This window comes from Stegodyphus dumicola, chromosome 8 (genome assembly GCF_044657685.1).
Source record: "Stegodyphus dumicola isolate Sdum_Otavi_A_Nest chromosome 8, ASM4465768v1".
Taxonomy (NCBI): Eukaryota; Metazoa; Arthropoda; class Arachnida; order Araneae; family Eresidae; genus Stegodyphus; species Stegodyphus dumicola.
In genome coordinates, this window is record NC_140775.1 from 11475057 (window position 1) to 11545986 (window position 70930).

The 70930-nt window shown below is 33.0% G+C and overlaps 1 protein-coding gene and 1 long non-coding RNA gene across 2 annotated transcripts; both read right to left on the reverse strand.

Moving 5' to 3' along the window:
- Positions 1–32949: 32949 nt before the first annotated feature.
- On the reverse strand, positions 32950–37447 carry LOC118190374 (uncharacterized). The gene is made up of 5 exons (XR_015042483.1): positions 36698–37447; positions 36531–36599; positions 35093–35170; positions 34781–34846; positions 32950–33080 (listed from the first exon to the last, which is right to left on the reverse strand). It is a non-coding gene; the product is annotated as an uncharacterized LOC118190374 (long non-coding RNA).
- Positions 37448–48705: 11258 nt separating this feature from the next.
- Positions 48706–51312, reverse strand: LOC146995656 (THAP domain-containing protein 1-like). The gene is made up of 2 exons (XM_085822906.1): positions 50994–51312; positions 48706–49032 (listed from the first exon to the last, which is right to left on the reverse strand). The coding sequence occupies exons 1-2, from the start codon at positions 51062–51064 to the stop codon at positions 48756–48758; spliced, it is 348 nt and encodes a 115-aa protein (XP_085679032.1). The 5' UTR covers positions 51065–51312; the 3' UTR covers positions 48706–48755.
- Between the last annotated feature and the right edge of the window lie 19618 nt (positions 51313–70930).

A 70930-nucleotide genomic window follows, 5' to 3' on the forward strand; every position in this document is an offset into this window, starting at 1 on the left:
GTTATGCAGCTTTATACTATAGCTGATAAGTATGATATTTCGGCTCTTAAAAATGTGTGCTCGTCCTTTCTCAAATCCAGTATTACTGTCGAAAATGTGTGCAAAATTCTCCAGTTAGTTGATATGCATTGCGATGATAATTTGTACCAAGGTGCTTTGGAATTTTTTTCTGATCATCTGCAGGAAATTTATTCAACAGATGAATGGAAAGAGCTGCCCGACAAGAATTTTTGTGTAAAAATTCTACAAGATGTGACAGCTCTTATTAAAATTAAAAAATGATTCATGTGCCAATTTCGCAGCAGGCATCCTCAGCAAGGTTAAATTTCCGTAAAATATGTAAGTTTTATTTATTACTGTAAAGATAGTTCACAGTCATAATTCTTAATAAGTTTTTATGATCTCTTCCAGTTTAATCATGTGATTTAATGCTTCAAGTGGTAAAATTTACTCTCGAGCTTACATCATTAAAAACGAATTTTATTTTGATCAGTTTGAAAACTACAAATGCAAAGAAGTTTATCATTCTGTAATTCTAGTTTATGATTTTCGTTTATAATCATCAGTTTGCTAATTTTCAATAGCATATCTTAAACACACAGTTGCAATTTTGATAAGATACAATGGTATAACTTACTTTGAATTAATACTCTTTAATTTTAATAAAATGGCCTGTTCCTTTGGTTCAATTTGTTAAGTAATTTTCAACGTTATTTAATCCTTCTATTTTATTTCTTGGTGTGTTAATTACTTGCTTCCATTTTCTCTTACGTTAATGATTTGGTTGAGTTACATAATTGTACTTTATGGTCTTTTTACTATTTTTGAAACATTCTCTGAAATCCCTTTTACAAATTTAAGAAGTTAAATTTTATGTTATTTTTTGCTATAAAGAGTCATTGCAAAAATGTAATTCGTAATTCAAATTAGCTTTATTTATTAGCTATCCAAAATGGAATATTGTTAAACCATGTGATGAGAATATACGATTAGAGATCACGATTTTAGTATGTATGCCGTGCACAATGTTATGTAATACGGGCATAACTATTTTCGTCTCAGAAATAGTTTACATGAAATATTCTTACGTTATAATATAGATTTAGTTCTATAACATAAACATAGTTAATAATATTTTAATATGATGCTGAAGTGTGAAAAGTTCCATTACCTGATTCTCGGTGAAAAGGAAAGGTGTTCCATTCGTAAGTTAAATACAGGCATGATTTCGATTTTCTGATAGAATACTTTAATGAAAGTATAGTAGAAAATGCAGAATCAAATATTAATTAAATTACCTATGAACTAATTGCTGCTGTCATTTTTTAATGCTTGTCTTTTTTATTTCATTACTGGGATTGTATACTTCTGTTTATCTTAATTTTTTAAAAATATTTTCAATTCATAGGTTTATTATTTTAATTTTAGATTTATTGATGTTATTTTAGGTTTATTGATTGATAGGGTTCAAAACAAAACAATGGTTACCTGTATACCTGTATCCGATACAGTCAAAAGTAAATGAAAATTACACTGATCACTGTTTCTTTAAAACATTATTTAATTACAATATATTACGAATATAATAATAAATTTTAAATTTCGGACTGGGAAGATATCTCGCTAAAAGTTCAGTTTTCTCTTGATATAGAATACCTGAACTCTTGAATACTCGAAGCCCAAATTTGGAAATTGTTTTATTATTGATTTCGTATTTTGTAAAACTTTAACGAATTTTTAATTAACAAACTCAAAGATTTCAAAGCGAGCAACGGCAACGATCTACAGAAAAAAACATTTTTATCTCCAGCGCGTGAGACTGTGTTTTGGATATTCTATAGATATATCTTCAATTTAAAATTATTTTGACTATATTGTTTTTGAAGTGAATTTTATGGTTTAATCTAGAAAATATTATGATATTTAATAAATAAAGGTAATTCACAAAAAGTTTTAAAAAAAAAGATCTTTGGACGTAATTTAAAATCTAAAACCTTTCAGATTTTTATTTTTATTTATATATATATATATATATATATATATATATTTTCATTTGATTCATTTGAATTAAAGTGACGAATCGAGTTTTCCCTGGTATGGCATTGATGTGATTTTTTAATTGCAAATCATTCTAAGAAATAAAAAATATGCACGTTAAATTGTGCCTGCATATTTTTACTCTTCCTTAAATATATTGATTTTATGCAATTTTTTTATATTTGATGCATCAGCAAATTGATCAGTGCCTCTTAATTTGCGAAGGTATATAACTAGAAAGCTCGGCAGTCCTACGAAATGACCGCTGTTCTAGATATTATAAATTGTTATTAAAATTATTTCTGCAAAGGTGTCTCCTAATTCAAACTGAATTACCCAAGGCAGGCGGCGAGGACGCCTCTTCGCTTACTGCCTACGGGGTTGGCCCCTTCTACTTGATTAGAGTGCAACGAAGAAAACTACTGGCGGTACATTTCTTAACAGCCACCGCTAGCTCAATAAATAAAGTTGATTTAAATAATAAAATGTGTCATGTCAAAGAGCGTATCCGTCCCATTTTCTCATACGCGTCCCCGGCGTGGGCGGCGGCCACACATAGAGATATAAATAAATTGCAAATTCTCCAAAACAAAGCCCTGCGTTTAATGACAAATGCACACTACTTTGTCTCTAATGACACGCTTCACAGAGACCTAAAAATTGAGCCTGTTGACAAATTTCTTCACCGCACCAACAGCAGTTTCTTCGATAGAGCTGTCAATTGCCCGTACCTTGTTAAATTCAACACGTTTGATTATATACCTCTGCAAGAGGACTACAAAATAAGACCGTACGCTGCACATATCACGAGGAATGCAAATTTCCCTACTTAATTATGATAGCGCACGAACACTTTGCACATATGTAAATATTTATTTTAATTGGATTTGTATTTTATTTTGTACCTTATTTGTGTATTTATGTACCCTGTAAATAATTTTATTTTATTTTTACTTTCTGTGTATTGTTTTATACATGTAAGAAAGCGGCACATATTTTTGGATATCATAATATTTCTTCCTATATTAGAGAAAAAAACTCGTGAATTCTTCGAAGTGCGTATAATAAGCGGCTTTCTAATTGGACAGATTTCATGGTATTTCTTGAGAAAAGATACCAGGTGCTCTAAAATGCAAGTAGAATTATCAACAGAAGTACACTCAAGGAGGTCTTTTGTTAATTCAAAGCAAACTCCGTACAGTTTTTATAAGATGTGTAAATCCACACATGCAATTTATATAAGTGATGAATATAAAAATTTTGAGTAAATTTTGAGCGTTTAAAATTACAATCCAGTCTAATTCGTACCTGTTACGCCGGATGTAGCCCAAGGCCCAACGTATCCGGCTCGCGTAATGGCAGACCGCACATTGAGTTGAACAATGTTAAGCAAATTTCGCTTACTGCGAAATGCTTGATGGTGTTTGAATTTTCCATAACAAAATGGAAACTTCAAGTCAACGTGGATAAAACACTGGCAATTATGTTCACCCCCCCCCCCAAAAAAAAGCAAATTCAAGAAAATGTCACCAAATGTCATCAGTGGCACACCTATTCCCTGGGCCAAGCAGGTCCCTTATCTTGGAGTGATTCTCAACGAAACTCTTACAAGGGCCCCACACATTACATCTATTATCCAAAACTTTGAGTTTGTAAAGCTAAAGTACACCGTTTAATTGCTCATAACAGTGTTTTATCAATTGACAACAAGTTACTCATTTATAAGTCCGCTCTCCGTCGATTACTATGTTATGCTAGTCCAGTTTGCGCCTATACCAAAAATATAATAGGAAAAAATGACAGACTTGCTAAAATTCTGTTCTTAGGCAATTAGTTAAAGCTGAGTGGTATATCTGCAACAATATAATTTATGAAGAAGATATGGAGCAACTAAGGTCACATTATTACAAATGTGCTAAAAGCTTTCATTGAAAGACTAAAAAAACAATTAAAAACCGGCATTAAAATTATGCAATTATGACCACAATGACCTAGCAAATTGGAACAGGCCCATGGCCCAACTGAATGTATATATTATGTAATATTTATTACAATGCCTTTACGGAGTATGTTAACCTTCTCTTATTGTATCTGCTATGCATTCTTTTTAGTCTTACGTTCATAGTATTTATATCTTACGTATCGGATTCAAATTACCAGTGTTCGCCTTACCTTGACTTTATCCACACGCTCACCAGATCGCCGACTTCTGACCTGCATTGATTTGATATCGCTCAATTAGCACTCCCGAACTTCTGGCTTAAATATGAATTATAAATTATTCACTTTAGAGACTTTATTATAAAAAAACAAATTACCTTAGATATCTTTTAGGTTATTTCATCATAGTATTCGCAGTTCTTAAAATTATCTACAAGGGGGTGGAGCCTTGTCGCTCAGGTACCAAACACTGTTCCACGGATGGAAAGTGCTTGTCTGAGTTGCAAGCATAAAGTGTGCCTTCTACTCCTATTTAGTTTTAGAAAAGGATCTTTTACGCCATTCTCATAATTCAGTTGTTAATTAGCGATAATTTACTTAATGTCTACCTAACGTTTAGTTGCACTGTATGGTTGTAAAGAATACATCTAAACTTTAATAATTACACTTAAAGATGTTAAAATAAATATTTAAGTACTTGCTGTACAGGCAAATTTTATATATATAAATTATACTCATACTTTTATTACAGAGTTTTTATTACAACAACTTCAGATTTCTGTTAAATTAAAGGTCTAAGTTATGTACAAAATTTGCATAAAATTTAAAATAAAAAGTCGACAGTTATGTCAATATAGTATTAATAAAGACATTGATGCTTCGGTGATCACCCATTGATGGTTATTCACATACAGCTATTAGATTGTGAGATATACAAGATTTGAGATGTGTAAATTTTGTGCAATATATTCCATAATCTACTCATCATATATTTTATAGTCAGACAAATTATAAAAATGTTATAAAAGCAAGTTATAAATTCACACAATTATACATTTCTATAGTTCTAATTTAAGAAATGAAGCAAAAAAGTATTTTAGATCATGGAAATTTTGGTCACGGCAACATTTTAAGAAAGGCGTAAAAAGTTTAAATTTGCATGTGGTTCCTTTAGGAAAGAAAACACCAGAAGTTCACCTTATGTTACTAAATTTTTTTTAAAAGCCTCAGTCTTATAAATCAAATTTTGGTTTTTCTTACAAATGGTATTTTAAAAGTTTTGTTTTTATATTATGCTTCACTTGCACAAGAGTAACTTTAAAAAAACTTGCACCCACAGATTTTTGCTTTCTCAAAGTGCATCCTGAAAGTAGTTTAAAATACTGAATATTACAGTCATGTCCATAAATTAAGGATAATGCAAAATCAGGCAAAGGAAGAGTTAGAAGCAAAAACAATTTGACTTATTTGTAAAGCTTATTTATTAAACAAAAGGTAAAGAGCAAAAAAAGATGCTATATGTTTGATATTATTAAAAAAATAGCGATTTTTTCTCCCTGGAGCAAATTACAAAAACAACTTATTTACAAAAAACCAATATAACATGGTTGGTATGATTGTTAATACATTGTATGTCTCCCAGACGATGCAGTGCAGTCCATACAACGCCTAGGCATGCTGAGTATCAAATTATCGATCTGATCTTGGAGGATATTACACCACTCAAAAAGCAATGCTCTCCGAAGTTCCGGCTGACATGTAGGAGGAGGTTGACGGGCTGCACTCGTCGGCCAAGCATGTCCCACACGTGCTCTACTGGATTCAAGTCCGGTAAGAATGCTGGCCAGTCCATACGGGTGATATCCTCCGATTGAAGGCATTCGCTTACGATGTTTGCACGGTGAAGACGGGTGTTGTCATCTATAAACACAAATTGTGCGCCCTGAAACAAATGTACATGTTGTTCCAGAATGACGTCCCGATAGATTTGGCTTGTCATGGTTCCAATTTGAACATGCAGGTCAGTTCTGGAACCCAGAATAATTCCTTCCCAAACGCGCACTCCTGCACGACCGTAAAGGTGTCGTTCAAACATGTTTTCTTGGTGGTAACGGGTACCTGGAGCTCTCCATATGAAAGTCCGGCGAGAATCAGACTGCAAGCTAAACCTGGACTCGTCGGAAAAACATCACACAAGCCCACTGTTGCGGTATCCACAATGCATGCTCTCTACTCCAGGCTAACCGCAGGCGACAGTGAGTTGCAGTACGCGGAACGCATCTGACAGGTCTACGAGCATATAGACCAATCTGCCCTAAGCGCCTGTACACGTTCTGTCTTGAAATTGTCGTACCAGTGGCTGAAGAGAGCTGACGAGACAGGTCTGAGGCTGTGCTCCGCCTGTTTCTTTTGGCAGTAACTGCCAAATACCGGTCCTCATTCGGCGTTGCAACTCTGGGGCGACCTGTGCTGTAACGTCTACTCACATTACCATCATCTTGGAATCGTTGCCAAAGCCTGGAGATGACACTCTGGGCAGTTCCAAGTTCGTCTGATACTTCCAGTTGGGTACGCCCACATTCCAGACGGCCGATAATTCTACCATGTAAAAAATCATCCAAATGCGTCCTTTGTGTCATAACTATTCGGTTATTGCACTGAAATGCTTATAAAGCGCCTGCGAACAATTTTACTTCTTTGCCTGTATTCCTTATATATCACTCTCTTACACTCTCGTCATTGTGACGTACCATCGGTGTCATCTGGTTACTTCCTGAAATTTGCATATGATTCTTGAAGATGTGTGTAGTGATTTTACAGGCGATATATTTATTTTAGAGTTCGATTTCCGCGTGACTCCGAATTATCCTTAATTTATAGACATGAGTGTAAATAATATACGCACAATGAATAATTAAATTTTTCATGGAATTTGGCATTCATTTGTAGCGCATTTCCATGCTTACTTCAGATATGGAAATATTAATATATTTTGCCAAACAAGTGCTAAGTTTAGAATGCACACATTAATTCTTGTGATAAATTTTCATTCAACACAAAATATAAGGAAAAGCACGTGGGCCAAAACATCGCAAAAAAGTTTCGGGTGTCCCAATTGTTATGTGAATTACTTATTAACACATTTTGAATAAATTATTCTAGTGCAAGGAATATCTTAAGGACTTTGATTTTGCAACAATCAAAGTTTAAAACAGAGGAAAAAAAAAAGCATTTGAAGACTATGTTTCAATATTTAAGGAAGATGTATGCGCAGAACAATTCAAGTGTCCAAAAACAAATGTAAGCTATTGTAGATATTTCATATGCAAACCACTTAAATACTTTTTGTGATGTATTCACATAACTTAGCATTATTTATTCCACAATCCTTTTTTTCAAATTGACCCCTTTACTTTATATCCATTACATAATCTCAAGTTAACAATTGCATTGTTAATATGAACAACGTAGGGAAAAATTTATAGATAATGTTTCAAAATACAAATATTCAACCTCGATTGGTAAAATTTATGAATCATAAATAAATCATTATAACATTCACAGTGTGTGAAAAGAATATTCCAGTTATACGGTATGAAACGATATTTTAGACATGTTTATTAATATATTTACTTTAAATTTTTTTTTACTAAACCATTTAAGAATTAAAACTGCGTTTTAATTAATTTACCACTATCATTAATGATACTGTCAACTATATTAAATATGCCAATATATTTGATCTTACTTTTTTATGTCATCTGTGAACTAATTGCTCGAAAATACAAAGCTAAGGAAATGATGTTGCGATCTGCATAAATATCAAAATTAATTTACGAACTTTATTATCTGCCTTCCATTATTTTACCCGTTATGTAATATTCAGCAATATTTTAATTCACAAATACTATAGAGAATTTTCTTTTAAATGTAATTTAAACGTTTATAATTTATATTTAAACAAATATCATAAAATTCCGGCATAGTGGCATTTCCGTTATAATTCAGGATATGCCCCTGCAAATTTTCAAAGACGATTATGAAAACTATAATTTGAAGATTCAGAATGCGTTCCAGACATCTAAGGAATAGTATACTCATTCTCGATTGCGTATGTTTGAACGGTTTTGCTGAAATTCGTGTATGGGTTCAAAATTATTACGCAAATTCAAACAATGCAATACGATTCAAACAGCCTATAAATTAATCTCTTAGCATGATAAATATATACATGGGGCAGGGCTGTTTTTCGGACAGGCAATAATTTCAGCGAGCTAATGCCAAAATTTCGGTTTTGTAAATTCATGAATAATTCAAGAACTCGAGAAAGGAATGACGAATGAACTTTTTCCAGATTTTCCTCTTTTTTTTTTTTTTTTTTTTGGCTAGTTTAAACACGATTACACGTGCATGGCTTTAGTGGTATATTCATAGTCAGTGCTGGTATTTTATTATTTATTACTAATTTCTAAACAGTAAAACATAGTAAAATTTGTAATACAGTAAATCATAGTAAATAATATATTGCATTACTACAACCACGAAGAAAATAACACCACCATAGCACAACAATAACTAGAGCGGCGCCATATTGCTTGTTTGGGAAACTTCTGAAAGTGGGGGAGGGAGTACGGGAGGGAGGGGGAATTTTTTTCTCCCCGTCAGCGTTAACAGGGAGAAAAGTTTTGCGATTGTGAATGAACTTGTTCGCGTTAAAGAGATGTTGGTTGATACCGGTGTTTATTTGTAATATCAGAAATGTAAGTGCTTATGTGTGTGTATTAAGAGAACCAACTCGTAGCAAAAACCACCTCCCTAAGACGACCACCTCTAAAAGAAACCAGTATTTCTGAAAACATAAGTATGCTTTGGTATTGAATATTCCCTCTGTAAGGCGACCATTCACAAAGAAAATTCTGCAAGTGTGCCTGGTCGCCTTAGAGAGATTCATTACGTAGATGCAATCTCCCTAAGACGACCACCTCTAAAAGATAAACGTATATCTGAGAACGTAAGTATATATTGGTATATAGCATCACCTCTCTAAGGCGATCACTTGAAAAGATGAATTTTTATTTGCGGCTGGTCGCCTTAGAGAGACCTCGTTGTGTGTGGTGTATATAATTACTGTTATTGTTACCAAAAAAAATTAAATCAAATAAATAAGCATATTTAGTAAAAACCCTCTCTAAAACGACCACCTGCGTTTCCAGGTTACTCTGATGGTCTTAAAGAGATCATATTTTCATTCTGTTAATTTTATTGTTTACAAGAAGTCTATTAATGTCAGATAAAAAATAGCATAAACCCATATAAACCAACAGAAGATTTATTATTATATTGATACCAGTAAGAAAACCAGTAAAAGTCAATATAAACCTATACAAACCAGTACAAAGTTCTGCCATTGAAATGTTGGTTGTGTGGGTGTCAATTGATACCAGTAAGAAAACCCACAGAGATCAATAGAAATCAGTAAAAGTCAGTAGAGACCATCAAAAATTCTATAGGTACCAGTAGAAAGTTTTACTGGTTTCTATGGGTCATTTTGAAACCAGTAAGAAAAACCCACAGAGACCAACAGAAACCAGTAAAAGTCAATAAAAACCCATAAAAAGTTTTACTGGTTTCTATGGGACATTTTTAGCAGGGTTCTTTGTCACAGAATAAGATATGATCTTAATCACGAGTAAGTAAATATACACTCATGTCCAAAATTATGTTTACATGCATAAATTCACGGATTTCTCAGGTGTAGGTGTATTTAATTATGGCAAAGCACACGAGGGCTATCTGCCTAAGGGGAGGGATGCCTTTCGTGGAGGATTTTCTAAGGGAAACTGGCTCGTATACACGTTACACATGGGGAAAACCACGAAAACGCCCATGCAGCCAGCCCGTTCGGGGGATTCGAACCTCGGACCGAACTACACGGATTTCTCAGAGACTATGACTTATAATTTAATGAATTTTCGTGGAATCATACATAACATGATGACACATAAATGCAAAAGAAAAAATTGAAGATCACCTCATATGATATAAAATTGTAGTACGAAACAATAAAAATGGTAATAAAGTGTGACAAAGAGAGTTAAGAAAAAAAGGAATGATTCAGAAAAACAATTAAGTCTTATGAATTTAATATGGAATATGATCTCCCCTGACTTGTACACACATATCACAGCGTGTTTTAAGGCTGGAAATAACGTTGTTAACCACAGTTTGGGGAATTAATCTCCACTCTTCCGGCAATGCCGTCTTCAGAGCATTTACATCTCTAGGAGAAAGATGTATACGTGCAATTGCTCTTCCAAGGTAGTCCCATATGTTCTCTATCGGGTTAAAGTCAGGAGAGTTTGGTGGCTAAGGTATTCGCTTAATGTCTTCACATTCAAGGAATTCATCAACGAGGTTTGCTCGATGTGGACGGGCATTATCATCCATAAATAAAAAGTCAGGTCCATATGAACCCCTAAAAAGTCTTACATAAGGATCTAAGACCTCATCCCGATATATCTGGCCTGTCACAGATCCGCTGCTGAACACGTGTAGGGGCGTACGTCCATCGATCATTATTCCACCTCATACCATCACACCTCCACTACCGAAACGGTCACGTTCCACAATGTTCGAGGGATCATTTCGTGTTCCTGACTCCCTCCAGATGTAAACACGTTTAGAATCACCAGTTAAACTAAACCGCGACTCATCAGTAAAGAGAACATGGGACCATTGATGTTCAGTCCAGTTTTGATGTTCTTTACACCAATTAAAGCAATCCCTCTTTTTCTGTGAAGACAGTAAAACACATACCCTTGGCTTTCTGGCATAAAGGCCTTTTTCATTAAGCCTTCTGTATATTGTTTGCCGTGATGCAACAGTTCCAGTGGCAGCTGCAAGCTCTGAACTTAACTGGCGAGCAGTAGCCTTTCTGTTACGACGGGCAGTTAATGCCAGATACCGATCTTCAGAAGCAGTTGTCATTCGTTTCCGACCTTGTCCAGGCCTCCTTACAACACTTCCATTATTTTGAAATTGTTTCCATAGCTTAGAGACTGTCTGTCTTGAAATATTCAGACATGTGGCTGTTTCCATGATTGACTGCCCTGCTTCTAAACGGCCGATAATTCGCCACTTTACAGATTCTTCCAAATGATACTTCGAAGCCATAACAAACCGCTTTGAGTCCCTACACACTGAAATCAAACGCTGTGTTGCAGAAATTCACTCAAATATTCAGTTTGCGCAAAGCGCTTGATTCACCCTTGGATGACCCTTGAACGCCTAGATTTGCATATCACAAACCGTTTGATTACTTTTGATTGGATAATGCTAATTAAGCTTGGTTTTCACACATTCCCTGCAAATACGGATCACATTGATTGGATATTTCATTGAATATCATCATTTTTGGGTAATGTAAAGATAATTTTGGACATGAGTGTATTTTAATGAAGTAAAAAATGTGAATATTTTTTTTAACGTTCATGTGTTCTGTACCAAGCAAGACTGAACATTTTATTTGAAATAAATCTTCCAAATCAAAACTTAATAATATTTGGAATTAAATATTTCTTTCCTGAGATTTCATAATTAAATAAATACAGTTTGAAATAAATAGTGATCATTGTAACTTTTATTTCCATTTATCTGTATCAAATACAGGTAACAATTCCTTAAAACCAGTCTGGCAATTTGCATGAAATTTATGTGTGTGTGTGATTATGGCAAAGCCTCGAGGGATATCTGCCTAAGAGGAGGGATGCCTTCGTGGAGGACTTTCTAAGGGAAACTGGCTCGTATACACGTTACACATGGGGAAAACCACGAAAACGCCCATGTAGCCAGCCCGTTCGCGGGATTCGAACCTCGGACCGAACTACCAGTGTTCAGCGACTTTACCGCTCGGCCGCTGGTGGGCCCATGAAATTTATGGACAGGAATTTATCAACAAACTTAAAATAGTAAAACTATGAACTGAAATTTAAAAAGGCAGAAAAACAAGCTAAGTAATGAAGTTTATAAATAAACATTAACTGCAGCAAATAGTTAATAGGTATTTTTATTAATATCATTTTCATCATTTCTGCTCTAATTTCATGTCATCTCAGTATTCTATCAGAAAATTGGAATCTACCCTGTATATAACTTGTGAATTGAACACCTTCTCGTCATGGAGATAAAAGATGGAAATCTGATAATAAGAGAACTTTTCACATTCACGCATAGTATTAAAATACCATAAGCTGTGCTTATGTTATAGATTTAAATCTATAATTAATACAGAAGATTCATTCCATGTAAAATTTTCTGCACTACGCCATTAGTAGCATGATAATGGGCGTTCTGCGACAGGTGGGTCAGTGGGTCAGGGGACGTGGTCAATGACATCACAGAGGGCGGGGCCAAAGGCAACGTCATCACACTAGGAGGCGTGGTTTCGAGTGGAGTTGAGTTGTTCGTAGACTACTGATTGAGTTGTAGACCTCCTGCTTTTCATTAAAAGTTAGTTTTTTTTAATTTGGCAACGGAGTCATGGCGTCCTCTAGGGATGAAAAAAGAAAATAATGTATTTAGGAATTGCTTATGGCGTCCTCTAGGGACGAAAAAGGAAAATAATCTATTTTAGAAGTTTCTTTTTTTTTTTTAAAATGTTCTATGATTCAAAATATAGGATTGAACCCTGAAACAAAATATCTGCTTTTCTGGAAAGAAATAACTGTTAAAAATATTGGAAAGAATAACATAATACTCATTAAAATTTCACACACACACACACACACACACACATGGGCTTTTATCGAAAGCCTCAGCTTTCTGACACCTGAGGGTCTCTCTTCACAGTTTCACAGTCATGGGGTTTTTTTGAATACCCAGGTGCCAGCCCCTTCCCATAACTCCACTGTGAAGTCATTGACAACATTAAAAATAATCCATTTTGTTTTCCATTAAACATTATTTATATTGATATGCCCATAGGCTAAGGAGTGTACTCCATCCTTTAAAATATATCTTTTATCATCAAAAGCTGAAAGTGCGATTTTATTTATAGCCATGGTAAAAAGATGATGGTTCTTACTCTGAATATTATATTGTAATTCTCTGGTGAAGATAGATTTCTCTAAACAATCTCTATAATTTTTATGTTTAAGTTTCCTTTTAATAACACTTTGTTTAACTCCTTTCGCGGTTTTCTTCTCACTTTCATCCAACAGTAGAGAGTACATTTTCGCCCTCAGTCCTATAAACTCCAGTATTGGTTCGGAATTCATTTCATCTTTGAAGCATCCAATTTTCTTTTTATTATTGATATTGTATAAAGCATGAGTCTTCGGATAATCTGACATATCGTACAGATGCGTATGAAAACTCATATCTCGATATACATCTTCTGTTAAAATTTCGTACGTGAGAGAGTCTGTGTCAGTAAAAAGTAGCTTGGCTCTTTCTCCATATTGTTTTTTGATATGATTGTAATGAAAATTGTACATATGATATTTACTAAGTTCTAGTATGACAAATCCTACATAAATGGGCTTGTTTAAATTAACACAGTTTTTCAACCTTTGTACTCCAACCAAATCGTTATCAAAAATTCTGAAATTATGAAAGGTTGGTGCCGCTACCAATTTTTTCGCTCTTTTTTCAGTATTGACTAATTGAACATCAACATGTTTCCTCACGTTTTCCATAGTTTTACCGTACACACTATTGTTCATTAGTTTAAAAAAATCTTTCTCATATCCTGTCTGTGCATTTTTACGTTGATCTGTATTAAACTGTATATAAGGTTGTAACCAAGCTTTTTGTTTAAATTTTATAATTTTGTGAACATGCATTAATTTCATACCTAAAGAGAGATATAACTGTAAATTTTTATGATAGATGACATAATTAAATTTAGGATTTAAATTAGGAACTAATTTAGTATTCGAGATAAATTTATTATTTTTCAGTATACTGACTGCATAAGGTGAAAGATGATTAGCTATTATTTTCATTTTTTCTGGAGCTAAGGGGTAATCGTTATGGGCATTATGAAGTTCTTTGGGGTATTCGAGGTCTACTTCCAAGATGTATCCATCCAAACTGTCTTCTGATAAAGTCAAAATCTTTTCTATGACATTCTTATGAGGTTCAACCCACTCAAAACTTCCATAGGGTAAGGGTTGACTCATAGCCCACCCGTAGAGATTGTTTGCATCAAGGTATAAGATATATTTACTTTCTTTAGTTGAATCAAAATTTTTCAGATATTTATTATTTGCTACAGACTTACGCTGGGTAATCATGGACACACCTCCACGAATGCCCTGCTCTATAAATAAATGCATATTAACATCCGTTAATAATTCCAAAGCTTGATCAGTCATTTTTAAGCAGGCTTGCCAAGCTAATCCAGGTGCAGTCATCAAATGCGCACAATCTCAACTATAGTAAGTTTTACAAAGCTGTCTAAAATTTTCAAACACATCTGCTAATTGTAAAACATCACTTTTTACGTATAAATCATGATATTCACCTAAATTTTGAATATGAAAAGCTTGCCAAACAGTTTGAGCATGAATGTAATCATCCGAAGATATACTTTCACCAGTTAAAGTACTTCGAAAGTTCTCTATGGATGGTAACTGAGTATCTTTAAATTTATCAAAAGAGTTGATGTATTCATATGGATATATTCCCTTCCGTAATAATAATTTTATGTTTTGATCATTGGGAAAATTTTCTTTTAAAATCTTAAATTTTTCCTCAGGCAAGTTAGATACAAGTTTTTCCAAAGACGCGTTCATAAACTGTAAACTATCAATAAAAATTAAAGATATTCTTAGATTATTCCATTTTCTTTTAATACTGAAAGAAATATATTTTTCCATATTATTAGGTATAACATGAAACTCCCTGTTTTGAATTTTACCAATGCCTTGCATGATTAAATGTGCATCATAGTGTTTTAAATTATGAAATACGACAGGAATTTTCTTTTGAAGTTTAAATTTCAAATTGCACTTATTGTGCAGAGCTCCTCTATACTTTCCCGTAAGATGATCGTGATCTTTTACACGATCATTATTCAAATTTTTTTTGCATAAGTAGCAATGAGTTGCATTTTTAAAATTTTGTTCATCTTGAGATGTCATGGAAAGAGGTACAATACTATATAATTTTTCAGCTATTTCCTCTTCTTCACGTAAAATATTTTGTATAAAATGGTCTACTGCATTTGGACCTCTGTATACTGTTACAGGTTTAACGCTTTTCCCATCAGGTCCTACAATTATGTAAGCATATCCGCAAGCTTTATGATGATGTATTTTTTCTGTAAAAGACGCAGTAGCTACATCAGGTGTACAAGTGTCTATGTTTTCAATTAAAGCTTCAAAATCAGCATAAATAATGTACGGAATAGACTCTTCATATTGATAATTGGTATATTCTAATATTTTTTCTTCTTCTGATGGCATTTTAATTCTCTGTATGTTTTGATGTTGACAGTATTTTGCATGTTCTTCTAACAGGTTTTCACGGGTGAATCTATGCAAGCATCTCATGCAATAGAACATGCTTGGGTGGTGTTTTGTGAGGTTACCTAATAACCGGGACATATTTCTTATTAAGCAATAATGTTGAGTAGTGTCATCACTGATTAAAAGTAAATTAATACAATCAGTTTCTTTTCTGTTTGAAATGTAGAGAGGAAAGACTTCTTTTTCTTCATATCCAAATACATTTATTCTAAGATTATTTAGTTTTTCAATAGATGATATTTTTGTAATAGGAACAGGGCATTCAATATTTCCTAATTTTATTTCATGTTCATAGGGTTTATAATGTTTTACTCGTTCTGGTTTATTTTCTCTAGAAAGATCATATTTGTGTGCAAGTAAGCACCACACTAAACATTTTTTATCATCATTTTGAATGTTTAAAATAGCTTTTTTCATGGCAAGTTCTTTGGGAAGAGGTATATAACTACTAGCGGCTAAGGGATGATATCGTGCTGTGCAGAGTTCTAATTTTTCAATTTTATCTAATGTTCATCCAGAGCCATTTTGTAAAAATTCTTCAAATGATTTTTTTATCTTGTTATAGGCCTCATTCAATTGTTCTTCAACATTTTCTATTGTTAAACTTGTGAGGCAGGTAGATGTAAAATGTGGTTTAATAACCTCTTCCTCTCCATCATGTCCTATTCTAGAGAACTGTGCTGTTACTATAATGTACCATTTTAAAGCCTTTTTCTCATTGATTTCTTCCTCGAGTTTCGACATAATATTTAATTTGATATTATTTAAAAATATTTCTAGATCTTGATTAATTTCTTTGGTGGCGATAATTGTATAAGAACTGAAGACATTTAAGGCCGACGCTGCATGCTTCATACGCTTGTTTAGTGGATGGGGGTTATTATTTTTCCTTTTAATACTTTGAACAGTACCATGTTGAGTACGGTCATGTTTCATTAGATCATGTTTTCTGCTAAACACGTCGTTGCATTTTTCACATGAAAAGTTATCTTTTTTAACATGAATATTTTGTATGTGTCTTCGTAAACTATCTGCTCTCGTAAACTGAGCCTGACATTCTTCACAGTGAAAGATTTTTCCCTCATGTGTTTTCGAATGACGAACTAAATGACTTTTATTGCTAAAACTTTTACCACATATGTCGCAAACCTGTGAAAGATAGAAAAGCGGCTTTCAATATGCATGCTTTCTTCATTATAAAATTACTCATTTTTAATCATCCCTCACTAAAAAAAATTAATTACATAATTCATTTTAGAAATCATTTAGTATTAACTCTTTACGTTTAAAGAATTTTAGTTTAGTTTAAAAATCTCTCTCTCACTACTTTTTTTCCTAATAATCACACATTGTACAACAACGACTGAAGGGAAAGAGAACCATTGAATAAATAACTATATCTGCAAGTCAGTATTAAAAAGAAAAAAAAATGTTACCTCTCTTGTACTTGGTTGAGGTTCCATTCTTTCAGAAGTTAGAGAGTTGAATTCCTCCTCCTGAATTCCAAAGTCGATAAACTAAGAAAAAAAAAAAAAAAGAGAAAAAAACTGTGTTAATAAAAAATATTTTTTTAGAATATTCAAAAATGATTAATGTTTAACAGTATTTGATACTTCATTCATTATCTTATAATAAATATACTTTTAAAATAAAGATTCAAATTAAAAGCATCTTCTCATAAAAAATAGTTCATTCATGCATTAAAAATATCATGCAACGATATACAAACTCGACTGATTTCCTTCAGACTCTTACAAATGCTTTAAAAAAATTTTTTTTGAACTCTAAACTATGTAAAAAGCAGGCTATTAAAAGCTCTTTGAATTCAAATCATACTTGAAGCAAACATATAAATCATGCATTAAAAAATAGATTGATTATAATTCATTTTAAAAAGTTCATCTAGTCTGAAAAAAAAATAATAATTAAAATAATATATAACAGTTCTAATACTTACATTGGAAGAAACAGATTGGTGATCTTGTTCGAAAGCCATCGCAAAAAAAAATTAAGCTCTGTGAATCAAATCAGGAAGACTTGCTCTTTTCAAGGTTGAGAAGTGAACTGACTTTTTCCATTTCTGAAACACCTTTTATAGGGATTAAAGAATGTTCTCGAAACATTTCATATTTGTATAATCTGAACCAGGACAACAACAACATTATGATAACCCTTTCTTTCGAATACGATTTCAACTTCCATTAACCCTTATCATAACGTGAAGTCTACAACGCTTATCAAGGATCTTCCTTCACTTCTGTATGTATTGTCAAACTTGGAATAGCAACAACAACCTTAAGATAATACATTCTTTCACATATGATTATCAGAGTTTTAGAAATTTTCCATTACTCTATCATGATAAGTGGATGATGCTTTTAAGATTACCCTTATGCATATATGTATAAGTAATGTCAAACTTAAGAATAACAACTCTTTCAAATAAGTTTTCAGTGATTATCAGAGTTTTCCATTAACCTATCTTACCATGATAACGCAATAATATAATGACGCCTTATAGACTGTCCTTCCCAAACAAGACAAGACAAGAATGTATTACGGTAAGTGTTGATGAATTATATTGGTGAAGATATATTTTTATGTATTAATTTTAAAAATATAAGAGATTCTTTAAGACAGAAAAAAATTGTTCATTTATTTTGTGATAGGTTTTTTGAATTGAAATGTTATGAAGATTATAAAAATGCATTAATATAAGTACAGCTATTCTATTTAAATTTCTGTGTTTGGTTGATGTTATGACTATGTTTTTTTCCTTATGTTTTTTTAATAGAAATATAGTGAAATTTTAGTTTTAATTTTAAAGCAAACATGTATATCAAATGTCAGTAAATGGATATTGCTGTTAATTTGATGTTAATTAATGTAAGAAAATTCCAAGTATATTTTATGTATAATACAGAAACTTGTTCTTTGGAAATAAATAAATGTATTTAAATAGAAAAGCTTCTTGGTGAAATGAATGTTTTTCATAACATTTAAAAACGATGTAAAACAAATATTGATTGTAGAGAGAAGAAAGAGTCTATATGTAAAAATAATAATTTTATTCATTTAATAAGGTTCCCATTTTCGTGGAGAACGTATATGTTTTACAGATTTAACATGCAGTACTTTTTTTTTCATAACATTTAAAAACGATGTAAAACAAATATTGATTGTAGAGAGAAGAAAGAGTCTATATGTAAAAATAATAATTTTATTCATTTAATAAGGTTCCCATTTTCGTGGAGAACGTATATGTTTTACAGATTTAACATGCAATACTTTTTTTTTTCATATTAACATCATGATTCTGTAAATTTTCATTTTTGATATAGTCCATTGGCATGTTGATTTCAGTCAAGGCTTTTAAAAATTCGTTTTTAGCAGGAATATTAATCTTTTTCTTTTTGGTTGTAAAAAGGATGTTGAATAAGTCTATAATATTTGAATGCTTAATTTTTTCCTTATGATAAAGTACTTCGCCTTTATCATTCCACTTAAGAATATCAGGATGTCGCTTTAAAATAGCTAATGCATTTTGTGCTTTTCTTCTCATTCGTAAAGGTACACTGTCTAAGATAACAGTAGAATAATCAGTTACAGTCATCTGTTTGTCGCCGTCTGTCACAGATGAGGGGGCTTCTTCTTCCTCTTTCACTTTCTTCATCTCAGCTGAATCGTCTTAAAGAATTTTGTGAGTCGTCTTTAGGAGGTTTAAAGGGTGAATTGTATTCCTTTAAGTTCAATTTCTTTTGTAAAAGTTCATAATAACGCACTAATTTCTCACGATCGTCATCTGAACTGTTTAAAATATGCATCATGGCTTTATCCAATTCACTTAACTGTTTATCAGAAATGGTATGCTTTGTCATCATCTCTTCTGGAACTAACACATATTTCTTAGTGAACTCCATTGATTAGTCCTGTAAGAACACTGAGAGCAGCAGGAATCAAAACGTTTAAAAAACCTCCTTTTTGTAAAATTAATTTTCGTTTCTTCACAAGAGAAATCTTACGATTTCCTAATTTTCGTAAAGTTGTTTTATGCTTACAGAGAGACTTCTTTTGTTGCTCTGACAATGGAACGTTTCCTTTGAGTATGTTTAAACTACATTCGCATATAGCTTTTTTTTATGCAATTGATATTAATTTTCTTTAATAGCTGTTTCCGTAACTTTAACGGACAAATGTTTAACAGCTGTAACTGTCTTAGCTGTTTCTTGACCAGCGTCATTTTATAAAATGATGATGCATTTTATAAAGCTGTTGTTTTTATTATTTTTTAATAATGTTTCATTTGATAAACATACTGTACTTGGTTAGGTAAAATTTGGGTGCGTAAACGTAATTCTTCCGGAGTTTCACTGCGCAGATCAATGAATAAATAAGAAAAAGGTTTCTTGGTTGCATCTTCATATACTTCTTGAAAAAACTTTAAATGACGCGGAAAGAGCTGTTTTCCTAAATGTACGATTTGACTGACATCTCTTCTGTTTTTACACAAAATCAAATAGTGTGCATTTAAAGTCACTTCACGCATTTCATTTCCCTTGTGAAGTTTTGTGTGATAAAAATAACGCTTAAATTTAAATGATGACTTCCTTTTGTAAATAAGTTAGTCAGACGTTTATCATTCCCACACTCGCTCATCAAATCGTCTACGATGAATAATGTGTTGGAACCTAAATATTCTTGATATTTAATTGGTAAACCTTCGACAAAAGTAACATTCGGTATATCATTATACAGAGGTTGGTAAACTCCATAACACCATACTACTTTATCGGGAATCGTTGAAAACATTTCCTCTTTATACTTTAACAGTTCTCGTACAAAATAGGTTTTCCCACATCCAGTGGGTCCCGAAATCACCATTGTGAAAGGATGTTGTAGCTTTGGAAATTCCATATTAAATGAGACAAGACACATAATGTATAAAGTTTAAATGTATTTATTGATAGAAAGAAGATCTTACATGAAATTTCTTGATTACAAAATTATATACTTTAATATCATTAGATATATGTTGAGGTATGAAAGATAACAATATATCATTGAGAGATTGTCCACGACATTTACAATGTAAATAGTAGTATATGCAATATTGACCACATACTGCCGTTACATTAGTTTGGAGAGTCATCGAATTAAAGTCCATCTGTGGAAATCGTTCTGCATACTTGGCTATCGGTCCAGGAAAATAGGATGGGTCATGTCCATAGGAATCGAAAAATTGTAAATGCTGTGGGGATGAAATGTGAAAGGCTAACCAGTGACTACCGCATTCAGATGCACGATCTACATTAGCTATAAAGCAACTTGGATATTTCTTGATATCGATAGGGAGTCGATCACTTGCAAAAATTCCCAGAAATGCTTTTCGTGTCTTTGCATTCTGAGAGAGTGCTCTGTTTATTTCAAGGCTGTCCATTGCTTAATTAGCAAAATCGCATAGTACATGACGAGATTTTGTTATTTCAATCACGTTTTGAAATTCTGCATAGACTAGCACCGAGAGAGTCACAGAGAGAGCTTTAGCAAATTTAATTTCTACTCGCAAATTGCCTTGATGCTGTACACATATCTGGAGTTAAATCGAAAGCATATAACACATGTCCTTTCACAAATTCTTCTCGAGATAAATAGATGCCTTTGTCGCGATTAAATCCAGAAAATAAACTGTGGTAAGCACGCACATAATGATTAGATTCGAAATCAAGGTCCATTGGTTTACATGGAACGGGTTGTCCATCTACATAAATCGATATAAAGTTGACATGATGATGGGCAAACAGAAAAGGATTCATTGAATATTGTCCATTCATTGCAGCATTTTCTACACAAGTAATAATGACTCGCTTGGGCATCAATCCTAAAAATACATTATCTTGCATAAAAGACCAACTTCCCTTAGATACTGAATATGTTTTGCATAATACTCGATCTATAGGGTATTTAGCAGAACTTTTTTCCAACGCTTTTACATGTCCGAGAGAGACTCCAGGGTTTACTTTTACTTTTCTGATAAACAAAGAAGCATGATCCAAGATCACTTTATAATCGGCATCTTTCTCAGTAGAAACTAGACAGAAAGCAGATTTACTACGCACCATTTTAATTTTCACATCAACTAAATTTAACATGAGTCGATTTTGTTGAAAAATGTCACAATGTAATTGTCCTATCAAATCCACACTTTGACTGTTTTTTTATAAGTTCACCGCGAGCTTTTAGTCCAGCATCCGCATCTTGAGCTAAGACATCTATTTTATTAGGTGAAGTGTCTTGGAAAAATCCTTCGCAGGTGAGTAAACTTTTCTTTGCATCTTCCCCATAATTCAATAATGTTTCGATGAAGGCTCTATAGGGATAGGTATTTGTCGCTGATGAAATGTTTCTTTCATTTAAACTTATATCTACTTGCGAAAAGAGAGAATGTAAAAATAAATTTACGGGGGCAACCGGTTCTTTGTCCGTTAGATTGGATCCGTCTGCCTTAACTACTTTAACTTTCACGTGTATATAAGAACCAGCTAGATCAATATAGTCTTCACCACTGCCAGAAATATTAAATTCGATAGGTCCTCCATCTCGTATATTTGCGAGAGGGTGATATTCCACAAACTGTCCTTTTTCTATAGCTGTTTGCGTAGGAGGAATGGTAAATAAATCTAATTCAGATTTGACGCAAACGGGAGAGTCTCGATGAATATACGAAGTCATACTTTTTTTTTTAAGAGAAAATATCCTGTGCTTTCACCTTCTTTGATCGGTGAGAAATGGTACGCTTTTTCCTACGTTTCTGCTTTTTATTAACTCGTCCAGAACCAATCATGTTCTTCACTTTAGTAGCAGCTTTATCTGTTAATATATTTCCGGCTTCTTTCAGTCGACGCTTAGCAGTCTCTTTTACATCTTGTCCTTGTGATACATCATTTAACAAATTCAGTCCACTATGCCATACTTGTTTTCCAATTGCTTTGGCTCCTGATTTAATAAGAGGTACGGCAGCGCGAAAGAAGGATCTGAATAGACCCCCTAATCCGTATCCTCTCTGATAAAGATTACCTTGATAATAATTCAATCCATATCCTGTTTGTTGTACATAATAATCTTCAAAAGATTTTTGACAACACTGATAAGGTACATACATTATGACAAGTATTTTTGACGGAAATGAAGTTTCACGTATGACCTTCCTCGTTCAAATGGCGTAAATGCTCCCATATGCGTTCTTATATCGATTTCCAAAGTGTCTATCATTTTCCGATTCACAGGTAAATAATGAGGTCTATCAAATAGTGCACTCACCACTTCTCCATCGCTACCAGTTACTCTTAGAATTCGAAGAAGAGGAGCTAAAACATCTCCTACGATTTGAGGTTCTACAATATCCGTATATATCATTAATACACGATAATGTGCACAGGGGTCGGCTGCAAAAGGACTTTCTACAACAGTTTCGGAACTATCATCTGTAGATGTAATTTCCATAGGTTCAAAACCTAACATTTGGGCTAACCCACCATGTAAAATCACTTTAGCGTTATTTTTCACTTTGATTTTCACTCGTTTTGTTACTGGGTTATAATTAAATATTATTTTATTTTGATGTTCTTTAATATAAATAGCTTTTAAAATATCAGGTACTGTTTCATATTATCCTGGAGGTAATCTACGACCTAACATTTCACCATCTTTCTCTAAAACAAATCCAATTAAGTTATTGTCTGCATTCACATTGTGCCATGTGTGCGGATATAGCAATTCAACCAAACCAACTTCCCACATACCTTTTAATTCACTGGGAACAGGTAAACGTGTTATAAAATGTGAAATTTTATTTTCGGGGAAATAATTCATAGAGCTATCGTTCGGAAGTGTTACGTAGAAACTCATTTTCATAAATGATTGGGATACAGTATTTTCTCACACTTTATATTGACAGTAAATTAGAAGCTGGAATCCATTGATTGAATTTGTCGGGATAACCGCGATATTTTACAAAGTATTCTGTCTGATTTTTATGTATACGTTTCTTTAAAATTTTTTCAATGCGATATTCCTCTTTCAGTCTCACTTTCTGCAACTCTTGTGCATAAAACGTTCCTTTTACTGAGTCTCCAAGTAAATCTTTAATTCTATACACAGCTGGATGTCTTTTAACACACTCTGTCACCACAAATAGTTCTTCCGTCCAATTGGTTTCATAGCCTTTTTCGAAAGTAAGCTTTAGTTTGGAAACACGTACCACATCTCCTACAGCGAATATACATTTAGAAACGTTAGAAGGATGATCTTTATACAAGGTAAACCATACGTCACTCTCATTTTCTGAATTGACTTCTATGGGAGCTCGCATTATACTTGAATGAAAAGTAGCATTATAACTTTCTATTAATTTGTCCAAGATATCTACATATTTATATGTATTTCGAGTCGTAAAGTATTTCCACATTTTTGTTTTCAAAGTGCGATTAAACCTTTCCACCACGGATGCTTTAGTAGTATTGAATGTACTGAAAAGTTTAACTTGATTTCTTTTTAAAAATTTTATAAACACTTTATTTTTAAATTCGGTGCCCCTGATCCGTTTGAAGGAATTTTGGTTTACGTTGACTCATTATTTTTTGAAACGCTTTCACAATATCTTCTCCCCGCTTTTGTTTCAGAGGAATAGCCCATGCATATTTGGATAATATGTCAATACAGGTTAATATATATCGATAACCATCATTATGAACACGTAAATGTGAAACATCCACTAAATCAGCTTGCCATTGTTGATCTATAGAATACACGATTACTCTATTCGTTGGAAATTTTCGGCGAATTGGCTTGTGAAGCGTGTACGCATCTATTCCCTCTAACCATGTTTGAATCTCTTTCCTGGAAACTTTACCTCCTGCAGCACGATGTAAAGCTTCAACACCACCAAAACTTGCAACATGAGCCGGATCCTGATACGATAAATTCATATTCATAACCTATTGAATTATTCTTCATATGGATAATGATAAGTTCCCACTGTCGTTAAGACGTAGCGTAAAATCAATAGGAATTTTATGAAATTCTGTAAAAATATAGATGGATGATAAAATAACACATAAAACAGTGTATAAACACACCGCAACGGTGGCTTCTCCTGGAGCAGGCATAATTGCAATTGATGAGCTGATTCAAATTCCATTTTCTTATATAGGCTTTTTTACCTAAATCTGAATGTATCCCGTCAGCTTAGTGGTTAAAATCTTCAAACTACTCAGCTGGTGAGATATTTTGTTTCACGGTTCGATCCTATATTTTGAATCATAGAACATTTTTTTAATAAAAGAAACTTCTAAAATAGATTATTTTCTTTTTTCGTCCCTAGAGGACGCCATAAGCAATTCCTAAATAGATTATTTTCTTTTTTCGTCCCTAGAGGACGCCATGACTCCGTTGCCAAATTAAAAAAACTAACTTTTAATGAAAAGCAGGAGGTCTACAACTCAATCAGTAGTCTACGAACAACTCAACTCCACTCGAAACCACGCCTCCTAGTGTGATGACGTTGCCTTTGGCCCCGCCCTCTGTGATGTCATTGACCACGCCCCCTGATCCACTGACCCACCTGTCGCAGAACGCCCATTATCATGCTACTGCCATTAAAAAGAAGAAAATAATTATACCTATATTCAGGGCTTCATTTCAAAAATCAGAAGTGCCGTAGCTCTATGGAAGGGCGTCAGGGACAAGTTAAAATTAAAAAAATAAAATAAATAATAAAAATAATGACTAATAATTAAAAATTAAATTTAATTAAAATTCGAAATATGACGATATAAAAATTTAATAAATTATTAAATACATGATAAATAGTTAAATAAAAGAAACAAAGTATTGGGCATTATCTTATTTGAAGATCCGAAATCAAAATGCATTCGGAAAACTAAGCATTGGTTTAGCCTTTCTCCGGCTGAATTCAAGCCCTGAATATATGTATAACGTACAGTTTCAAGAGATGAGAGAAATAAGAAAAAACATTCTTTTCCCGAAACATCAATGTAAAACCGTAAACCGATTAAGGCGTCACTAGAGAGAGCACAGAGAGCTAGAAACAATATGAGAGTAAGGAACGAAATTTTAACGGAGAGGTGTAGCTTCCAAAACAAAAAGGGAAGATTCCTATAATCTTTGCCTAAGCTTTCTGACCGCGATAATTCTAGCTGTCAAGCAGATTGCGACTGGGCAAAAAGTTTCCCCCGAATCCGATCCGAAGACAACATGAGCACAAATATAGGGTCTACACAAGTATTAATTTTTCCAACATATTTGGTTGCGTAGTTCAGGTCTATAGACGTTTTGCAGTTACGAGGTCACCAGCGCTGGAACTGCACGGTAACACATTTAGTACTTTCGGAAACAAAATATTTTATCCTAACTTATAAATTCCTTGCACTGCCTGAAAGATAAGCATTTGATATGCGGATGGGGAATTTTCTTCCCTTAAAATTCTTAAGAGCGTTTAATACCCCTTTCTCATGTCGATTTTTAATAACAGATGGCGATACGAACGTTGAGCGATAAAGACTTAAATCTGTAAGACTACCTACAGCCTGGTTACTATGGCAACGAAGCTTCCCTTCCACTGTACTCGTTTGGCAGGAAAGTGAGTAAGCCGTAAAACACTTCCCCTCAGTTGAACAAAAGACCTGCTGTCATTTCTTCCGTCTGTGACTCAGACTGCAGGGTATGTTTTGAACAGGAATAGAACTTTTCCACTTTTGTGTTGAATGAAAGATATCTGTGAGATACGTGCAGCAGTCGCTATTTCTTTTCGCAAAATTGGTTCATCACGCTTTTCAATGTTGCGTAATGTTTCATAATTTGCCGTTGTTCTGCGGAAGAAAACAGTTTTTTAAAAATACTAGATTTTTAAGCATTTCGGTAATTTCATCGCGACATAAAAATTATATATAAATGATTTTATACTTGATGATATGTGTATACATATATAGCATGCACATAATATTCCATTTACTCATCCATCCATAATATTTCATAAATTACCATCCATAATATTCCATAAATATGTGTTAGCACTTTCCAGAGCTTTATATATATTTTTTACTTGTATTATAAAATCGTATAACACTCATAACTATTATTTTTTTACTTCAAAAAGTGGATAAACCATTATGAAATTTTTCTAGTACACGGAGAAATGGTCTATGTATCCATACACATAAACGTAGTAAAAGATACTATTCTTGATTGAATATCTTTGGCAGCAATATCAAGATGCAACGAAAATTCGAAATCAATTAATAACATGCATTTTATTACAAAAACACTAGCAGGACGTATTATTTGCACAAAAAACTTAGTGTTGAAATAATTTGCGGCACATTATCTGAGATCCGCTTTGAATAAAAACTACATAAAGTTTTATAATGAACAATCGGTTTCAAGATTTCACTTGATACTGAAATGCATAAAATCAAATTGCGTTTCTATGTTTCAGGTTTATAAAATACAGCTGATAATTGAAGGGGTAATGTACAAGTTGATAATACATGATAAGGGGGAAGAAATTCCTAAATTACAAAATTGAATATTATATTTTAGTAAAGTAAAATGATACATATTATAGATACATCGTAAAAAACGATAACATTTATATATATATATTGTATATCGTATATATTTATATATTATATATATATATTATATATTTATTTCCTAAACAGTATTGATTAATTGATTATATTATCTCCTAAGTTTAATTAAAGTAGAATTATTTTAAAAGTGTGCATCCATACTGGTAAGTTATATTTTGAAAGATGTTTTGAAGTAATTTGAAAGCAAAATGTTAATAATGTTTTAACGGGGACTGGAGTTAAATCATCGAAGAATAATATTTCAATTGTAAAAGGAAAAATTAAAACATGTAATCATTGTCATTGATCGGAAATTAGTTGACTTTTGAAGGGGAACAAACCAACTCCCGTTCAATGAACAATAATTGATAAAAATAAACTACGAAAGTGTTTCGTCTTTACTCGAGTTATAAGTTAAAGCCAATACTCTTTTCCGGATGCAACTGTAATCACGTACTCAGCTGGTTTATCATCTTCCTGTAGCGAAGCATTTGGATTTGCTGTGTATGAATTTGTTTCATTGAACAAATAGGAAACAGAATATTGAAAAAATAGGAAACAGAATATTGAAAATTGAATTTGTTTTGAGCATTAGTAATTTATATATGTTAGATTGACTAAAAAGAGTATATTCATGCATAACGTATAAATAAGCGAAGTGAATACTTTTTCGCAATCACCTTTCTAGGATGATCATTTTTGAAAATAACCAGTACTGTTGATAACATAAACACCGGTACGATCTATCTGCCTAAGGGAAAGGATGCCTTCGTGGAAGACTTTCTAAGGGGAATTGACTCCTATACACGTTACACAGGGTAAAACCACGAAAGCGCAGCCAGTCGGACTGAGCTACTGGTGTTCAGCTACTTTACTGCTTCGTGCCTCATTTCAAAGCGGATTCGCTATATATGAAACAGAGCAATGTGCTGTTACCGTATTTAGCAGCCTGCCTTTTTCCTTGACCTACCATAAAAAAATAAAATAGCAAAATTATAACAGCGTTTCTAAAAAGATGCTTTGCTATATTCTCATTAAATCTTTATCATTCTGCGCTACTAAAAACGAAGTACGATTATTTCAAATTCAAAATTTTATAACATTACTTTATAGAAAGTGATCTCATGTCTTCTAAAAATGAAATCCCACATCTGTTTCTATCCAAGCGCTTACTTTCTAGACAAAGTAATTTCAGTGTAACGTACGTTCAGTTTTATCTAACTTTGAACGACAAAAAAAAAAAAAAAAAAACTATGTACATAACAGGCAAAGATATTAACAGCACATAAATTTACTCAATTATATTGGATTACCAGAGGAGAAAAAAATAATCCGATGAGATAATTCACTGAAAATTCATAAACGCTAAATTAAGAACAAATTTTATAAAATGTTTGCTAATGAATACATGTATTTGCATAGTAAGTTTCCTTTTTTAAAAATTTTTCCATCTTTATCACGTTTATCGGAGTGTCGTATTTAACTTTACAATTATGCTCCGAAATTTCATTGCTGTAGATTGGATGATTACCAATATATAATCCTTTTAGTAACCAGGGCCAGTATTAGAGGTTTTTGTTGCTCAATACAATATCTGTGGCTCTTACTTCTACCACGCGCCGCCAGTGGCTGAGTGGTTAAGAATATTGATTACTGGAAGTTAGACCTGGTTTCGGTTTGATCCCAGGCGAACCAGCTGGCTGCATGGTTTGTTTTCCTGTTGTGCAATATGAATACGAGCCAGTTTCCTTCAGCAATTAGGCTCACCCACGCCCGAGCGGTTAAATCGTTGAACACTGGTAGTTCCGACCTGGGTTCGAATCAAGGCGAACGGGCTGGCTACATGGGCGTTTTCATAATCTTCCCCGTGTGTAACGTGTATGGGGAGCTTTGCTATAAACTAAACTAAGCCTTCAGAAACTTCCTCCACGAAGGCATCTGCTATCTGCCACCTCGTGGCTTTGCTATATTCAAAGAGCCTAACCCAATTCTAGCACTCAGTTCCTCTCTAAATTCTAGCGGGCGAGCGCTAAAGTCGCCTATTACTGGTAGTTCAACCTCGGCACATTATCTGAGTTCAGCTTTGAATGAAAACAACATAAAGTGTTATAATGAACGATTAGTTTAAAAATTTCACTTGATACTGAAATGCATAAAATCAAATTGCGTTTCTATATATCAGATTTATAAAGTACAGCTGATAATTGTAGGAATATCAGGTTCATAAAGTACAGTTGATAAATACATGAGAAGTGGGAAGGAATTCATAAATTACAGAATTTAATGGTTGTAACGAAAATTTTAAGCATGAACGTTCTTCATAAAGTTATGAAAAAAAAAAAAAAAAAAAAAAAAAAAAAAAAAAGCAGTCAGTATCTTTAGTGCGGGTAGTAATCACTACCAAAAATCTATGCTTTTCTGCCAATGTTTTGGTAGTTTTTCAAAACCTTCGGCTCGGAAACTTGGTGGCCCGAGTCCAAACACAGGTCAACCTCATTTCGGACGTCTTGTGCAGAAGTGAAGATAGGACCAGCAAGATGTAGCTGCAAGTGTGAAAAAAGGTAGAAGTCTGAACGTGCAATGTCGGAGTTATATGGTGGGTGTGGTGAAAGATCCCTTTCGAGTCCGTACAGAGGCCAGCCGGTGAATGCAGACACGTATGGTATTATCTTGATGGAACGTTACCTTTTTGCGCCGGAACTCAATTCGATTCTTTTCCTTGATAGCAGCGTCAACATGCACTAGCATCTCGTTGTATCCTTTACTGTCAAGGGTTTTACCTTTTTCCATATACTATTTGTGATTAATACCACGGCAATCCCACCAAATACAAAAGAATGATCATTTTGTTAGTCAAATTACGCTTTACGATGCTGCCGACGGACTCACGGGCGCAGATCAACTAAATTTTTGGCCTATGTTGTTGAAATAAATTTATTTTTCAACACAAGTGACTATCTGGTCTAGAACTTTAACTTTGCGTTGATATTCGAGAAGAATAGTACAGGTTCGAACACGTCTGACTTTATCTGCTTGAGTCAGCTCATGTGGCGCACAGCTGACGTTTATGTGATGCATAGTGCGACTAATGGAGAGATTCATTTTTATGGATCTCACCAGATCCAAATCATGATCTTTTCGTTAGTCAAATTACGCTTTGCGGCGCTGCCGACAGGCTCACCGGGCGCAGACCAGCTCTTTTTTCGACCTGTATTGTTTGTGTAAACTTGTCTAACTTTGAACGAAAAAAAAAAAAAAACTATGTATATAACACGCAAAGATATTACAGAACATAAATTTACTCAATTTTATTGGATTACCAGAGGAGGAAAAAATACTCAGATAACTCTCTTAGAATTCTTAAACGCTAAATTAAGAATAAATTTTATAAAATGTTTACTAATAAATACAAATATTTTAAATAATAAATTTTTCCATCTCTACATATACCACGTTTATCGGAGTGTCGCATTTGACTTTACAATTAAGCTCCGAAATTTCCTTGTTGTAAATCGGATGATTACCAATATACTTACAATCCTACTAGTAACCAGGGCCACTATTAGGGATTTTTGCTACTCACTACATTATCTGTGGCTCCTACCCACACACCACCAGTGGCCGAGTGGTTAAGACTACTGAATACTGGAAGTTCGAACTGGTTTGGGTTCGATGCCAGACGAATCAGCTGGCTGCATTGTTTGTTTTCACCGTGTGTAACATGAATACAAGCCAGTTCCCTTCAGCAATTAGGCCCTCCCGCGGTAGAGGAATTAAATCGCTGAACACTGGTAGTTCCGACTTGGATTCGAATCAAGGCTAACGGGCCGGCTGCATGGACGTTTTCATAATTTTCTCCATGTGTAACGTGTATGGGGAGCCAATTTCTCTAAGAAAGTTCAACATGAAGGCATCCTACTGTGCTTTGCCAGAATAACCTAATCTAAGTCTTCAGAAAATTCCTTCACGAAGGCCTGCCATCTTAAGAAGGTAACCCTCGTGGCTTTGCTACATTCAAAGAGCCTAACGCAATTCTAACAATCAGTTCCTCCCTAAATTCTAGCAAGCGAGCCGCCGAACACTGGTAGTTCATCCGGAGTTCAAGCCTCGATGAACGAGTTGGATGCATGAACGATTTTGGTGTTTTCCAAATTCACCTGCTTTGGCGTAATCAAACTCTATAATTCTAAACAAACTGGCGTTCGGTTCGGCTCCAACGGCTCTAGCACCACGTTCCAAATTATAATTACAGTTCAACAAATAAATGTCTGGCGTATACATTCGATTATCTAAGTAAAAAAGAAAGGGCTTTTTAATTTCTTCCACAAGCTAGCATGCATGCACATAAAGCGAATAAAGAAAAACTTATGGAGTGAAATAGGCTTCTAATCCATAACATATTTAGTTAGTGATCGCCATCATTGGGAGCTATAAATATGCTATATTGACGGGAAGGAGAAAATTTTACTTCCTGAGTGAGCTAATTCAGAACTAGTGTTATTTCATCTGTCATCTCAAATTTAGGATGCCAAGTTACGTGACTAACAAAAACCTAGTATTTATATGAAGCTTGATAAAAATCAAAGTTTTGAAGACGGTATATGTGATCACGTTCGGTTGATTACCATTATGATCAGCAAATAACAACAGCAATTTATTGATGTCTTTCTTATCTTTATATTCAGATGTAGTTTTCAGAGCAACTAGAGAAAATTTATTAATTACTTTTATTATTTTTGATACTTTATACGTACGAAAACACATACTTGTAGGAAGAGAGATCTAAATATCATATTCGAACAAATAAAAATAAATCGTGACGTGAAGACCATAGAGATACGGCTTCTGCTTGCTTTTCAAATTTTTACCATATTAGTAACGATATAATCGAATAATCTTTCAAAGATTTGTTTACCGATTTTAGGTAACAACTAGAAAACAGTTTTTCGAGCTTATCCTCAAACAAGTTTGCTATTGGTAATGAATACTGCTGTATCATGAATCAGGTACGGCGCTATGCATTTTACTGACTTTGTACGCAATAAATTCTGTTGTCAAGTGCCCTTCCCCCAAAATTCTAAAATTTTATTGCTTGATGCTTCGCTGAATTTTACAATTTTGCTGTACCTCTGCCGTACCGGCAGTGATCATGATTTCAAATCCCCCCTCCCCGAGATTTACTGTGTTATCTGAAAAACAGCTCACAAGTTGCTAAGAATAGCTATAAAACTCCACAACTTTTAGCAACGGCCTCCCGTTGTGCGTTTGGAAACTCAGCTTTTGAAAGAAAAGGAAGGGGAATAATTTCTCCCTGACTACAGTATAGATCAGGTCCGTGACTTTGAGCTACTGCAAAATGTTCTGAAGTACACTTTTTTCTGTTTCGACAACATTCATCTTGAGAATTCAACACCTGTTCATTAGCCCTTAGTAATTGACAGAAATGCTTTTAGAAAGTAGTGGGTTCATTGATACCAACATTGGTATCAATGAACCCACTACTTTCTAAAAGCATTTCAAAAATGGTTGGTATCAATGAACTGGAGATACGTTAGTTTCAGTTGTTGGGTTCAAATGAACCTTTCAAATACTAAAAGAGTCCTTTTGCATAATCGAAAGGATTTCATCTGAGAATAATTTTTCTACTTAAAAATGAGTTTTGCAGTACTTTTTAAATATTACTTGTATTTTTATTTTCGAAAATTTTCATAAATGTTGTAATTAATTATTTCCAATTTTAATAACTCACAGAAAAAACACAATTTTCAAGAAATTTTTTTATTATGGTTATTCAAACTTATACTAATATACAGCATCTTTTATATTCCTTATACATTTGACACTGCATGTAAGTTTCTCTTCCTTAGTAACTCCTTACCCAGAGACGTCTCAATGAAAGCCAAATCATGCACAAAATTTACACCTGAAAAAAAAAAAAAAAATATGATAAAATATTTTTAACACCATACACTCGACAACAGAGTACATCACATACCCCCCCCACCAAAAAAAAAAAAAAAAAGAAATTGCAAGAAATACAAATTTCTAACAGAAAAATGCATTTTCAAACAGCTGAAATTGTTTCACAAATTAATAATGCAGATAGCAAATGTAACATATAGCACTATTGCCACTCAGTGAAATGCCTCTAAATTCTGCTGCTCAGTACCCTCTGCTAAATTACAAAATTCTGCTGTGCACTAGTCTCTAAATTCTAAAAATTTTAATTACCACTGGTTGCACAGGCCCTGATCAAAGCAAAGAGGCAAGATGCTACCTGCTATTGATAAACTGCCTTATAAATACCACAGATCTAAATAAATGTCAGTTTTAAATAAATTAACAATAATAATACACTGGATTATCAGTATATTACTACAAGAAGATGAGTCATCTTCACAACTGCTGCTTCCATGCTCGCAGTGTCATTTGCTCGTGCAATATTAGTCAGTACTTTGTGTGTCGGAGGTTTCACATTAAGAGCCTGTACACCTGAGTATAAAATGTTCGTGTTCCAGTAAACACTGAATTCAGAGGGGCAAGAATAACTCTTTCATGGTGGATACCTCAGTTACCAAATGGCTTTCTAAGGCTCTATTCAAGCCGTTGTATAAATGTCATAATTCCCAACTAACAACGCTTCACATAGTCAGACCTTGCTATGTCACAAAAACTAGTTTGGGCATTAAGCTTGAAGTTTTCAACTTTGTGTCGACTTGATATAAGAGTCGGCCAATCAGAGCATATACATGAAACCTATTGAGAGAGAAAGCTGTAGACACATACATGCATGCACAAATTTAGCTTCTCTAATTGGCTATGGCTTAGACCCTCTCTCGCAGATGTGAATGGAACTCCCACATTTTATGCCTTATGATTATGTGTCTATGACATTTATACCATCATCTGAACGGAGCCTTAGGATGGCATACTAAGAAGATGCAATGTCTTGTGGGGATAAGCAATTTATACTCCTAAGCCTAAAAAAAAACTTAAAAAAAAAAAGATCACATGACTTAAATTTATTTTCTAATTGCTCTAACTTGAGGCACATTACGAGAGGAAAGCAAAGGTAGTAATCAGAATTATTTAAAAAGTTTTATCCTTATATTTTTCTTAAAAATTCTGTAAAATGATAAAATTTTTGGCTTTCCACAAATAAATATATATGGAAAAAATAATAGCCATGTAATCACAGATTTCATTTTGTTATATTTTATTAACAAAATTTAAATTATTAAAAATATCTTTCATGAAGGGAAAATAAAACATCATGAAAACAATGAAAAAGAAGCAATATTTAAAAAAGATAGTAGGCTTATTGATGAGGCTCCCATCAAAAGAATCGAACCCCAAAATATTTTCATTTGCTTCAGTGTCCCGTCTGAAAATTTCATTGATTGCAATGAATATATTAAAAAAAAATCTTTTATTTTCAAGTTCTTTCATGCAAAACGTCCAAATTTGGTACAAATCAAATTCATCCCCCCTCTTTTTGATAGCTACAATATTATACTTAACAGTTTTAATAGCTATCAGTATGTAAACAACATAATGTAACACCATAAAAGAAAAACATAAATGATGACATTTTAATTTTGGCATAGAGAAATACATATTTACCTCAAAAGAGAGCTTGTATTTCTACCTTCTACGTCAGAGTCAATAACTGAAATGTCCAGATAAGAACTGAGAAGAAAAGAACCATAATTAGTTTAATTAAGATACAATAACACGCCAACCAAGTATTAATTTAGAAGTCAAGCAACAAAAATCAGCATCATATTTTGAAATATTCACTATTTGAAAATATAACGCTGATTTTGGTTGCTTGACTTCTAAATTAATACATAATTAATTAACCATAATTAAGTAACTATAAGAGTTTCAATATCATGCACAGCTAATATCTATTTTAGAAATAAACCAACTTACCTCAAGAAAGCCTGGTTTGTCTTAGGAACATTAGCTGTAACTTCTGGCGTAGAAAAGTCAAATTTTTCACTTCTAGACCTGAGAATGAAAGAAATAAACTGCTATAACATAATTAAAAAAAAAACATCAATAAATAAATAACACATAACAAATTTAAGCATTAAGCTATGTATGACTACCACCCATCTCAGACAGTGCGACAGATATTGCTGTATACTGTTTCGCCATACCTTGTGTAGCTATTATATCATGCTGTATAACCAGTTTAAAAAAATTACAAAATGTGTTATTTATATCTATCTAAAATGGTACATTACTACATGATTTGTAAGAATAAATTAGAGAGCTCTGTGAATGAAATTCCTTCCAATTAAAAAATGTAGGAATAAAGAAAATGCAGGAATTGCAAATGCAGAAATGAAAAAGGGATTATATTTTTTTGCACAGAATCCAGATAACATATTTTTCAACATTTTAGAAATTTCAATATTAATTTTAGGGGCCTAAAATATTAGGCCCCTAAAAGCAGAATATAGTTTTTAAATGTTCAGACAATCTTCCTATGAGAAGAATTCCTTTGAGAAGTACACATCTGAACCAAAATTAAAAAACATGTACAAGAACAGAGCTGAGGACTTCTGTTAGCAGAAAGTCTGTCACATAACATATGAAAAGTTTCTTATAAGTAGATTTTTGATCAGACAGATATTTTATTGTTATACAGAGAAAGCATTCACTTCCCTTCTATTAGAGATAATTCAATTTGGACAATGGCAAAAAGGCTAAGCAAGCCTGAGCGTATTGGTCCCATTCTTGGCACTAGTATGGTTGAAGCTCAAAATACACGGCAGATATTTTCTATTTACCTGCATCCCAATATCAATTCAATTCAGCTTTTGGTGGAATTTACCATTTGTGACATATTTTTCAAAAATTACACTTCACAACATGCATGCATGACAAATACACAGAACCATAAATAAACAAGCAATAATATATATTTATGTATAAATTTTACTAAATGATAATAAAATGTTCCAACGCTAAAAGAAAGTTTTAACATCCAAGTAAATGACATAATAAAAAAAAGCAAGTTGAACACATGAATGAAATGTGCATACACCTGTAAAAATATACCATAGGTAACTGACAAAGCATTTCGTAGCAAACATATGACTATAAAATTTCCAATAATACCATGTAATGATGGTGACTTCAATTTAGATCGCAAGAACATGCTCATACTTTTGAAAAGATTCAATTATTTCAGCAATTCCTTGTGAATTGGAATTTACCCTTTCAATATTTCCCAACAATTTAGTGTGAATGGAGGAATAAATTGTTATAAAAGAATTGAACAATTATTAGCATCCCCTCATACACACACACACACAAACACATACAAAAAAAAAAAAAAAAAAAAAAAAAAAAAACTTACTTTGTAAAAAAATCATCCGGGCAATGATTCTCCTTTGACACAGATGCAGTTGTATCAATAATTTCTGACCTTCAATAAAAAAAAATACGCATATTTTACTTCGGAATTAACTTACTACGAAATCATAAACGCGAGGTAGTCGATATAAAGAATAAATTATTTCTCACCTTTCGAAAACATCCGCTCGTTCGGAATCTTCCACATCTCGGGAATTTAATTTCATATTTTTTTCTTGAGCTCGATGTTTTCGATGAATTCTGGATCTTTTATTAAAACCAGGTTGTTTTTTCTGTCGTCCTTTATATTTTCGCACATTTTTTTGCTAACTGACCACAGTACAAATAAATGTAAACAAAACGAGTGCGGAATAGCAATGCAATAGGGTTGCCGTAAACGTCATTCCGCTGACAGCTGACACTGTTTAGTGAAAACTGTGTATAAAGGAATATATGAAACGCTTCTAAATATTATTTAGAAAAAAATATGATTTATAACTGATATCAAAATCAATTACTTCGTGAATTTTTGCAGAAATAAGATTACAAAGCTAAATTTTAACTCGTAGCGCCATCTGTTGATGGCTTTCCAAACTACACATTAAAATTACGTATTTCAAACTAATTTTTTTTAAATATAATATTTAAGTAAATTTCATTCCGAACCTGATTCTAACATTTTGATTCCAAAATTGACCTATTGCTTTATATTTCTGCCAAATTTCACGCAACATAGTTTCTTAATTAGCGATTCTGCGTGTAAACAAATTTTTAGTATTGTAATTCCGCTGTAGTAGACCACCTTAACACCTCCGTCCGTTTTTTTCCCAGAGAAAGACAGATATGTATTCGGAAGTCATAACCGATTTTTAACGTACAGTTATTTTATTTTTTTAAATTGCCTGCTGAAAAATTTCATTTACATAAAAGAAGTGCAGCAGGCGTTCTATTTAGGGCTCCGGCTAGAATAACTATTTACTTCAGAAATTGGGAAATACCGGAGCCGGGCTCTGGCGCAATTAAGCTCTGTCAAGCTTACATGAAACTTGTCCACGGCATACTTACTCCCTCACATAATCTTTAATCGTACATCCTTATAGTATGTCTTAAAAAAAAAAAAAAAAAAAAAAAAAAAAAAAAAAAAACCAATTAGATAGTATATAAACGGAACTAATTTTCGACACAATTTACATGATTTCAGCAATCAGTATCATATAAAAATAGAAATTAACCTTCCAATAAAAATTTAAAAAACAATTACCATCAGCATACATACTTTAAGTTTCTTGCGTTAAAAGAAAATTGTTGAAAATTATTATATGTTTCTAATTTTCGCAAGTGAGTATAACATTAAATATACCACCAGATTTTGAAATTCTTCTAACTTATTTTTCTATATTGTTCGGTAAGGGATCAAGTACCTTCTAGTAATCAAATAATTCCACATTTTCCTTTGTAGACACTGATATGAAGAAATTACATGGCTTATTATTTCAAAAAGCAGGCATATACATTTAAATAGTGATCTGTCAGATTTAAGTCAAGTTTTATACATGTACAGTCGATATTTTTATTGATTATGGACTTAAAAGTTTCTTTCACAAAGTTTTGAACGAAGGTTTTAAAAATAATAAACGAGTAGAAAACAAATATATGATGACACTAAAGCATGAAGGCAAGAAAAAGTGGAAGCTTGGTATTTATCATGGAAAATAGGAGGTTTAAACAACGCTGAAAATTATACAGCAAACTAAATTAAAGAAATACGCCATGTTATTAAAACTGGGGAATTTAATATTATAATTAAGATACACAATATAAAAAGTTGTACCTTATTAAAAGTGTGTTTAAGATATATTATGAAAATCAGTAAAGTGAAATACAATCGCATACAAGAATTACAGAATGATAAACTTCTTGCATCTGCTTTTCCATCTTTGAAAAATAAAATTAATTTTTACTGATATATGAACTCAAACTTTATTTTAGCATTCGATGCATGAATTAATCCACGTTATTCAACTGGCAAAGTAAATATTACTACGAATATTGTTTACAATGATTACATGTCTTACCGAAGTTTAATCTTTACGTTTGCTTAAGAATCCTGTGTCTTGGATTTTTTAGACACTACCATATATTCCAATATTTTTGCACACATTTCATTTTTGCATAATGTTTTCCATTCATCACTGTAGACAACTTCCTCTGCATGAGCAGAAAAAAATTCCAAAACACTTTGGTATAAATAATCATCGGAATGCATATCAGCTAACTGGAGAATTTTGCAAACATTTACCACAGTAATACTGGATTTGAGAAAGGACGAGCACACATTTTTGAGAGCAGAAACATCATACTTATTCGCTACTGCATAAGTTGTATAACTGTTCCTTCAGATAATTTTTCCACTTTTCCAGTATATAGAAAATGAAACATTTCATGCATAACATCAGGATCCACGTCTGAAATCTCGACCAGGTTGTTTCGCGATTCTGCCATTTCGGTTTCGAACATTCTGGAAAATACGGAAGACTGGGAACACAGAATAAATTTATGCACGGAAAATATTCTCGAATCCGCTACTACAGTAACGTCAGATAATGTTCCATTTTCATAAAGATTTCGAAGACTTCTGTTTACGTTACTATCTCCGTTCGAAGTTGCAAAGAAGCAAGAAGATTCCACAATCTTAGAAGAAACACTGCTGTTAGATAGTTTAAATTCGCACATGAATAGCATTATCTCCTCTGGATCTGTAGAAATGCTCCGCGAAAACTCAGCACATTTCCAATTTTCATCCTTTTCAAACAAATGTTGATTTTCAGAAGAATTAGCAACATCGAAAGATACTTTGGTTTTTACAAAAACGGGTTCGAACTTAGAATCAGGTATTTTGCAAATGAAAATATCAAAGATCTGATCAGTCTGTGTTTTTTCACAGATGTGTACTCTTAAACTCCATTCCAGGATATCCGTTTTAAATTGGCGATCCAAATGCGTGTTAACAGGCAGGCTGGAGAAATTTGCTATTGGCCACAAAAGAGTAATTTTCTCTGTATGAATGTGACTTTCATACGTTTTTATACTACCAGGTGTAGAACCGAGAATGAGGAGTCCTTATTTTGCTGCAGTGGCATAGACCTCCTCGAAGTTGAACACATATCCGCTGAAATTTAATTTTCCAGTGTAAACATAATTGATCATGGCTTCCAGAACGTTCGATCCGATATCAAAATCCTGTTCGGAAGTTTTTTGGCCAGGTTAGGCCACCTCGCCCACAACATAGCTTTATGCACTCTGAATTCTGCACCACGTCCACGCAAGACCACATCCGTGAACAATCCAGTTTTGTAAGAAAGTAAAGAATGTATCTCTTTTTTATTAGTCTGAGAAAATGGTTTTAACATACATTTTATAATTAGTGTGTCGTAAATAATATATTTTAAAAGCAAATTTCTTTTAATAAAACGGGAAAAGCCATATGACCGAAGCAAATCAGGTTTTCCTTTTTGAAATATATAATTTAGGCTAGAACTTGAGAGAATTTCCCTTTGATTGTCATCCAGGAACTGAAAGCTGAAACTTAGCTTGCAGTCTTCTGGAGAATCATCGTTTCTGAATAGAAAGATACCTATGTCATCTTCACATGATGTACCTTGAGGATATAAGTAAAGGCACCATTTCTTGCCAGGTAAAGAGTCGACGACAAAGAAAGGGCTGCAAATATATTGCTCTTTAGTCTGATGGCACATGCTGAAATTTTTAATAATCCACACAAATGTAAAATCGCAGTCGATTTCTTTCTCCATTGCACAAACGTTATTTCCTTCCTAGCTATCCTATCTGCTCATCTATTGCTAAAGTAAACATTCGCATTTGAGTAATTTCTATGACCTACACTCCCTTCCGCTCAGCGAATGCTTTCATCGGCTATTGTGAAGGCTAAGGCTGAATCCCCCAACTTTTCCCTCTTGGCGAGTAAGGGAAAGCGCTGCCAATTTTGGCGCGTTTATCGCACACACTGGCTGAATATCTGCTGTTCTTTTTTTAAGATTGATTTTATAGACGCGCGTCATTCAGCGCATATAAACTTTTCGGATAATTTATTAGTTCTCAAATAGTATATAGACGTTTCCACTTAAATAAAAATTTCGCGTATATTTTGTAAAACATATTCAAAATAGCTTATGCTTCAGATGTTTCAGTTTAGTTAGCAGAGTAAAATAAATAAATATGAATAAAAACTTTCAATAGTGTCAAATGGTTAAATAGTTAAAATGTAGAATGTGAAAATAAATTTATCTTAATGACATTTTAACAAAAATTTCAATAAAACACTGTAAATTCATACTCAAAAAATAACTTTAGAATATGTTATCAGTTAAGTCTGAGATATATGAAAATAATTGCGCAAGACTCTGAAGAAACATTTTCCTTTAAATGTGTGAAATATTTCATAACATATATGGAATAAGAAAGTACAGCATTCTGAGTTTTGGATGCTTTTCTCCAAATGTAATATAAATACGAACTAGAAAGCGTAATAAAAAGTCCTTCCCCTCCAATCAGATCACCTTTGTGTTGCATTGTATTTGTAATACTTCTAAAAATCCAATTTTTACCTAAATTAAAAAACAGTTATTGCATAAAAGATAATAAATTTGAACATATAAGAATGAATTTTGTAATTTGAGTTACGTTACAAAATAATTCATAGTTTATATATTTTATATTAATAATTGAAATGAATTACATGTGGTTAAATTGTCCTTTTACAATTTAGGAATGTGTCTTGACCACATTCTTAAATTGTAAAAGGACAATTTAACCACATGTAATTCATTTCAAAGCATAAAAGAAAGCTTATTTTTTATTTTACACAGCAACAGCAGTTTCATGCAGTCAAGTTTTTTTAATTGCTAGTTGTTATACATAATACTTAATTTGAAAAACATTTTTATTAGAGAGCATAACTAAGAAACCTCTCACACAGTGATTACAAAGAATGTTGTTAAATTTACAAAAGTATTGAACATATATTGAACAGCATTGTAGCAAGAAAGTCCTGTACAAAATATATAAATTTAGTGTAACTTATTTTTTAGTATTTGCACATAGTTTCCTCCAAATGAACCTTAATGGGAAGTTATTTTGCGAAAATTTAAAAGTAAAAGTAATAAAATGGCCTCTAATTAAGATGTAACTGCATTTATAATTATTTTGTAATTATGAATATTATTGCAATTATATTGTGCATTTACAACATAATTGCATAAAGTAATGACTTAAGAGTTCACAGATAGAATGTAATATAATTAAAATGAAATTACCTAAGTTGTAATTATAATCACTTATTTAATACCACAATATTATTATAATTACAATGTAATTTAAATTGGGTACTACAATTGCATACCCTCCATTCAAAAGGAGGTACTGATAAGCCTGGAAGTTATTATCAACAAAAAGCCTGTTCAGAACAGTTTGATGACAATTTCCACTGGGCAGAAAGTACATTCTTAAGCCCAAGCAAATCAGGACAATAAAAATCATTTAGTCTCACGATTCATTATATTTTGTATATATTTATTTATCCATGTAAGTCACATATCCTAAATTTGAATTCTGCACAAAATTATTTACCTATATTTTAAAATACTTTATGAATTATTAGAAGAGATATGGCAAATATCTTCTAAAAATAACTGTCAAATATTTGTATCCATTAATTGATTCAGATACACACTTTTATTATTTAAGTATATCAAAATAACAGTTTCATGTTCCTGAAATACAAAAATTATGGAAAAAGTTAAAGTAATATTCTTAGAAGCATATGATATTACTCATCAGATGCAAAATTATAGTTAATTTTTTGCCATAAGTACAAGTTTATTACACAGTAGTAAAATGTGTAACTTAACAACATGTTATATAAAAAATTAATGATAATAAGTTTAACAGAAGTGTGCAAATAACTTTCTGCACCTGAAAATTACTTGAAACTTTTCTACACCTGAGGGGAGGATTGGATTGGATTATTTAATTATGGCAAAGCACACGAGGGCTATCTGCCTAAAGGGAGGGATGCCTTCATGGAGGGCTTTCTAAGGGAAACTGGCTCGTATACACGTTACACATGGGGAAAACCACGAAAACGCCCATGCAGCCCAACGACTTCTTATAACAGGTAGACTGCTCACCCACAGAGAATTCGTCTGCTAGGATGTCTCCAACATATACCACGTGACTAATGCTCTTGGCGCTCTTGGGGAGTGATAGCTTAGACTGTTCATCGCCAGTTTGGCCCGCTTTTGATATGGCAAGTAGTGCTTTTTATTTCCGTCTCCTAGCAGTCAGCAGACAACGACCTCGAATTAGGTTGTTCGATTTTTTACAATTATATTTAGATATAACTTAACCCCTTTTTTCCTGAATATTTTATCTATATTTTTAATAATCGCTTTAAATTATTTGCACCATTGTTTAAGATGTTTAGGTTAAATAATTTTAGGAAGAAAATCTAAAATAAATAATAAAAAATGAGATGGAAACTTTAATTTGAATAACGTTAAAAAATTAATTGCACTACTGTTATAATATTTGAGAAGGTAAAAAAATCTCGTTTAATTTTAATGCATTGCATCCTAAAGAGACAAAGAAAATCACATTGTATTACATGTATTTATGCCATTGATGAAATATATACTTACATACTGTTGACTTTCAGCTGGAACTATAAACTATTACTGTCCAAACTTAATATAGTTTATGATACAAAAAGATAAATTATACTGAATTAATTAATTAAAATTATGTTTACTTAAATATATGAAAGTAAAATATTAAAGAAAAATATTTTACTTTCATATATTTAAGTAAACATAATTTTAATTAATTTAAAGTCAGAAATAGTTTTGGAAGAATTTCATTTACTTTTGACCTCTCGGTGTTAGCAATAGTACTTGCATTATGGAAATGTAGGATAGTAAAGAATTTTTTATTTTTAAAAAGATCTTTATTAAGTAATTGATTATGCCCATTTTATTCAGTTACTTGCATATTAAAGTGCTTATAAATTCAGCAATGTCCAGAAAATAATTTCATGCAAACTTGGAAGCTACTGCCTTAACTGTACATTAAATTTAGTAAGATTTCATATTTTGCAGATCAGCTGTAAAATGTACATTTTCAAAATAAAATTTTCTTTCTGAATTATAAATTCAAACATGACAATACATATTCTATTTTATTCCTGTATCCCAATTAAATAAACACATTATGAAAATGTGCATTTAAATATAGTATTTACTATAAAGTAAGTGGCTTAATTACAAATAAACACTCAAAAATTAAGTAAAACAAAAATATACTACTTATCATGAACACTAATCTTTTAAACGTGAGCAGAACGCACGTTTTGAATAAAAAGTTTTCGCTCTTCACCAGTTGCAAAGGATCCAACTTGCATCTGATGAAGAAATAAAGCTTTTCGATTGAAAAGCATGTCCTGCTCATATTTTAAAAGTTTGGTGTTCATACAAAGTAGTATATTTTTATTTTAAGTGGATTAATGCTTTATTTTATTTATTAAAATTATTTATTCTAAAGTATATCAAGAACAAGTACTAAAAATCACCTACTCAAAATGGTAGTCAAGTATATTCCAAATTTCTTATTTTTGATATGTGAATAAGTAATGAGCTTTTTAAAACAAAAACACACAATTTGGCCAAAATATAGAAACTAGTTATTGTTATATACTACATGAATAACTTTATGAAATACAATAATGCAATATAATATGAAATAATAACCTCTTTTTTCCTGAATATTTTATCTATATTTTTAATAATCGCTTTAAATTATTTGCACCGTTGTTTGTTGCACCCTATATATGGCTCTGATATGAAAAATTTGACTTATCAAACTTTTTTTTATTTATTATTATTATTTTTGGAGATGGTATAAATTTTTAAAAAATTAGCTTGTCGAACCATTGAAATCTTTATAGATATATAAAGAATGTGATATTTACTTTTAAAAAATGAATACATAAAACAATGTAAATAAAATACAAACTACAAATTAAAAATACATGCTTTTATTTTTAAAAATACAGGACTTGAATAAAACTTAAAATATTATTGTCCCTTAAAAAGTGTAATTTTTGTGTTAACACTACGTACGTTTTTGTTCTGAAGTTTTTCTGTTTCAACTTTACCTGCATAGTACAGTCGTATTTTCAGGTATTCAAACAGAATGGCTTTTATCAAAGAACTTCTATGGTTATCTAAAGGCTCATGATTTAAAATATGTTCATGCATGCCTAAAAATATATTTGGAGAGTTTTCTATTATACATTTAACACTATCTGAAATTAATGAAGCCATAATGTTTTTTTATTTAAGTTTTCAGAAGCTTGGGTGGTTCGAAAAGATTTCTCAGCTGCTCTACATATCTTCACAACACTACCAGATGGAACTATTAATCCTCCCCTATTTTTTCTACCTAATAATTTACTTCGTGTATAATCAACTGTTAAACCAACATCAGACAGAGAATATATACAAGTATCACATTTTAATGCATTTTTCAATTTTTTAACAACACTACCAGCAATGTATGCAACAACATCACTAACAAAGTCTGAGAATTGTTTACAGCTTGTTAATGCAAAAGAATGATCTTCAGTAACACAATTCTCAGAAAAATTAAAATCACCTTTAAAGGTATCTGTGGAGTTGAAATTGATTGACTTCAAGTACATATTAGTGGAACTGCTCACATTTAAAATATTTGTATCGTCTAAAACGATGCAATTTGCTTTAAATTGTTTTGCAGTAGGGTTGTTGTTGTGACCACCTTTTGTGCGTATGGCACTGAAAAATAACTCAGAGTGGTCCTGTGATAATTTGTATGTCAGGAAAAAGTTTAATGGGTGAGGTGAAATTTCACACAGCTCAATATATAACGATTTAATACTATTGATGCAAACTAAAAATCCTAAAAATCCTGTTTTCCTGTTGCTATGCAATATGTATTCTCCAATTTTTTTCCAAGTTTTTTATGTATTCTTGTGCTGTATTTAAGAAATTTAATATAGTATCTTTATTTTGGGGCTTAATTGGAGATTTAAAATCTTTACTTAATAGGTTTTTGCTGTTTAAGATGTCAAAAAGGCTATTGAATATTTTTAAAAATTTTATGATTGGAGCACAGCCAATGAATGTGGGGTGTTTTAAATCGTTTTCTAAATATAAAAAAGCATCAGCAACACTATTACTGAGAACCTGGGCTGCAAGTTTAACCTTCATTTTTTCACGATACGATTCTATGGGCCGTGCCCGTAACTTTGTTGCAGCATGAAGGCCTTGCTCCTTTTGAAATTTTTCTAAATTGATTATATGCTCCCACAAAATGAAGCCACTGTCACCATCAACAATGGATCCTTTTGATGCCAAGCAATTTCTAACAAGCTTCAACATATGGCAAGGATCCATTGTGACATACACATTGTCTCCGGTGGCAGGGTGTGGAAAATAATTGATTAAATTATTGCTTTGTAAATTTGCACCTAATGCATTTGCAGTTGCAATATTGCTACTGCAACCATCAAATGTCAAACTTATAATTCTAATGCCAGTCTCTTGAAGATAATGAAGGGCCTCATTAATAAGATTGGCTCTTTCTAGAGCATTTAACCCATTTATCAAAAAATACGAAACTGGAACCTTCCAGCTTCCATTAATGGCATTCACCATGAAAACTAAAGCCTCTTTTGCATGAGGCAGCTCATCATCATCTATGTCAGTACCTAAGTCAACATATCCAGTAAAACGAGTTCTATCCCATTCAACATGTTGTCGTATTGTCATTTCATCGACAATAAGAGCTCCATAAATGGTTTTGTTTATCTTTAAAGCTTCTTCTGCTTTATGTTTCAATGATTGTAGGGCTTCCTTCGTAAATCCAGGAGAACCACTAACTTTACCATACCACCTTCTTAAAGTAGAAGGATGGGGAAGACTGTCGTTGAACATTTGTCTGACATAATTATATGCTTTTGCCGAATAAAAATTTAAAGTCATGGCAAATGTTCGGAGGTCTTCTGAATATTCAGCTCTTGAATTACTACATTCAAGTCTTTCTATGAAGTCCCCTGCAGCTTCAGACAACTAGAGGAAGGGAGCAAAAAAATTAATATTTTAATATAATATTAAACATAAAAATTTTAAATATAATATAATAAAACATAGATGAGTTTTAGCAATAACTTATAACATTTTTATGTAATGGTCACCTCAAAAATATTAAAAAAACCTACAGATGCAATATTTTCATGACACTAATGGAAATACAACCTGTGACATTGCATCCTGCATGTCATTTCCTTAATCAAAGAATTACTTGATTAGACATATATTTCTGATTATTACATTTTGAAAATTCTCAGCAAGTATTCATTATATCTTAGGGTGCATGATAAGGGGGCCATCCAAAAATGATGTCACGCTCTGATGGGGGAGGGGGTTTGTGCAATTGTCACAAGGGGGAAGAAGAGTAATAAAAAGTGTGACATCACACACATTTTGGTTAAAAAACAGCATTTAAAATCAGCTGATTAAATTTTGAAATTACAAAAATTGAGGGTATTTCTTTCTATTGGGGCTAAAACAACTTTCCTGGGATTAATAAAAATTCTACTGATTCTTACTAAATGATTTAGATCAGCATTTCCCAGCTTTAAATCAGAAGTGAAAGTATATGTTTATGTAATAGCCTGACATTTGGCAAGGGAAGGAGGATAAAAAATTTTATGAAAATGTGCAACATCATTTATGAATTACCCCTAAATTAAGTTATAGTTAAAAACCAAAACTATAGTTAAAAGCACAATTTCTCTGGGAAATTATGGATAAAATAATTGTAAGAGAGATACAAAATGGATATTGTAAAAATTTGTTAAGCTTACCCCTAAAATTGTTGACGCTGAATCAGATATTAAATTCTGAGTTTTTAAACTCAGTGAGCAGCTCGTCTAAAGAGGCCACACGCTTCTTCAGTCATTTGTTCTGTTTATCTAACAATTTAATTTTTCTTTTCATGCTGATATTTTGCTGCTGAGCTATTTCAAGAACGTTTTTTGCTTTACTTGGAGATGTAACATCCTCATCATTAAAATCTCCCAAGTAATGCAGCCGTTTCCTTCTTTCAGGAGTTACAGATGTACTTGCTGAACCTACAACAGATTTCAAGACGAAATATTAAATATAAGTGTTATATTAATAATAATTATTATTATTTATAAATCATACTCATATGGAGCTTAATAACGCATTTCAGTAATTTTATGGCTAATAATTTGATTTGGTGTGGAGGAAAAGGATTATTTTATTTGTGTAATGTCTTTCTGAGAGGAAACAGAATTAAAAGTTATGAAACATGAATATTTATAGCAAGCAAGGAGATTTTGAGGGTAATTTGCCATCTTAAATTAGTAAAAAATAAATAATGGGTTTTTCTTCACAAGCTTTCAATACCTTTGAAACAGAATTAAAAGTTATGAAACATGAATATTTATAGCAAGCAAGGAGATTTTGAGGGTAATTTGCCATCTTAAATTAGTAAAAAATAAATAATGGGTTTTTCTTCACAAGCTTTCAATACCTTTTGAAATTTTTCTAAATTGATTATATGCTCCCACAAAATGAAGCCACTGTCACCATCAACAATGGATCCTTTTGATGCCAAGCAATTATTAGAGTTCAGGCAAGATGTTGTAGATATAAACTAAATTAGTTTTAAAAGTTCCCATAATCTCAGATTACTTTATCGTGTAATAGTTCAAGTGTTTTAGTTGCTTTAATTAGCAATTGCATAAAATTTTCAAGCTAAGTTCATTAAATTTAATTTACAAATGAAACTGAAACATAAACATAAATAAAAAAGTAGGCTAAAAGTAAATTACAAGCATTCTGGAAATTCTAAACTGAATATAAGTCTAGAATGCAACAAAATTCACCTACTTACAAAACTATTTTTCTCTCTAAAAATGCTATTTAACATATTGAAACCAATACAATTAATAGAATTCAAAGAAAAAAATTACTACATCACAGCATGTTATGTTAGACTTAATCAAAGTACAATTTCTTCCTTGACTCTCTCTCACATACATAAATAAGTATGTTAAGTACATGATACTGAAATTGAAAATAGAGCATCACTTACTTTCTGAATAGTGCATAGACTCTTCTGGATTGGGCTGAAGTGGCTTTTTTGACGACTTTCGCTTGTAAACATTTTTTTGTAAGTGAGAAGGGAAATTAAATAACGTTGGAATTGCTGTGGCCTTTAACCAGGTGCCTCCAAACTTTGTTCTATCGAAGCAGTCTGATGTAAAATGTTTCGAACATAACTTTGAATACTTGGTTACTCTAAAGTTTTCCCGCCGCAGTTGTACTTCCCATTGTTTTTGCCTTTCTGGATCTTTAGGGAAACTATAAATGAAAAAAAAAAAAAAAAAAAACTTAATTGTACTAAAGTAGCAAATGAAGTATTAAATTACACACATATATGTATTCCAGGTCATACAGGTATACTGCAGAAGAATGGTAATTTTTCAGAATCATTTAAGAATTCTTTAAGTACATGCTGAAAAATATCATGAAATTTTAAAAGTTATAAGGTATTTCTTCCACTTTCCTAGCGAGCCTTCGTGGTGTAGTGGTTCTGCACACTGAGCCGGTATTTCAGAGGTCCGTGGTTCGATTCCCGGCGAAGGCGTTTCCTAATTTTTCATCTTGCTGGCCTCTAAAAAAAAATCCTAATAACTCTACAAGTGGCGCCCGAACTAAAAGGGTTGTGGATGATGATTCTCCGCACCCAGGATTTGGCGACTAGGTCCCCTAAAACCCTAGTCGCCCTTTAAAAAGGGGAGTATATAAGGTATTTCTTCCACTTTCCTAGCGAGCCTTCGTGGTGTAGTGGTTCTGCACACTGAGCCGGTATTTCAGAGGTCCGTGGTTCGATTCCCGGCGAAGGCGTTTGCTAATTTTTCATCTTGCTGGCCTCTAAAAAAATCCTAATGACTCTACAAAGTGTAGTAATTTTTCATTGGAAATAAATGTAAATGTACCTACAATTAGAGTCAAAACAATAATATAATTGTCTGTATATGGGGATGGCATTTTTCCCTTTAGCCTTTTATTACATGAGAATTCTTATTTCGTGATTCTGTATTGGAATGGAAATCAAAGGGTCCTTTTGGACCACCTTAAAGTCCTCTTAAAATTATTTTACAATAGTACATACATTCAAAAACACAATTTGTAATACATCAAATTACAGGTCAAAAGGTGCCTTCTAGAGAAAAGAGGGTCAAGTGAAATTTAAAAGAAAATGAGTCACTTTCAAATTAGATTGTTAATGATGGGAAAAATTTGTGCTCAAGGCAATGTTGAAAAAAGTTAGTTTGATTTTGTCATCAACAATTCTTTCTTAATAAAAATCTATTAACAAAATTATATTTCACTGCATGCAGGTTCAACTTCTAAAATGAGCACCACCTCTCTTTTCTTGAGATTATATTACTGAAACATAAAAATGCTCTCTCTTTTCTTGAGATAATATTACTGGTACAAAATAATGCAATCTTAATTACTGATTTCCACACTCATGTGTATGTCATGGGGGGATGAATACATCTTATTAACTATAACAAATATTTTATATTGAATATGTATCAAACGGTAACAAACTTCAGCTCAGTATTTATTATTAGGATCAAAACGATATTACAGTTAAAAATTCTCTCACTCTCCTTTTTTTTTTAAATACTATTTAAAATATGGTTAAGTTTTTTACATCACATTTTTTCAATTACATTAAATTTCTAACAGCATCGTAGATGAGACAGAATTATAATCCAGATTATTTTTATTTTAATTGATTTTATAGAAAATAATGATACAGCATTGAGCTCTATAAAAGTAATCTGATTTTTAAAATAATGCTGTTTAACTGTTTATGTTTAATGTTGCATGAATCAAGATCTTCAGCTTTTTTTTTTTTAACAAAGTAAATATATCGCACAATCTTTTCTCAATAATTTAATGCTAATAACAGCATTTTTCTTTTTTTATCGCAAGCAGTAATTGTTTATGAAATCAAAACGCGTACGACTTGGCGAAAAAAAGTTAACGCCAATTGGCGCAGCTTTCTATTTCAACGGAATACACGGAAAAAACATATAAAATTCAATTATTTGTAAAGGATGAATCCAGTAAATAGTGTCACAGTATTTAATACATTTTGATGCTAATAATACATGCTGAAAATGTCATATACGGCGGCAATTTTCTTGTACAATATGGCTGAAAATTTCCAACCAATTCAACAGAGATAGTAAAACGACAGAAATACTGAAAATAAAATAATAAATCATGCAGTTTTAACTTACCTATGAAAGGTTACAGGTCCTCCTTTCACGAAACTTTCTTTACATCCGTAGGCGCTGCAGCGAATAACCATTTTTACTTAAATTTTATGTGACCAAGCAGAGCAGCAGTCTTTCGTCCCATAGAAAGCAATGTAAAGTATTTCCGGACTTTCGGAATTCGCGCAGCAGTCACGTGACACTAATATTGGAACCGGTTGAAGGTTGCAATAAGCTCTCTACCAGTATATTATCTCGTTGATGCAGCCAGCCCGTCCGCGGGATTCGAACCTCGGACCGAACTACCAGTGTTCAGCGTCTTTACCGCTCTCCTGAGGGGAGGGGGAGGTCTAGTAAAATTAGATTTGTTATAACTTCAGTTGGACCAAACACCTTCTATAGATATATGCATCACTAAAGAAATAAATAAAATTATCCTGCTTAAAAAACAGATGAACATATCAGTTTTTTCCCCCTTGTTACCCTTTACATTGAGAAATACAAACAGTACAGCGCTGAAAAATATTATCCTTGAAATTTTGTTAAAATGAGGGAACACACACCATCTTTTTATTTAAGCATTACACTTCAAAGACAGATACACATACCAATTTATTTTCACTACCCTTTATACTGAGAAATAACATGCCATATAAAAATGAAAAACATTATCCTTGAAATTTAGATAAAATGAAGTGATACATACCATTTTTTATTCATGCATTACTAAAATGAATAAAACCATTATGCTTCAAAAACAGGATACACATAATATACAGGATACACATTCTGACACATATTCATGAAGGTTCACTAAAACAGCACAATCATCCAGTACTTCAAATAAAGCAATATGTAGTAATAACAAAATGGGAAAACTTATGCGCGCTGGACATCTTTTTTCCTATTGCATGTTGTCTGACATGATCCACAAGTGCCGAAAAATGTACCTAAAGAAACACATTTCAATATTAACATAAAAATTGTTTACTCATTAAAATTGTTTACTGATTAAAATTCCTTCATTTCATACCAGTATTATAAAGATCATGCACGAAACAAATCTACTTTCCCATACTTTTAAGTAAAACTTAACTGAAATTTTATACTGGAAAATATGCTGTATTTCTATATATTACAAACAAGAAAATAATACCAAGCCTAGGAAAAAGTAATACATATTACATAATACGCAGAAATTATTTAATAAAAAACACACATACCTTCTAAAATTATTTTATTTATTTCAAGGCAGTCGATTTGTTTCTTATTGGCTGATACTGATGATTATGAAACGTTATGAGCTCTTTTGTTGATAAGATGCTTGCGTCTGGTAACAAAAAAATTATCAATAATTACTTTCTTAATTTATTTGATTGTTATGCATGCATTAAACACTACACATGCATTAAAAACACAATTATTTTTGAAAAATACACATGCAGATTTTCACAAGTTTTCTGTGCTTATCTGAATGTTCTGCATTCATTTCGAAATCTTTACTCCATTGCCAAATTGTATAATAATACTGGGATTATAAATATATGATACTTGCACAATCCTTGCAATTATTCAAATCAAATTATATATATTTTGTCTCATACTATGCAATTTATTCTATCAACTTCAGATGTCAGTGTCAAAATTCTGGAAGTTATTTTAACCAAGAAACGGTAGTGGGCACCGTGCATAAACAACACATCTAACTTTTCAACAACAGTGATTATAAAATAAGGAAAAAAATTATATATCATTCCAACGATATTGCAACTCATTATGTTACATATATCTTTAGCAAACATTCAGATTTTAACTCGGGTTTCCAAATTATTATTCTCAAATTATTACTCATTGTTTAATAAATTTCAATATACTAATGATTTTCATGTTACATTAGTATAAATTCCCCAATTGGCACAGGAAAACAAAATCTGCGCTTTAAATTAGAAGAGGGTGGGTTATTCAATTATGGCAAAGCACACGAGGGCTATCTGCCTAAAGGGAGGGATGCGTTCGTGGAGAACTTTCTAAGGGAAACTGGCTCTTATACACGTTACACATGGGGAAAAACCACGAAAACGCCCATTCAGCCAGCCCGTTCGCGGGATTCGAACCTCGGACCGAACTACCAGTGTTCAGCGTCTTTACCGCTCGGCCGCTGGTGGGCTTAAATTAGAAGAGAAATTTCTTTTCCATATTCAAAACATCCACATTGGCGATGTTTGGCGACGGGTACATTAACCCTAGACTAATTTAATTATAGCTATTATGACAGAAATTAGCAGATACTTAGGTTATTGCACACAAGAATTTCACTTTACTTGCACATTATAAACATCGGAGAAGATATAAACTCTAAATGAAGGCGTAAATAATATTATGTTTATTAAGCAAAGTTGAGCGCTTGGACTAGGTTTCCAATTGTCTCTTCGGCAATTCTTTACCCATATTTTGCTTCTTTCTTCCTTTTTAGAAAATGTTACCAATATATGACCTTTCCGTGAATGATTTGAGCAATTAATAGCTGCACATCCGCCCATTTTACACAAAAAAGCACAAGAAATTGTTGTACCGCTAACTATGCAGCCGCCATTAATACTCCCACTTGGCATCCCGAATGTCTGATAATTCAGCCTGGTATATAGGAGCTTAGTGAAGGCCGGTTATTCCCAGGGATAAATAGTCTTTTAAGTCCTGGGTTATTCCAAGGAAATCAGCCTATGCGGTCAAGTTCTAAATTTACAACCCCTTTTTTTAACGAGGGGAGCTGAAAAGGAGGGATAATCTTGCTCGGGATCTGGAGAAAATGTGGAGGTCGTTTAAACATTTAACTTCTCTACATTCAGTTTTATACAGAGGAAAATACAAATTGAATTCTTCGAATGAATGCAATTTTGTACGATGAAAATGCATTATTGAACGATAAACAGTAAGGGATATAACATCTTTTTTTAAAGCCATGGGAGTAGAAAGACAGATATTTGTTATATCAATGTGTATGTATGTATGTGTGTGTGTGTATTTAATTATGGCAAAGCATACTAGGGCTATCTGCCTCAGGGGAGGGATGCCTTCGTGGAGGACTTTCTAAGGCAAACTAGCTCGTATACGTGTTACACATGGGGAAAACCACGAAAACGCCCATGCAGCCAGCCCGTTCGCGGGATTCGAACCTCGGACCGAACTACCAGTGTTCAGCGACTTTACCGCTCAGCCGCTAGTGAGCCACACACACATCCGCACATATACATTAAATCATATTTACATATCGTTTATAAAGTATAATTGAGTGCAATTTAATCATAAAGAGTTAGAAAATACCCCACGGAATTACTTCGCTTCGTAGATTTCTTGTAAGAACCTCAATGCTCAATGCCAGAGGTTCCATTTCTAAGCCGTTTATGTATCTTATTTTTTATGCTTTGAATTATATTGAAAGAATTATTTCACCTGATTATAGCTAAAAATGCAGTTTTTTTAGTGAAGAATTTAAGGATAAGAATAGAATTAAGTCCTTCTTTAATTACTCTTAAAGTATTTAAATTTTTTTTAAAAAAAAGTGCACATTAATACGGATCACTGAACTAAGGTGCTCGACAGAGGACTGATTAATTAGCCACTAAATTTTGATTTTGAGTCAAAATGAATTCATCTGCATTGTATAAGAAAGGAAATTAAAAAAATGTTTTTATATTCTCGCAGTCATAATATTTTTCTTAAATATTCAATTAATTCATATTCAAATATTCCAATCCATTATAATTAGTAATAAAGCAATATAATAAATAAATAAATATTTAAAATAAATTAAATGGAATTTTAACTTCAAAACTTTTCGCATCCTATATAATTTGTTTCCATTCTAGTACCATGTAGATCCAAAATTATATTAAATCGCGTATTAAATTTCAATTTATTTCTTTACATTTTATTTAATTTTAATTAGTTAATTACTTCAATCGTTAATTATTTCAAAAAAAAATTAATTATCTAATAATTATCGATTAAATTATAATGAATTAATTATATAATAATTATTGATTAAATAAGAATTTATAAACATTAATTTGATAATAATTAACTATTTAATATTCATTTTATTTATTTATTTCTTTCTTCTGATGGTCTTCCATAGGGCTCCGGCACTTCTAATCTTAGAAATTAAGCCCTGGAGCATTTAATTCCGCTCATAATGAAATGTTGTTTCAAAATGTATTCTTTTCACATACACATTGTAGAAAAGAAAATATATTCATTTATATGTATATTTACGACGTAATTACAAAATGTCTACATCCCATCGTGTCAAAACCCATTGAAGTCAGTGAATCTTTTGGTCTCCATGAAGGTATCGCGAGTGCTTCAAAGCAGTGTATAAAGAAAACCGGTTAGAGCCGTGTTCCCCAACGTGAGACTCACGCCCCACAAGGGGGCAATGCGACTGTTAAGGGGGCAATTCGAAAATGGACTCGTCCAGAGTTTAAGGGGACAAAGGACGTTCTAAATATGTTTCATGAAGTCAAAATTTTTCGAAATTTCATTTTTTATTCCCCAAAATAAAGAAAAATGTAAGTGATGTATATGTAAAAAGGTTTTTAAATTGCGGTGCATTTTAAATATTTTATAAAGAATTCGCTGTAGACATGGACATTTAAATGCTTTTAAAGGCATTTAAATAACTGATGCATTATGCTTTCCAGACGTTTCTCGCACATTTCAGCGAACGAATTTATTTTATTTTTTATTGTAGGAATGGCAACCGGTATATTATTCTTTCCTTGAATGAAAACAGCAGCCTGCTTTCAGCTTTGTTTGGGTGCAAGCAAGAAAAAAAGTTCGACGGTATTCGGAGGCATATTTAAAATTTGGTTTCATACCCGGTCCATAAAAGGTCAACTTTTGTCTTTTATGCCAATAATGCTTGACCAACGAATCAATGAAACTAGGTCGTCCTGAGGCACATTTGAAGGCGAAACATAATGCTGATATTAATTCAGATTTGAATTATTTTCAAACTTTAAGGAAAATTTTTGAAGAAAGAGTAATATTAAAGTCTCTATATTTGCTGCTCATAATGCAACTGTTAATTATGCTCTTGAGGCTATTTATCAAATTTCATTAAACCGCACTATAGGGGAGAATTGAATCAAACCATCAATATCAGCATTTAAAACTAGAAAAAGATGAAAGATTATTCTAGAAAAAGATGACAATGACGTTAAAGCTATGCCACTAAATAAACAATACTGTTTGCAGTAGAAAGATTAAATGAGGATATTGAAATACAACTTGTTGAAAAGCTGAAAAAAATTTTTTTTGGTGCAAATGGAATGAACCAACTTTGAGAGACAGTGAGGCCGTACTTGTAACTTATGTAAGATATATTCATAAAGGAGATTTTGCCGAAGAAATATTCTTCTGTAAATCATTAGAAAGCACCACTACCTCCAAAGATATTTATAGTAAGCTACAAAATTACTTAGATATGAAAAATATACCAATAAAAATATAATACATCTTATACAGCAGATGGTGCTCCTAATATGATGGTTGAAAAATAAAATAAAGCAGGGAATAAGAAAAAGGGTTGCTTAAAATTGATAAAAGATGAGAATTCAGAAATGCTTCTTGTGCATTGTGATATTCATAGAGAAAACCTGGTAGCTAAAAACAATTCGCCTGTTCTAAATGAAGTACTAAATTCAGTTATAAAGTGTATCAATGCTACTAAAGCTAGGGCCAAATGTGAATGTCTTTTCAAGTTATTTTATGAAGAACAAAATGAATACTATATGAGACTTGTACTTGACACTGAAGTAAGAAGGCTGTCGAAAGGGAGCTGCTTGGAAAGATTTATGGAACTATTTGATACTCTTAGTTATTTTATAAGCGACAAACCTGAGATGAAAAATCCGTTAACGGATGATAGCAAGGCAATTGTGGGTTATTTAGCCGATATTTTTGAAAAATTAAATGTATTAAATAAACAACTTCAAGGTGCAAATAAAACTTATGTCGATGCAAAAGGAAGATATTTGGTTTCATTATCTTTGTTGAATGATGTCAGGCATGTACTATTTACCACAAAATTTTTTAAAAGTCGCATTGGCTCCAAAAAAGTGACTTGACTACCACTATACTTGTTATTGTCGATCATCTGAAAATTTTATCGGCTGATTTAAAAGATTTTATTACTTAAAACAAATTGATTTCCCAACTTGGATGATGCAGCCAATGCTAATGGATTTGGCTGATATTTGAAATATGCAGTAAAAAGGAGAACTCTCAAAAATGCAAAATGATGAGTCATAACATAATGAGCATTTAATATAAAAGGAGCGATGACATAGCTTTGTGAGGAAACCAGAATCAGATATCCAAATGCAACAAAATTTGCAATAGAACTATTGTTACCGTTTCCATCTTCATATTTTGTTGAATGCGGATTTAGGCCATAAATGATTTGCTGTTGTTAAAAAAAAAAAAAAAAAAAATCGGTTGGATATAATGAAACTGGGAGAATTGAGACTCAAGTTATCTACGTAAATTGGAACCTAACATAAAATTTCTTTGCAGCAAGTATCCAGCGCAAGAAACTCGCTAAATTTAAATAATAAAAATTACTAATACTTAAAATGAAAAACTTTCACTAAAATGAGTTTTTTTCTTGAATTTCAGTTCTCCACGTTTTTAAAGTTCACTTACTGTGTTTGCTCACAAAATTTCGTAGTCATTTCTTCCTTAAAGCTATCATTCAAGTTTCTTTCGTGAACATTTCAATTTTTAAATATTAAAAATTATGTATATGCTAGGGGGAGCTTAAAACTTTTAGAGAGAATTAAGTGGGGCATAGCAGAAAAAAGGTTGGGAAACACTGGGTTAGAGCCTCTCCTCTTACTTCCTACCTCCATGTTTGTTACAAAACTCCAGCCAAACCAAGCAATGGAGAGGCAGAGGAGCGAAAAATCTGATTATTGCATTCTCGACTCTTTCATCTTTGAACATCTTTCGACATGCAATATAGTTTAAAATTTGTGCTACAACTTTGTCTACTTTGTCAAAGTTGTAGCACAAACTACTTTATCAGTTTATTTTGACTACTTTGTCAGTTTATGTTTTTTTTTTTTTTTTTTTTTTTTTTGTGTGTGTGTGTGTGTGTGTGTGTGTGTGTGTGTGTGTTTATTATATTAATATTGTATATTATGTGTTTTATATTTTCGTAACTTCCTGTGCTCGTATTTTTCACATGTTATCATCACGCGTCGCTAGCTCGATATTTTTACCTACTACTCAATATATATGATAACCTTATAGACTTGTGACTTTTATGGAATTTTTTCTAATTTTTCAGACTTTTGCTTAAACCTTAGAACTTTTAATTTTGTATTTACCTTGATATATTCGAAATAATTTATTTTTGGATGGAGGTAAGGTCACTCCATCTAGGTACGGCGGTGACGCACCGTTCTACTCAGGAAAATCTGACTAGGTGTGAAAAGAGAGTCTGTGACTGCAGAGGTAAAATATGAAATAACATACACAAAGCACCAAAGCGTAAAAGAATAATTCATAATACAGGATGCATTGTATAATACTATACATAACAAGAATACATAAGATGCATAATACATAAAAATATTTCGGATACTAAATAATAAAATGAAATATGCATAACAATTAGTAAATTATGGCAAAATGTGTATATAGCGTAACAGATAGATTAAATCGGAAAGCTGGAGTCCCTGGTGAAGTGAGCTGGGTATCGCCGTATATTTTTATCTTCTAGAATTATGTACTCAAAGCTTAGGTAAGAACAAGATTGTATTTTGATCAAAAATTATCATTCATTCGATGAAAATATTTTTCGACGTACTCTATTTTTACGTCCCTGTGTAGGATTTTATTTGAAACCTAAAAGTGCACATTCGGAGTCATACGAAGGAATTTGTTCTGCATAACTTCTAATTTTAAGACATCTTTTTTTAGAATAAGCTGCCCAAGCATGTGAAACATTCAAGAAAATAGAGCGAACAGTAGGGCAGTGTTCATGTGTGTTTTCTTGTAAAGATCGAGAGTTGAGAAGCTTCCAAACAGTGGGGAAAGACTGTTAATTGCTCCCATAGCACATTTTGTGACACTTTTAATATGATCCGTCCATGTGAGCTTGCTATTGATTATTATTCCCAGAAAGGTAGCCATTTTAACAATAGATATATCTACATTGAAAAATTGTAATTCAACATTTAACGATGTTCCAGAAAATTTTCTTCTAATAATGAATAGTTGTGACTTTTGAGTTTTTATGGCAATTCGCCACTGTACACACCAATTTTCAACTTGTGTCGTAAGGTCTTTTAATTTCTGTATAGCATGTTCCGCTCTCAAATACTTCTTGGATGGCACGGTATCATCCGCGTAACACCCGAGGAAATAATTATTATGTAATTGAACCTTGGGAAAATCAGCCACATAGAATAAGTAAATTATGGAGCCCAAAATCGAGCTCTGGAGCACGCCAGCATTCAGTCTTCTGTAATCTGAAGTGTCTTTCCCAACCGAGACAAAGAATTTTCTACCTTTGATAAAGTCGTAAATTAACTGAATAATTTCTCTACTGAAATTAAAGGGGATGAACCTTCTAGATAAGCTATTCATGCCAGACGCGGTCAAAAGACTTCGCCACGTCTAGCATGAGAAAGGCACCATCGCTTATTATGATTTGCATCACCGATAAATTAAATTAATCTGATCAATGGTTTAGTGTTGGATAATCCCCCTCTAAACCCAAATTGTTCCAATGGGAGCTTGTCAAAATACTATTGCATTCTATTTAGGATAATCCTGTCATAAATCTTTCCTAGGCCAGGGAGGAATCTAATTAGGCAGCTAACCTTCTGGTTTTGTGGCATCTTTTGCCGGTCGCCAATTATTTTTAAAACAGCTATCGTATTTTTTTATATCTTACAAAATCTTACATGTATACATATATTGTAAACTACCAACCTTTTATTTGATGGTTCAGAAGAATACAGACAAAACTGGTTGGGCACTTTGATTTGAAATTGAAGAAGCACAAGAAAATCCTTCCCTTAAATTGTCGATAGTAAATAAATAAATATATATATATATATATAAACATTGCAATCAATACACACATACACACATATATATAGTACATGCATAGATACATGCACACGTATAGATTCTTCAATTAGGTGGAATATGTGTAAGCATATTCATTATTTATGCCCGATGCAGAAAAACACTCAAGCAAATACAGTTGATGATTCTTGTGGTGAACCTTCATTGATAATGCACAACACAAATGATATAATGATAAATGAGTGAATGCAGAGTACATTCCAAACTTTGACATTAGCAGAAAGGAAAACGGCAGTGATGAATAAATTTGCAGATTCGATAGACGATTTTTTGCATAAAATCTATTGTTAATAATGTCAGTTTCATGTAGTTGTGGTTTTATTTTGTTAAAAGTCATACATGTTTACGAATCGTTTCATATGTACTGAAGACTTATTACTGCAGATTAAAATGAAATGTTTTATACATTTCTTGCTCAATCAATTTACTTTATATACGGCTAGATGCATAATAACTAATTGCTGAGAAAGTATGAATACTAAGAATTCCTAGTTTCATCCTGACTTCGATTCTGGATTGAATATTTACTTACATCGAAAGAAACATAAATAAAACCACTTTTTACACTTAATGAAAATTACTTAATAAGTAAAAAAAAATGTAATGAAAATTACTTAATGAAGTAAAAAAAAAATGAAGAAACTATATAAATATGACGAATATATGAAAATATACGAGCATAACACACTTTAAACCCCCAGTTTTAAACATGCCAGCTAATAACAAAATAGTACAGCAAAGATTCTTTAAATAAAGATAAAAAAGAAAATAATAAAAAATTCAAGCCATCAGTACAAAATTTTTCTCTCACATTTATGATAAACAACAAAATAAATCTTCAGGGATAACATTCTTCTTAAAATATCCATTGTTTAAAAATTAAATTGTATTGATGTATGTATGCATACAGATATGTGTGTGTGTACATGGATAGATCATATTTCATCCTCTAAGTCTCACGAAAATTTATCTATATATGCATTATGTAAATTATGTTGGTATTTTCTTTAAAAAATATTGAGAAATATTCAACTGTATTCATTATAAGCTGCTGCTTTAAAAAATATGGTCATCTTGCAGGTTTATTGTTGTGTGTAATGCTAGGCTTATAGAGGTCCCACTCTTTTTGGAAGCATAAAATGTTGACTGTACGGGAAAGACGAAGTAGCGAATACTCGCTATGACACTGAAGATTAAATACTGCAGAAAAAGGTTTTAAATAACATTTTTATTTGAATTAAATTTAGCAAGATGCACGCACTTGGTGCTGACAATTTACCACCGCTTGTGGCTAACTTAAATTTAATAGAAAATAAAAATATAACAAATCACTAATAAATTTGAATGGCTAACGACTGTCTCCTTAGCTTATCTAAACTGCTAAATCGCCTGCGGACAACAAATCTGAGCCTAGATTATCAGTACAAACCGAAAGGTGTCTAACACCGACTTAGAGAACTAAATTCAGACACGCAGCATAAACTCGAACTAACTTCGCTACTCTCATTTTGAACTTTTGAAACCCAGTTTAAATACTGCTTCTGAAACACGTGTAGATTTGCATACTGCGTCATTAAAAATTTACATTCCGGCAGGAAACTGAAATTAGGAGGGAAAATAAATTTTTTAAAACTAAAAATAATTGGTCAGAATAAAATACGGTCTTTACAGGCTTTCGATATTATTCCAAAGAAAATATTCGGAAATCATAGACATATTAATTTTATTAGTATTGAACATATTTGCACAAATTTACAAAACCTGTAATGCACAAAATTAAGAAATCTCGAAATCTCTTGTTATAACGTGTCTAATTTTTATATGTGATAAGTTTCAACCTCATACAATTTCTAACGCAACTTTCTCATGATAAGATTGGGATTGGAGAGTATGGTAACGGAGTTTCATTAAATGAGCTTTCAATAATAATACATTGAGATTTGAATGCATTTATTGCACTCATCATATTAGTCATATCACAATTTCCCCCTGTAATTTTAAATTTCATTTAATGTAGACATTATATTAGTAAAAAACGAAAAAAAAAAAATCCAAGATCAATTAAGCAATATTTATTTTCTATTTACTCTTTAAATTTATCTGCGCTTTAGTAAGTTAGGCATGTAATGGTAAAAGGAACAAAAGCAGAAAAGTAAAGATTTATTAACACCGAATTGCAAACTGCCTGAGACTATCTGGAGGAGGTAAAAGTGCAAAGACAGTATGCATGCTCAAGGTCATCCTAAATACGTTCAATGGGTTAAGGTTGGGTGAATACGATGGCCATTCTATATGAGAGATATGCCCTCACTCTCCAGGTAGTCGTTAACAACGTTGGCTCTATGTGGACATAGAGTATCATCCATAAGGAGGACCAATCACTGCAACATAGAGTTTTACACTGGGTATAGAACTTCATTCCGATGATTCCGCTCGCACAGATTGGAACTGTGTTTGTTGCTTTAATCGCTTAGTTTATTATTTAGTAAACTTCCAGATTAAATTTGAAAGCATCTTAGGCTTTAATGAATGGCAACACGCTGTCATGGGAAAGAAATTTTACTTTCGGCAGCGGTAACACATTGCTTTCATTGTATTACTATAACATATTGCTTTCATTGAGTCAAGTTTGTTAAATTGAAATGTAAATTGTAAACATATTTTCCCGAAATGACTAAATGGAGATTAAAATGCTTTATTTCGAACCGTGTTACCAGGGCTCGCTTTCAAACCGTTCAGTTAGTGAATCAAAATTTCATTGAAGCTTTACAAAATATGAAATTAATAATTAAGCAAATTGGAATCTCAAATTTCGGTCTTCCATGTGCACATGTGTTGCCGGTTGACTACGTTATTCAAAATTTGATGACTCTAAGTACTGTTATTTTTTCAGAGTGCGCGGTAAATAAATTCATACATGCATATTCTTCATTATTTAACTTCTTTAAGTTTTTTGGATTAACAGAAATGCTAGTAACAGATTTAACATAGGGACAAAATTAAACGCTGCAAATGACATGTTCCAAAAAATGAGAACTGCAAACAACATACCACGATTTCTGTTTTAATTTGCAATGTTTTTTTCAAACTAAGTAACCGAATCGTGCCTAGTTACTTGCTTGATTTATATTTAAAAAATAATTTTATTCATTATTCGATCATAATAATGAATTATAATGAGATAAATTAATATAAATAAAATAATTGATAAGAAATAAAATAATACCAGTGTAATAAAAAATTATTACACCCGTTTCATCTTCTTGTAATTTAAATCATTTTGTATTTGTACTTTAATTAGAATTCATTAGTGAAGTAAGATCACTAATTATATTTTTTTGCATAAAATCTATTGTTAATAATGTTGTAAGGATCTTAAGTTTTACTAACGTTTATTTTATTTTAAATCTTTACTATCACTTCTTATTTTCTACTTCCGGCCAGAATTATAAGCGTTAAGGTTTTTATGCAAAGTTTGTCTGGCGAACGCCAAGTATTTAAGTTGTGGCTTTTTGCCAAGCGAGAGAGAGGAAGCAGTGAGTCGAAGCAGGCCGCTTACCTTAGAAGTTACGCAGTTGCTTGTTGCCGTCCAGGCCAGAGGTTTTAATTCTCTTGATAAATTTTAAACGTATTGTAGTGTTCACAGTTCTCTGTACTACATACGCTTCCTGTTAATATAAGGCCAATCTTCCACGTGTATTATTTTAAAGTTAAATTAGAGTTTAGTTTTATTTTTTATACTTTTACGTTTTGACCCCAAGTAGCGGGTCGGTGTATTCCGAACTACGGAAGTCATTGTAAATAGAGAAAAATAAAGGGTTTTGTATACCCTTCTTGTGCATCCTGTTTACTTCCCACAGTTTTGAACATAGCTTTAGTAAGCTCTCTGTTCCGAGTCAGGTCCTTGCATGTTCCCGAAGAAAGTTAGAAGGAACATTGAACCTGATAGTGGCGCCCAACGAAGAAGAATAACCATGGCCGAGTTTCAAGAAGAACCTGTGCTGCCTGCAGAAACGGCTGAGAATCCAGAAATGCCAGCTGCCGCACTGGAAGGATTTGGTTACATCGTCCAGACCATGCGCGCTTCGATGAAACCAGAAGCAACATTTAATGGAAACTCACCGGTAACCAGTTTTTTGGAAAAATTGGATGACCACTTCATGCTCTACCCCGTGCACGAGTTTCAAAAAGTTACCTTAGCTACCAGCGCTTTGAGGGGCCAAGCGCTTAACTGGTTCAAATGTATAGGCAGAAGTCTCTTGGGTCAAGCAGGAAGTCCCACCTATACTTACGAAAATTTCAAGACTGCCCTACTAAAAGCCTTCCCTGTTGTAAAGGATCGTGCGAAATTAGAAACGGAACTTTTTAGTATATATCAACAAAGAATCGAAAACCTCTCAAGCTTTATTTTAAGAAAAATTCACGTCTTCAAGCTCTTGTATGGAAACCGTCCGGATCCTGAAATAATTCAAGTGATTTTGCCGAGGTTACTGCCTCAAGTGCAAGACTTTATTGAATTAAGAAATCCGACTACACTGGAAAAGTTATTTGAGCTAGCAATCCAGTTTGAAAGTAGAAGAACGGCGGACGTCGAAAGAAGACGTCAATATCAACAGCGAAACCAATTTGGTACGCCAAGACTACAGCAAACTCAAGCACACGGCTACGGAGGCAAAGCGAATCAGTGGGCAAGGAAACCCGAGCATTCAAAAACAGCCGGCGAACGTCGACAGTTCAATAGCAACCCAAGAAAAAAGACTCAAGGCCAGTGGAAAAAGAAGGAAAGCATGGAAACAAAAAAGGATTTAAACTAAAACGGATTTCTGCTGACGGGAGGGTGCGGAAATCCGAAGGCCACGAAAACCCCTCTTCCTACAAGTTAAATACAGTAATGGTGAAAAATTTGACTCTTCCGAAGATTGAAGTGTTGGTGAATAATATCCCAGCCACCGCACTCCTGGATACAGGCGCGCAGTGTTCCTGTGTGGCAGAAGATTTTTTTAGGAAGTATTTTCGCAAATACCGCATATATAATGCGGATAATACGACAGTGTTAGCGGCGCAAGGAGAAAAATGTAAGTGCATAGGTAAAGTACCGTTGTATATCCGTATCAAGGACGAACAAGTAAAGGTGATGTTTTTTATAGTAAAGAATCTGCAAGCACATATAATCTTGGGAATAGATTTTCTTTCAGACGCACAACCAACACTGGATTTTAATGAAGCGTCCCTTAAGCTGACAATGAAACCAGTTGGTGCAGAAAAGGCTGAACCGCCGATGGTAAATCTTGACCACCTGCCTAATGACGAGCAAGATAGAATCCGACAAGTGGTAAGTGAATTTGCTTCGTTATTTAGTGATATTCCAAGATTTACTCAGGTTACTAACCATAGTATTGACACCGGAGATGCAATGCCAGTTCGCCAAAAACCATACCGGTATGATAAGAATAAGGAAAAAATTATAGAATGGCATATTACCGATATGCTACGTAAAAAGATCATAACGCCCATCTCAAGTAGTTATGCTAGCCCGGTGGTTTTATGTAAGAAAAATAATGACTATCCTTTGACGCATCCAAAAAGGTGGAGATTCGCTATTGATTACCGTAAATTAAACTCCATAACTAAATATCCGGTATATCCGTTACCGATCATTGAAGAAATTCTAGGGAACATAAAATCAACCAAATTTATGACGACTTTAGACTTAACGACTGGTTATTTTCAAATAGGGTTTAGGCCTGAGGACGTGCCTAAGACTGCTTTTATAACCAAGTCTGGCACTTATGCATTTTTGCGTACGCCGTTTGGCCTTTCAGGGGCCCCGGCAACATTTCAGCGATGCATGGACATTGTGTTAAGACCTGTTCTTGGAAAGTCCACATTTATCTATTTAGACAATATCATTATTACTAGTGATAATCTCGACCAACATGTACAGGATTTAAGACAGGTGTTTTCTTTATTAAATGAGGCCGGTCTAAAAGTTAATGTCGAAAAGTGCAAATTTGCAGCCCCTGAATTAAAATATTTAGGTTACAAAATATCTCAAAAAGGAATCGAGACAGATGAATCAAAAATAATCGCTGTACAAAAGTATCCGACTCCAAACACGGCAAAGAAGCTCTCTTCTTTTCTAGGACTTTGTTCATATTATAGGTCCTTTATAAAAGACTTTGCAGCTATTGCTGAACCATTGTTAAAATAAAAAGGAAAAAGGCAAGATTCTCGTGGACGGCCGAAGCCAATAGTGCTTTCGAAAAATTAAAACAAGCATTAACGCAAGCCCCTGTGTTGAAATTTCCTGAAAAGGATAAGAATTTAGAAATTTCAGCGGATGCTTCGGATTACGCGGTAGGAGCGGTACTTTCGCAAAATCAGCAGCCCGTGGCATTTTTTAGCCGAACTTTAAATCAAACACAAAGAAACTATTCCGCGACCGAGAGAGAGGCACTTGCAGTTCTGTTAGCAGTGCAAAAGTTCCGAGTCTATTTTGGAAAGGCGCCGATAACAGTGTACTCTGATCATGCGGTGGTAACTAGATTGTACTCAGGAAAAAATTTATCCCCAAGGTTAATAAGATGGGCACTCAAGCTGCAAGAATATAATCTGGTAATCAAGCATACCCCCGGAAAGGAAAATATCGTAGCAGATGCCCTATCAAGAATTAAAATAGACGAACAAGGTAATACCGTAAAGGTGGCAATGCTTACAGCATGTACAATAAATTCCCGAGAAACTGTAATAACCGAACTGGGTAAGGATCCTGAGTTTGGAAGCATTTATGAGTATTTGAAGGATCCTGAAAATTTTAGCCACCAAGACATTGTGGCGATAAGAAATAGGGCGGCCCATTACGAACTAATAGATGGTCTATTATTTTATACAAAAACTACGAACTCCAACAACGAATTTTGACCTGTTATCCCAGCTAGTCTTAGATTAAATATCCTGCAGGAGCTCCATGACAGCCCTTTAGCTTCTCATGCTGGTATTCGAAAAACTATCCAACGCGTACGGGAGGTAGTCTACTTTCCTGAACTGCAAAAGTTAACAAGGGCGTATGTCCAGTCCTGCCCAACATGTCAAGCAGTTAATTATATTAATTTCCGCCCGGCCGGGTTTCTAAATAGTATTAAATCCGAATTTCCAAATGAAATAATTGGCATCGATTTATTGGGCCCTTTCCCAAAAAGTCAGTTAAATAAAAGTCGCTATCTCCTTGTTATGGTTGATCATTTTAGTAAATGGACCGAAATTGTTCCCTTAAAACGAGCCTCCGCGAAATTAGTTACTGATTCTATTTTAAATAAATATATTTTAAAATACGGGGCGCCCCTAAAAGTTATATCGGATAATGGTCCTCAATTTGTAAGTAATATATTTGAAGACATGTGCCAAAAACTGGGCATACGTCATTTAAAAATGGTCCCGTATCGGCCGCAATCAAATATAGCGGAACGGGTCAATAGAAATATAGTGAAAATTATCCGTAGTTATGTTAAAAATTTTCATAAACGCTGGGATAACTATGTCAATGAATTTGCTTTCGCCCTTAGGACCGCAAAACATGATACAACGGGCAAAACTCCTGCTGAGTTATTTCTATGCAGAAAGATTATAACGCCGTTAGATAAATTATTTTATGTGCAACAAAGAGCCCCAGAATTTAAAATGGGTGATATAGAAAAACTAATTAAGGAAGCAAAGAAGAATACGGAAGTAGCACAAAGAAAACAGAAGCTCTATTATGATTTGAAACGACGGGGAGTAACTTATAAAGTAGGGGATGAAGTTTTAAAAATTAAGCATTCACTTTCTTCAGCACCAGAAGATAAGACTGCCAAATTTTTTCCACGATTTGAAGGACCATATGTTATAGAAAAAATAACTCACGCGTTAGTAGTGTTAAAAGCCAGAAATGGTGAAACCTGCTCCGCAAACATTGATCAAATCAAACCCTACTTCGATCGTAATAAAATGCAAATATTTTCAGATCTTTTGCAGGATCCGGCACGGCAGACACCGCAGGCACAAGCTCCAGAGGTGGAAAAACGACAAGTACAAGGGCAAGCCATTAAGAGGCAGGAGCAGGTGAAAAGAAAATTTCCCCGCGGAAAAATTGAAGGGAGCAAGAAAAAGAAGCCGTTCCACCGTCCAGAAAAGAGAGTTCACGAACACCCCCCAGAATGAAGAAGGGAGAAGGACGACGTATGTGAAGAGAACCAGGAGAAATGACGGCAACTGTAACCCGGCTCTAAAACGGAAGATCTACTCATCTGACAGGACTCTCCGCAGCAAATGTCGCCGAACTGCGGAAGGGCCATCAGCGGCGGAGGGAAAGTTACAAGGAAAATTTGAACGGCCAGCAACGAGGTCCAAGCAGGAACACGATAGAAGTTTCCCGGTTCCGCCAAGACCAGCTGCCATCAAACGGCCAAGACCACAAGCAGAGGAGAAGAAGAAGGTATTCAAGGGTGACCGAACTGGTGAAAAAAGGAAGCTTCCAGAGGAAGGCACTGAAGGGCGAGCCCGTACAAGAAGGAGGATAAATCAAACAACTACCTGCTCTACGTTTAAGGACTGGGCCCAGAAAAGGATGTCCGAATATCACAAAGATAAGTAAAATTTTATGTTACTTTGCAAACTTAAGTTAATCTTTCATTCTTACTGCAAGTGGCAGATTTCAAGAAGTTTTACCTCATGCGAGGTCTACCTTTATCGCCAAAAGGGCGAGAAATGAGTTGTTACCGATTTTGGTATTATGTTTTTCAATTACTCGCGCGTAAAACTAAAGTTGATGTATAATAGCGTTGTGTAAAGACTTAAATATTGTAAAAAGTTATTGTATAAATTTTATTTAAAACATTCTAGCAAGAGAGAAGTTTTAGTCTGAAAGACTTTTTGAAATATATTATTTCAATGTAGAAAGAATTGGCACTTGCTTTGAAAAGAATAGAAGTTAACAATGTACTACTAATGTATGTTTTCAAATGTGTAAAATTAACGGCATGTTGATATGTTCTTATATACAATGTGAACTGTTATTTTAAATGTTAAGAAATACCGTGATATGGTAAAAGTGAATGTTAAAATTTTTTTATTCGTGTGACTGTAAAAAGACTAAAGCATGGCGAATATGTGTTAAAGGTTGAATGATGTAGTTAGGCTCTCTGACGCTACACTTTAGAGTTAGCCACTTTTAGAATAGTACCTCAGGGTTTAGAGTTGAAATTAGGGTGTGTTAAGAGGTCTTGTTATGTTGAATTTTAACACGTTAGTGTTTTGATTGTAGGAGGAAGTGTGGAACACGTAGACAGAAACACATTCGTGTTTGGTGTTCTTTTACAACACATGTCAGAGAGCACGGGGAGAGATAATTAAAATAGTCATGAATGAAATAAGAATGTTAAGTGAAATATAATTATACATGTTACTTGCCATTTCATTGTGTAACATTTCATTAAACTAGTTTTCCTTCCAGATCTCTGGAAGGAACCAGAATTGAATAAAAGCTCCTGTTTAGATGCAGGACAGATGAAAAAAATTTGTGTATCCTGGGAGCTGCTATTGTAAAAACTAATTTCTTTCTTTTAAATTTCTAGTTTCTAGCGAAAAATATTTGTAAAAGATTGGCCTCGCGTTAGATTCTAGAGCTAAAAGTTTTCAACAAAATCGTTTTAGACCTCAGTTTCAAACTAATTAACTCTGGCGGGAAGTATGTAAGGATCTTAAGTTTTACTAACGTTTATTTTATTTTAAATCTTTACTATCACTTCTTATTTTCTACTTCCGGCCAGAATTATAAGCGTTAAGGTTTTTATGCAAAGTTTGTCTGGCGAACGCCAAGTATTTAAGTTGTGGCTTTTTGCCAAGCGAGAGAGAGGAAGCAGTGAGTCGAAGCAGGCCGCTTACCTTAGAAGTTACGCAGTTGCTTGTTGCCGTCCAGGCCAGAGGTTTTAATTCTCTTGATAAATTTTAAACGTATTGTAGTGTTCACAGTTCTCTGTACTATATACGCTTCCTGTTAATATAAGGCCAATCTTCCGCGTGTATTATTTTAAAGTTAAATTAGAGTTTAGTTTTAATTTTTATACTTTTACGTTTTGACCCCAAGTAGCGGGTAGGTGTATTCCGAAGTACGGAAGTCATTGTAAATAGAGAAAAATAAAGGGTTTTGTATACCCTTCTTGTGCATCCTGTTTACTTCCCACAGTTTTGAACATAGCTTTAGTAAGCTCTCTGTTCCGAGTCAGGTCCTTGCATGTTCCCGAAGAAAGTTAGAAGGAACATTGAACCTGATAATGTCAGTTTCATGTAGTTGTGGTTTATTTTGTTAAAAGTCATACAAGTTTACGAATCGTTTCATATGTACTGAAGACTTATTACTGCAGATTAAAATGAAATGTTTTATACATTTCTTGCTCAATCAATTTACTTTATATACGGCTAGATGCATAATAACTAATTGCTGAGAAAGTATGAATACTAAGAATTCCTAGTTTCATCCTGACTTCGATTCTGGATTGAATATTTACTTACATCGAAAGAAACATAAATAAAACCACTTTTTAAAAAATATTATAAAAATTTTCTCTTGTAAACATTATTAGCATTCAAAGCAGACTGATTATCTCTTTCCTATTCACTGAAGAGTTTTCCCACAAAATTTGGAAACACAAAAAGTTTTAATTTGTTTACTGTTTAACAGAGAATATTCGAATATTATGTACTGGTTTATTTTAATACATATTGATTTGTGCGTATACATACAAACACGAAATTACTTGAAATTA

Bases quoted from the DNA above. Each gene is read 5' to 3' on its own strand.
- LOC146995656 (XM_085822906.1), bottom strand. From the start codon at position 51,064: ATGGTTATTCGCTGCAGCGCCTACGGATGTAAAGAAAGTTTCGTGAAA. The intron at 49,033-50,993 runs GTAAGTTAAAAC...TTTCATTTATAG, and splicing joins GGACCTGTAACCTTTCATAG to TTTCCCTAAAGATCCAGAAA.